The sequence below is a fragment of the Pungitius pungitius genome, chromosome 5 (genome assembly GCF_949316345.1).
Source record: "Pungitius pungitius chromosome 5, fPunPun2.1, whole genome shotgun sequence".
Taxonomy (NCBI): domain Eukaryota; kingdom Metazoa; phylum Chordata; class Actinopteri; order Perciformes; family Gasterosteidae; genus Pungitius; species Pungitius pungitius.
In genome coordinates, this window is record NC_084904.1 from 5,339,307 (window position 1) to 5,409,709 (window position 70,403).

A 70,403-nucleotide genomic window follows, 5' to 3' on the forward strand; every position below is an offset into this window, starting at 1 on the left:
GTGGTCCACTGGACCTGGTGTGTATTGACTTTTTGTCCATGGAACCCGATTCCAGAGGCATTAGTAACGTCTTGGTGGTGACAGACCATTATACCAGATATGCTCAAGCCTTCCCTGCGAGGAATCAGAAAGCCCTGACGGTAGCACAGATCCTGGTTGAAAAGTATTTTGTACACTATGGCTTACCTGCTAGGATTCATTCTGATCAGGGAAGAGATTTTGAGTCGAGACTGATCAAAGACATGCTGACAACCTTGGGCATACGGAAATCACGAACGACTCCGTACCATCCACAAGGAGATCCACAGCCGGAGCGTTTCAACCGTACACTGCTCTCTATGTTGGCGACATTGGGGCACGAGAAGAAGAGATCCTGGAGTCAACATGTAGTCTCATTAGTGCATGCATACAACAGCACGAAGAGTGACGCAACTGGATACTCTCCTTACTACTTGATGTTTGGTAGGGAAGCAAGACTACCAGTAGATCTGTGTTTCAACACAACACAACCTGGGAGCCAGGAAAGAGAGCGTTACCAGTATGTTGAAAGCCTGAAGCGTGACCTACGAACTGGCCAACCAAGCTGCCGACAAGACTCACTTGCGCAACAAGAGAGCCTATGACCAGAAGGTCAGTTTTCAGAACATCCAGGAAGGAGACCGGGTTCTTCTCAAGAATTTAGGACTCAAAGGGAAACACAAGCTGGTCGGCCGATGGAGTGCCATACCGCATGTGGTGGTAGGCAAGATGCCGAACTTACCTGTATTCCGTGTGAAACCTGAAGGGGGCCGAGGTGGAGTTAGGACCCTCCATCGAGATCACATCTTACCAATTGGGCCGTCAGTGAGGATCCCACCAGCTGAAGATTGTGAGGAAGTCCCTGCGAGACCGAGAACACGCTCAATCAATAAGAGACAAATACAACCAATAAGGAGTCAAAGAGAAGAGGGCACAGAGCCGTCCGATTCCTCGTCTGATGTGGAGGGTAACAGGTCCTGTAGACCATAACGGGAGTATCTGGAGAACCTACTAAAGAGGAGAGAAGAATATGATGGAGATTCGGAGAGCTCAGAGAACGAGGAGGCCAGAGAACTGACTCCTGACGGTGCCGCAGAGGAGTCTGAGGCGGACGGAGAAGAAAAAGAAGGGCCGGCACTGACCAACACAGACTCCTACAACTCTGAAACAGACCTGGAGGATGGGAGAAAAACTGTTGGTGCCCCAAAACAAAGACTGAGCTCTAAATCAAAAACCAACAGAGTACTTAGGTCACAGACCCGTGGGAAAAGAACAGTAAAACCAGTGTTGAGACTTACCTATGATGAACCTGGAAAAGCTAGTGAGCAACCTCTAACAATTGCGCATAGAGGTATCATTATCAAACTAGGGTAAAACTAGAGCATGTTTAGTTCCAAATAAGTATCCAGTTCTGATGGGCTCTTTCTCATACATAGTTAAAGGCTAAATAACATGTAATGTTAAGAGTGCCTGGTTTATGTCTATGAGGACATTTAGACATTTAGTAAGGGGAGGATGTAGCCCTATGGCCAATTGGGTTGTATCTTGGAATGATTGTATTTTATTTGTGTGTTTGTTATTGTAGTTAATGTTGAGCATGTTTAAACATTGTATTAATTGAAGGGATAGTACTCCAATGAGAAAAGAGGGAGAGAAGAAGAAGAGGAAGAGGGATGAAAAAGAGGGAGAGAAGAAGAAGAGGAAGAGGGACGAAAAAGAGGGAAAGAAGAAGAAGAAGGGGAAACACGAGAAAAGGGAAAGAGAAGAAGAAGGGGATACGAAGAAGGATGACGGACAATAACAAGACAGCGTAAAGTGAGATGGTAGAGGGATTAACGAGCGGAACGGCGAGTGACTCTCCACTACAAAAGACAGCAATATCTGCACCATTGCGCTACGTTGGTTTTGTTTTGTGTAACGGAACTCGGATTGAGATCCGCGCCGTTTATAGGACCGCCGCGGCAATAGCGGAGTGAGCCAGGGTTTAGCTTGGGAGATCCGGACCTGCACGAGAGGGAGAGAGAGTATCCAACCCGGCCACTCTTTTAACCATCGGTTCGCGGATCCGGAGGGACCAACACCGCTGCGGACGTCTGCGACGACAGCCCCGATTCCGACTCGCCAACACCGTGAGGAGGAAGAGTGAGTGTTTCCTTTTCGGGGGGCACTTTGGCGCGAAGTAGCCATTTTTCTTGTGAGGAGGCTTCCCCGCTCCCTCCCCCGCGCAACAAGCCTGCACCGTACAGTGGACAATTGATTGGGTACCCACGTTTGGTTTATGTATATTAGTTAGTTACCTGCCGGCTTAGATAAATAATGGTTGGACAGAAGCCTAATGTTTGAGTGTTATTTTATGTGTAGTTGTGAATCCCATGTCCAGTAAAAGGTTAAATGTATTCTATTGTGTACGTGGTATGTCTTCCTAAATAATTGGTGTGATAAGGTGCTAAAATAATAGGGATAACAGTGTAGTAACCTAGTATTGATTATATAAATTAAATAGTTAAGAATTCGGGCAGCGCACTCCTTTAACAAAGCCAGGACAGCTAGGGGGCGCTACACTACCAAATCCTGAAGGCTCATGTCCGACATCTTGAAAGCGAGGGAAGTCAGTGGACTATGAAACTGTCTGTATTGACTTGGTGAGTCCACTGTGCTTCTTCAAGTGGTGGGAATGGAATGGGAATAACATCAGTTGGATGTGATGTCATCAAATCGATCACATGATCGAATTGAACTATGGTACGTCAACAAATGGACCACGTGATCAAATGGAACCACGTGATGTCAGTTGTGTTGGTGTATCTCTGGCCAATCCCACAGGACAGTGATGGTGTCTGAAGGGTAAGCGTGTTGCGTCACTTTCTGTCGGCAGCGTGTGTGATGTCATTAAACTTTTTCACAGCTGTAGCTATACTAAGTTGATTGTGTCGTGATCTTTTTTAGTATAAGCGGCGAATTATTTTCGTGGCGTTGTTAAACGCCTCACCGTGCAGCACTTTTTCGTTCAATTGAATAGTTGCTTAGACGTTGTTTAGCGTCAACGTTACCTCTATTAGCATTAGCTTAGTAGCTAATCTTGTGACGTCTTCCCTCCCTACCTCTCCTGCTCCTGTTCTTGTTCGGTGTGTCATATGTTTAGCTATTCCTCTGCCCCCCTTGCGGATTATGGTACATGTAAGAAGTGTAGTATATTTGATAGGTTGGAGGCGAGGCTTAGTGAGTTAGGAGCGCGGCTCCGCACCATGGAGGCTCAGTCAATAGCTGCTGTAGTTAACCAGCCATCTCCCGTAGTCGGTGCGGACCACGTAGACGTAGCGTTCGCTCTCAAATGAGCAACTGAAAATATTTTGGATGGCCAAAAGGCCGAACTCAATTATGCCTGCTTATTTCTATATAAAAAGCAGTAAATGTCATTGTTTTGACCGCTGGTAATCGTGTGTTATTTGGCAATTAAAAGGTGAGTTTACCCTTCAAAATGATCATTTATTCAAATAGAATTTACAAAATGTGAAGCATTTGACTCTTTCAGTCACATTAATAACATGGCATTTTGAGTTTCATATACTACTGAAACCAGCATTTTGTTAGCTTTCTAAAGACATCACATCTTTGTAGCCAAAATGAACAAGACATGTCACTGAACCGTGTAAAGAAAAGTGTCCCAGTTTTGTAGCCTTTTTGACTTTAAATGCCTATATTAAACCTTTAATCTTTAGCTAGATCAAGTGTTTTATTTCACTTGTTATATTCCCACATTTTAGTTTTCTTCAATTCTTTCTGTTTTTCATTCAGTGTGAGAAATCCAGTCTCTGTTGAGCTTTAACAAGTCCATCAAAGTCTGGCTGAATGTCTGAGGTGGAGATGCTACATATGTAGGTGGATCCAAAGAGAACCAACATCTTCTGAGCATGTCTCCTCATGTTTGGAAAGTTCTCCTCCTTGAGAGCAAAGTAGAACTCTAGCAGTGATGCTGACTTAAAGTGCTCTTTCAGGAGTCAATCAGACTGCAGGTCAATGAGTTCAAGCTGAACATCAGTAAAGAAAAGGTTAGTAGTCCATGTTTGTTTTGAAAATTCTGCTTTCGGCATCCACTTTCCTCTTTTTGGCATGAGCCGACATTTTCGCATTTTTCAGGGGTGACACTGAAGGAAGACAGGTTGTCAATCACATGCATTTCACGTGCACAGTTGACGTGCACGATTGCGTGCACTGTGAGAATAAATGGGCTTAAAAAAAAGCAATGCGGTTTTAGTCCACCAATAAGATAATTAGAAAATATGTTTTATTTTCTAATTATCATGTAATCTTTCGCGGGCCGGTCAGAATCATCCCGCGGGCCGTACAATGCCCAGGTCTGCGCTAAAATAATGTCTGACACTATAGTTTTCTCTGGCCCCCTCCCAAACTTAATCAGTGACGCCATGTATAGCCGCATGTCGTCATTCCGGCGCTGGTTGTCGAGGTGGTGCCCAGTAAATAATATGGGCTTCGTTGATCACTGGAAGACGTTTTGGGGAGAGCCTGGTCTGATTAGGAGGGACTTTGGATGGGGCTCAACCAGAAGAAGAACCTTAGAAATGGGTTCACGGTCTATGTTTATTGGATACCGCTGTAGCCTCATTCAAAGAAGCCATTCCCTCTGCTCTAAGTTCAGTGTCCTGTCTCAAGATATCAGAAGATACCTGTAAAAACTTCAGTCCATCACAAATTGACCATCTTCTTATTACTGCCACAGGCTCTCTGAGAGTGACGTTGGACGCTATTGCTCCTCTTGAAAGAAGAAGGGCAACAAGAAGGAAGTTCGCTCCTTGGTTTAACCCTCAAAGCCAGAACTTAAAGCAAACTGTGCAGAAACTTGAACGGTTATGGCGTTCCACCAAATCAGAAGGATCTAGGCTAGTTTGGCAAGACAGCGTTAAAACATATAAGAAGGCTCTACGTAACGCAAGAGCATCTTATTACTCCTCATTAATAGAGAAAAATAAAAACAAGTCCCTGTTTCTCTTCAGCACTGTAGCCAGACTGACAGAGAGTCACAGCGCTGTCGAGCCGTGTATTCCTGTGGACCTCAGTAGTAACGACTTTATGAACTTCTTGAATAATAATCTTCAGACTATCAAAGAGAAAATCGATGTCTCCTGCCCCCAACCAGAGCCGACCCGTCCTCAGATCTAGGAACCTTGGATGCAGCCGTGGGCCCGGATACTTGAATGGCTTCTCTTCCATCAACCTTGATCAACTGACTTCTACAATTTGAAAATCTTAACTCTTCTCCTCTCTTGTGTCTTTGATCCGTTTCCGACTAAGATGCTTAAGGAAGTTTTTCCTTTAATCAGCTCATCTTTACTGGATATTATTAATCTTCTTCTTGACTTTTAATCAAATGAGAGGCAGCTTGGCAAAGCTCAGACGCACATTTATTTGTTTGAATTAAACAATACTTTAGGGAACAACATTAAATAGTTATTTAAACCAAATGCTAAATTGTAGGTTTCTTGTCCTTGTTTGCATGAAAAAATCAAACCTGGCAGAACACTCTCACGGGTTTTGCTCCTCTCTGTGTTGCCAGGCTGCAGTGACCGTCCAGGACAGCTGCTATGAAGTCCAGAGGTTCCTCCTCCTGGAGGGAGAAAGACCTCAGCTCCATCTGGTATCAATCACATGATATTTATACCCAAATAATATTATCTTTACCACACGCATATCAGTGAGAGTTTTTTAGGAAATAACGACCGGAGGTTTCCGTTGTCATCCAGGAGCAGGATGACAGAGGAGTGTCGATAAGAAGAAAGAGGAAGTAGAGAAGAGGGGTTTAGAGAGGAAGAAGGAGGAGGTGGATGAGGTCCAGAAGCTCCACGTGAAGCTCAAACAGGTGCAGCAACGTTGGGACAAAGAGTGTCTGGCCAGAGACAAACGACAGGTAGGCCTTGTGCCGACACACTTTCATTTGTCTCAATTCGTCTGCCTCTGCTCGTAGATAACACATCCAAATTCAAGCAGGTAGAGCTAGAGTTAACTAAGGAATCAACTAATAGAACCAGTGAGAGGGATTCATCCGCGTACATAGACCTATGAACTCTCCCTGATAAGATGGGTTTACAGATGGTTTGTGTTGCTGCCTTTTCCCTTTTACCACAGCTGGGAGCTTTTTACTTGTACTTCTACCTCACAGGCTACTTTTCTGAACATCTGCAACACAAATACAACACAAAATTCATAAAATGCAACATGCAACATATTCTTTCTGATGGGTTTACTGTGAGTAAATCTCTTACTGTGTGAGGGGGGAAAAAGAACCATTTTTTCTCACACAGCAGGACAATCACAATTTGCATTTTGAATTTGATATGAGTGGGTGGGAGACGTAAAGTTTTAGAGGCCTTGTCTAGCTCAGTTCATTCTGCTCACTTTAGTAAGAATGAATCAACATTTATATAGGACCTTCTTTTATTGTCTAATCATTTGTATTGTTTTTCACATGTAAATTGACCTTCATATTAAAGCCTAATTTTCATGGTTTTTACACTTTCATATAGCTTTAGGACGAAATTAAGTAACGTGTGAGGCAGGGCAATACAAGTGAGGCAGATTAATAACTACAAAGTACAAAAATAGAAATAAAATCATGATAGTCTGCAATAATATGTATGTTTAGTTATGATCAAATGAATGAAGCACTAAGTTGACCAGGAGCCCCCTCCCACATTACCTGCCTTCCTTAAAGGGTTAACAAGCAACAGTGCTTTACAACAGCAATACTAGGGAAAACACATAAGTAAGTTATATATTTGGGTTGATCCTTTAACCCTCCATAACCGACCTGTACATGAATTAAAAGCTCTGATGGCTCTGAACCATGTCCCCAGTGCCAGCAGGAGAGTGTGCTGGAGCAGCGGTGCCTCCTAGAGGCCGAGCGGCTGCGCTGCGAGCGTGAGGAGCTCGAGGCTCAGCTGCTGGAGTACCAGCAGAGCCTGGAACGACTGAGGGAGGGCCAGAGGAGCGTGGAGAAGGAGATCGAAGCCCAGCAGAGGCTGCTGCAGCGCTGGAGACACCACCGGCAGAGCAGCCTGCCCGTGACCATACCGCTGGATGGGTACAAGGTGAAGTAAGGGAAGCAGAAGGTACGCGAATGAATGGAAGCTGAAGAATTCCACGTACAAACGTGTATCGTTTTGATGTCTCAGGTGTCCGGCCACAGCCGCTCGGGCAGCCTGGACGGCAACCTTTCTGTGTACGAGAACAAGGCCACCATGCTCGCATCCCTCCAGCAGAGTCACCCCCGCCCCCCCGCCGCCGCCCCGCTGACGACAACCAGCAGCAGCAGCAGCATCTGCTCTCTGCCGTGTCAGGACAGAACTGCGGCGCCAACCTGGGCCTGAGCGCCAGCCTGTACAACAGCCTCAACACCCTGCTGAGCCAGGTGCACAGCAAGCCGCCTCCGGATGGTCGCACGTGCCCCCGGCCTCGGAACGACCTCCCCCGGGCCCTCAGCGGCAGGATCAGCACCCAGCAGCAAGGGACCAACAGCGGTAAGTGTGCTCACGCCACCCCCCCACTTTGAATACATTACATGTCATTTAGCTGACGCTTTTATCCAAAGTGACTTACAATAAGTGCATTTCCACATAGAGATACAAACTCAGAAGAACAAGTAACAAGAAAGTACATTTTTGTCTCTTTGTCTCCTGTGTTCACCGCCATCTTCAACACCTCCTTGGTGACATGCCGTGTCCCAGCCTGCTTCAAGGCCTCCACCATCATCACTGTTCCCAAGAAGCCCAGGATCACAGGACTGAATGACTACAGGCCCGTCGCACTGACCTCTGTAGTCATGAAGTCCTTTGAACGGCTAGTCCTGTCCCACCTTAAGTTCCTCACCGACCCCCCTCCTGGACCCCCTGCAGTTCGCCTACAGAGCCAACAGGTCTGTAGACGATGCTGTCAACATGGCCCTCCACTTCATCCTCCAGCATCTGGACTCCCCAGGAACCTACGCCAGGATCCTGTTTGTGGACTTCACCTCTGCCTTCAACACCATCATCCCGTCTCTACTGCAGGACAAACTCTCCCAGCTGCACGTGCCCGACTCCACCTGCAAGTGGATCACTGACTTCCTGTCCGACAGGAAGCAGCACTTGAAGCTGAGGAAACACGTCTCTGCCTCTCGGTCCATCAGCACCGGTTCCCCCCAAGGCTGCGTTCTTTCCCCTCTGCTCTTCTCCCTGTACACCAACGACTGCACCTCCAGTCACCAGTCCGTCAAGCTCCTGAAGTTTGCTGATGACACCACCCTCATTAGACTAATCTCTGGTGGCGACGAGTCCGCCTACAGGTGGGAGTCTGACCACCTGGTGACGTGGTGCAGCGTGAAAAACCTGGAGCTGAACGCCCTGAAGACAGTGGAGATGGTCGTGGACTTCAGGAAGAACGCAGCCCCACCATCCCCCCTCACCTTGTGTGACTCCCCCGTCACCACTGTGGACTCCTTCCGTTTCCTGGGCTCCATCATCACCCAGGACCTCAAGTGGGAGCTGAACATCAGCTCCATCAACAAAAAGGCTCAGCAGAGGATGTTCTTCCTGAGGCAGCTGAAGAAATTCAACCTGCCAAAGACGATGATGGTGCACTTCTACACGGCCATCATCGAGTCCATCCTCTGCTCCTCCATCACCGTGTGGTACGCTGCAGCCACAGCCAAGGACAAGGGCAGGCTGCAGCGTGTCATCCACACTGCGGACAGGGTGATTGGCTGCAATCTTCCGTCTCTTCAGGACTTGTTCGCTGCCAGGACTCTGAAGCGGGCCAGAAAGATTGTAGCCGACCCCTCCCACCCTGAACATGAACTGTTTGTGCTCCTTCCATCCGGCAGGAGGCTGAGGTCCATCAGGACTAAGACCTCCCGCCACACGAACAGTTTCTTCCCTTCGGCAGTCGGGCTCATCAACAGAGCCCGGGCCCCCCCTGACTGACTCTCACTCCCATGTTCATTCATTCGCTGTGTCACTTTCACTTGTCACTTTGTTTAGCTGGTGCACTTTATCCTCATTTTTATTCCTAATTTTATCTTATCTCCTCTAATTTACTAACCCATAGCTTTATTTTTTAGCGCACTTACCCATAGCTTATATTTTATTATTACTTTTATTTTATTTTTATCTTATTTGCACTATGTCGTCATTATTATACTGTCTTCTGTGATGCACCTACCGCCAAGGCAAATTCCATGTATGTACTACATATTATGGCAATAAACGTTTCCTGATTCCTGATCCTGATTCCTGAGGAGGAGCTCGGCCCTGCTGGAGAGGTTACCACGATAACATGGGGAGAAAAGTTAATTAATGAATATAAATAAATAATCCTGGTCCGACGGGATGTGTTACCACCAGTTGTTGACAACATGCACATTCGTTGCTCGTGGCTCTGTTATATTGATATTCAAGTTAGCTGTTCGCTGACGTTAGCTTCACATACTAGGCTATCATTAGCTGATATGTATGTAAAAGGATGAAAGGATTGCTAAAAATATAGAAATGAGAAAGACTGAAAATAGTCTTGGGGCTTTAGGAGGAAGCCGGAGTACCCGGAGAGAACCACAGGGAGAACATGACGACTCCACACAGAGAGGCCAACGAGCAGAGTCAAACCCACAACCTTAGTGCTGTGAGGCGACAGTGCTAACCACCACACAACACGACCAAAAGCTGGGGTAGAAAAGGGGGGATAATGACTCTCACACTGTCTCAGAGACTGTCTCACACTGTTATAGAGACTGTTTCACACAGCCTCACTGACTGTCTCACACTGTCTCACACAGTCTCACAGACTGTCCGACGGGATCCTGGTCCGACGGGATGTGTTACCACCAGTTGTTGACAACATGCACATTCGTTGCTCGTGGCTCTGTTATATTGATATTCAAGTTAGCTGTTCGCTGACGTTAGCTTCACATACTAGGCTATCATTAGCTGATGTGTATGTAAAATGATGAATGAATGATGAATTGCTGAAAATATAGAAATAAGAAAGACTGAAAATAGTCTTGGGACTTTAGGAGGAAGCCGGAGTACCCGGAGAGAACCACAGGGAGAACGTGACGACTCCACACAGAGAGGCCAACGAGCAGAGTCAAACCCACGACCTTAGTGCTGTGAGGCGACAGTGCTAACAACCACACAACACGACCAAAAGCTGGGGTAGAAAAGGGGGGGTAATGACTCTCACAGTCTCACAGACTGTCTCACACTGTTATAGAGACTGTTTCACACAGCCTCACAGACTGTCTCACACAGTCTCACATACTGTCTCACACTGTCTCAGAAACTGTTTCACACAGTCTCAAAGACTGTCTCACACTGTTATAGAGACTGTTTCACACAGCCTCACAGACTGTCTCACACAGTCTCACAGACTGTCTCACACTGTCTCAGAGACTGTTTCACACAGTCTCAAAGACTGTCTCACACTGTTATAGAGACTGTTTCACACAGCCTCACAGACTGTCTCACACTGTCTCACAGACTGTCTCACACAGTCTCACAGACTGTCTCACACTGTCTCAGAGACTGTTTCACACAGCCTCGCAGACTGTCTCACACTGTCTCACAGACTGTCTCACACTGTTTTAGAGACTGTTTCACACTGCCTCACAGACTGTCTCACACTCTCTCAGAGACTGTCTCACACTGTATCACACTGTTCCGCTGACTGTCTGACAACCTGTCTCACACACGGTCTCACACTGTCTCAGAGACTATCTCACGGTGTCTCAGAGACTGTAGCAGACGACCATCAGCTTAAAGGCAGTTTGTGTGTAAGAGCTTCTGTGAGCGTAGTCTGCCAGGTGACTCATAGTCACAAAAGATTGTTTCAAGGCATGCTGAGGTTTTATTCTTGTTTCAGCATCTGAATTGAGCAACATTTGAAGGAGATTTAAAAATGCCCGTGTGTCTTTAAGTTCAACCTCACCCATTCCCTCTGAAAAGACATCTACTGCGTGAGCCAAATTTCCGAAATTGTTGAAATGCCATTCTGACAATTGCAGCTGTTCATTATTTTCCTTGTTGTACTCTTTTAGTGTTTTTAGTCTCCATTGTGAATTGTCAGTGCGGCTTTTTCTCCTGAAATACCGTTGGGTGTTTTTTCCAGCATTTAGCAGGTGGTCTTGTGGCTGACCCAGCAGACAGCAAATAATTTTCATTATATCGTATAGTGATTCTCCGTTGAAGATATCCTGGCCAAATAACAGAGATGCTAAAACACATCCCAGTGCCCACATGTCAATGGCTTCTGATATGGGGAGGCCCAAGGACACTTCTGGTGCTTGGTATGGACAAATTGGCAGAGTCATTCCTGTCTTCACTTCGGAGGCTGGAATGGCCAAACCAAAGTCAATTAGTTTTATCTTGAAGGGCTCATCTTGGTGGTTGACGAGCATAATGTTGTCAAGTTTCAGGTCTGTGTAAAGGAGGCCGATACCCTTTAGCGCGTTAAATGCTTCAAGCAGCTGATGAGTTATGGGACGGATTTCATTAAGAGTGAATGTTACCTGTTTCTCCATAAGCAAATTATAAAGGCTCCTGTCTAGCAACTCAAAAGTGATGCAAGACATGTCATCAACTATGAAACTGTCCATGAATGTCACCAAGTTGTTTTTCTCTGGGTTAAGGGTGCTGAGCTTTTTCAGCATCTTTACTTCTTCGGCGTAATCATCAAGGTCTCTGAGGACCTTTATGGCCGTATTCTTGTTGGTTTTCAAATTGACGCACTTGACTACTTGTCCAAAAGCTCCTTCTCCAATGAAATCCAATACTTTGTATTGTACAGACTTGTTGCAGAGTAAATTATCCTGCAATAGTTTCAGTAAGGTTGGAGTTCCACGGCTGGATTCTGGGCAGTGTGCTTCCTCAAGCTTAAAGTTGTCTATGTTTGAGGAAACATCTGTTGAATCAGTTGATTCCATGTTGCTTTCGAAACTTCTGAGATATTCCTGACATTCTACATCACACCCAGGGCAGACGACCATCAGCTCAAAGGCAGTTTGTGTATAAGAGCTATCGTGTGCGTAGTCGGCCAGGTGACTCATAGTCACAAAAGAATGTTCCAAGGCATGCTGAGGTGTTATTCTTGTTTCACCATCTGAATTGAGCAACATTTGAACAAGATTTATAAATGCCGCTTTGTCTTCAAGTTCATCGTCTTCAATTGCATCTGAATGCCTATCTACTGCGCGAGCCAAATTTCCAATATGGTCGAAGGGCCACGTTGACAAATGCAGTTGTTCATGATGTCCCTCGTTGTACTCTTCTGGTGTTTGTAGTCTCCATTGTGAATTGCCAGAGCAATTTTTTCTCGTGAAATAATGGTGAGTGTCTTTTCCAGCATTTAGCAGGTGGTCTTGTGGCTGACCCAGCAGACAGCAAATAGTTTTCATTACGTCGTATGTTGATACTCCGTTGAAGATATCCTGGCCAAAAAACAGAGATGTCAAAACACATCCTAGTGCCCACATGTCAATGGCTTCTGATATGGGGAGGCCCAAGGTCACTTCTGGTGCTCGGTATGCAGAAGGTTTATGAATCCTTCTTTCCGTCACTTCGGAGGCTGGTATGGCTATACCAAAGTCAATTAGTTTCAACTTGTAGGGCTCATCTTTGTGGTTGATGAGCATAATGTTGTCAAGTTTCAGGTCTTGGTAAATGAGGCCAACACTCTTTAGCGCATTTAATGCTACAAGTAGCTGATGAGTTATCGGACGGATTTCACTGATAGTTAGATCCTGATTCTCATTCATCAAATCGTAAAGGCTCCTGTCTAGCAACTCAAAGGTGATGCAAGCCATGTCATTAACTATAAAACTGTCCATGAATGTCACCAAGTTGTTTTTCTTTGGGTCAAGGGTCCTGAGCTTTTCCAGCATCTTTACTTCTTTGGCATAATTCTTAACGTCTTTGTGAAACTTTATGGCCGTATTCTTGTTTGTTTTTAAATTGACACACTTGAGTACGTGTCCATAACTTCCTTGTCCAATATAGTCCAAAACTTTGTATTGAACAGACTTGTTGCAGAGTAAGGGATACTCCTTATCCTGCAATTGTTTCAGTAAGGTTGGAGTTCCATGGCGGGATTCTGGGCAGTGTGCAAGGCTGGAGTTGTCTATCTTTTGAGGAAACACCTCTTCAGAGTCAGTTAATTCCATGTCGTTTTCGGAACTGCTAAGATATTCCTGACATTCGTCTAAATCACACCCCGGGCAGACGACCATCAGCTTAGAGGCAGTTTGTGTATAAGAGCTTCTGTGAGCGTGGTCTGCCAGGTGACTCATAGTCACAAAAGAATGTTTCAAGGCATGCTGAGGTGTTATTCTTGCTTCAGCATCTGAGTTTAGCAACATTTGAAGGAGATTTAAAAATGCCGCTGTGTCTTCATGTTCAACCTCATCAATTGCATCTGAAAAGATATCTACTGCGTCAGCCAAATTTCCAACATGGTCAAACCGCCACTTTGACCATTTCAGCTGGTTATTATTTTCCTTCTTGGACTCTTGTGGTGTCTTTAGTGCCCATTGTGAATTGCCAGGACGGTAAGTTCTCTTGAAATACTGTCGAGTGTTTGTTCCAGCATTTAGCAGGTAGTCTTGTGGCTGACCCAGCAGGCAGCAAACAGTTTTCATTACATCGTATGCTGATTCTCCCTTGAAGATATCCTGGCCAAAAAACAGAGATGCCAAAACACATCCCAGTGCCCACATGTCAATTGCTTCTGATATTGGGAGGCCCAAGGTCACTTCTGGTGCTCGGTAAGCACAAGGTTGCACAATTATTCCTGCCCTCACTTCGGAGGCTGGAATGGCCAAACTAAAGTCAATTAATTTTACCTTGAAAGGCTCATCTTGTTGGTTGACGAGCATAATGTTGTCAGGTTTCAAGTCTGTGTAAAGAAAGCCAATATCCTTTAGCTCGGTAAATGCCACAAGTAGCTGATAAGTTATGGGGCGAATTTCATTGAGAGTCAATGGTGCCTGTCTCTTCACTACCAAATCCTGAAGGCTCATGTCCGACATCTTGAAAGCGAGGGAAGTCAGTGGACTATGAAACTGTCTGTATTGACTTGGTGAGTCCACTGTGCTTCTTCAAGTGGTGGGAATGGAATGGGAATAACATCAGTTGGATGTGATGTCATCAAATCGATCACATGATCGAATTGAACTATGGTACGTCAACAAATGGACCACGTGATCAAATGGAACCACGTGATGTCAGTTGTGTTGGTGTATCTCTGGCCAATCCCACAGGACAGTGATGGTGTCTGAAGGGTAAGCGTGTTGCGTCACTTCCTGTCGGCAGCGTGTGTGATGTCATTAAACTTTTTCACAGCTGTAGCTATACTAAGTTGATTGTGTCGTGATCTTTTTTAGTATAAGCGGCGAATTATTTTCGTGGCGTTGTTAAACGCCTCACCGTGCAGCACTTTTTCGTTCAATTGAATAGTTGCTTAGACGTTGTTTAGCGTCAACGTTACCTCTATTAGCATTAGCTTAGTAGCTAATCTTGTGACGTCTTCCCTCCCTACCTCTCCTGCTCCTGTTCTTGTTCGGTGTGTCATATGTTTAGCTATTCCTCTGCCCCCCTTGCGGATTATGGTACATGTAAGAAGTGTAGTATATTTGATAGGTTGGAGGCGAGGCTTAGTGAGTTAGGAGCGCGGCTCCGCACCATGGAGGCTCAGTCAATAGCTGCTGTAGTTAACCAGCCATCTCCCGTAGTCGGTGCGGACCACGTAGACGTAGCGTTCGCTCTCAAATGAGCAACTGAAAATATTTTGGATGGCCAAAATGCCGAACTCAATTATGCCTGCTTATTTCTATATAAAAAGCAGTAAATGTCATTGTTTTGACCGCTGGTAATCGTGTGTTATTTGGCAATTAAAAGGTGAGTTTACCCTTCAAAATGATCATTTATTCAAATAGAATTTACAAAATGTGAAGCATTTGACTCTTTCAGTCACATTAATAACATGGCATTTTGAGTTTCATATACTACTGAAACCAGCATTTTGTTAGCTTTCTAAAGACATCACATCTTTGTAGCCAAAATGAACAAGACATGTCACTGAACCGTGTAAAGAAAAGTGTCCCAGTTTTGTAGCCTTTTTGACTTTAAATGCCTATATTAAACCTTTAATCTTTAGCTAGATCAAGTGTTTTATTTCACTTGTTATATTCCCACATTTTAGTTTTCTTCAATTCTTTCTGTTTTTCATTCAGTGTGAGAAATCCAGTCTCTGTTGAGCTTTAACAAGTCCATCAAAGTCTGGCTGAATGTCTTAGGTGGAGATGCTACATATGTAGGTGGATCCAAAGAGAACCAACATCTTCTGAGCATGTCTCCTCATGTTTGGAAAGTTCTCCTCCTTGAGAGCAAAGTAGAACTCTAGCAGTGATGCTGACTTAAAGTGCTCTTTCAGGAGTCAATCAGACTGCAGGTCAATGAGTTCAAGCTGAACATCAGTAAAGAAAAGGTTAGTAGTCCATGTTTGTTTTGAAAATTCTGCTTTCGGCATCCACTTTCCTCTTTTTGGCATGAGCCGACATTTTCGCATTTTTCAGGGGTGACACTGAAGGAAGACAGGTTGTCAATCACATGCATTTCACGTGCACAGTTGACGTGCACGATTGCGTGCACTGTGAGAATAAATGGGCTTAAAAAAAAGCAATGCGGTTTTAGTCCACCAATAAGATAATTAGAAAATATGTTTTATTTTCTAATTATCATGTAATCTTTCGCGGGCCGGTCAGAATCATCCCGCGGGCCGTACAATGCCCAGGTCTGCGCTAAAATAATGTCTGACACTATAGTTTTCTCTGGCCCCCTCCCAAACTTGATCAGTGACGCCATGTATAGCCGCATGTCGTCATTCCGGCGCTGGTTGTCGAGGTGGTGCCCAGTAAATAATATGGGCTTCGTTGATCACTGGAAGACGTTTTGGGGAGAGCCTGGTCTGATTAGGAGGGACTTTGGATGGGGCTCAACCAGAAGAAGAACCTTAGAAATGGGTTCACGGTTGATGTTTATTGGATACCGCTGTAGCCTCATTCAAAGAAGCCATTCCCTCTGCTCTAAGTTCAGTGTCCTGTCTCAAGATATCAGAAGATACCTGTAAAAACTTCAGTCCATCACAAATTGACCATCTTCTTATTACTGCCACAGGCTCTCTGAGAGTGACGTTGGACGCTATTGCTCCTCTTGAAAGAAGAAGGGCAACAAGAAGGAAGTTCGCTCCTTGGTTTAACCCTCAAAGCCAGAACTTAAAGCAAACTGTGCAGAAACTTGAACGGTTATGGCGTTCCACCAAATCAGAAGGATCTAGGCTAGTTTGGCAAGACAGCGTTAAAACATATAAGAAGGCTCTACGTAACGCAAGAGCATCTTATTACTCCTCATTAATAGAGAAAAATAAAAACAAGTCCCTGTTTCTCTTCAGCACTGTAGCCAGACTGACAGAGAGTCCCAGCGCTGTCGAGCCGTGTATTCCTGTGGACCTCAGTAGTAACGACTTTATGAACTTCTTGAATAATAATCTTCAGACTATCAAAGAGACAATCAATGTCTCCTGCCCCTAACCAGAGCCGACCCGTCCTCAGATCTAGGAACCTTGGATGCAGCCGTGGGCCCTGATACTTGAATGGCTTCTCTTCCATCAACCTTGATCAACTGACTTCTACAATTTGAAAATCTTAACTCTTCTCCTCTCTTGTGTCTTTGATCCGTTTCCGACTAAGATGCTTAAGGAAGTTTTTCCTTTAATCAGCTCATCTTTACTGGATATTATTAATCTTCTTCTTGACTTTTAATCAAATGAGAGGCAGCTTGGCAAAGCTCAGACGCACATTTATTTGTTTGAATTAAACAATACTTTAGGGAACAACATTAAATAGTTATTTAAACCAAATGCTAAATTGTAGGTTTCTTGTCCTTGTTTGCATGAAAAAATCAAACCTGGCAGAACACTCTCACGGGTTTTGCTCCTCTCTGTGTTGCCAGGCTGCAGTGACCGTCCAGGACAGCTGCTATGAAGTCCAGAGGTTCCTCCTCCTGGAGGGAGAAAGACCTCAGCTCCATCTGGTATCAATCACATGATATTTATACCCAAATAATATTATCTTTACCACACGCATATCAGTGAGAGTTTTGTAGGAAATAACGACCGGAGGTTTCCGTTGTCATCCAGGAGCAGGATGACAGAGGAGTGTCGATAAGAAGAAAGAGGAAGTAGAGAAGAGGGGTTTAGAGAGGAAGAAGGAGGAGGTGGATGAGGTCCAGAAGCTCCACGTGAAGCTCAAACAGGTGCAGCAACGTTGGGACAAAGAGTGTCTGGCCAGAGACAAACGACAGGTAGGCCTTGTGCCGACACACTTTCATTTGTCTCAATTCGTCTGCCTCTGCTCGTAGATAACACATCCAAATTCAAGCAGGTAGAGCTAGAGTTAACTAAGGAATCAACTAATAGAACCAGTGAGAGGGATTCATCCGCGTACATAGACCTATGAACTCTCCCTGATAAGATGGGTTTACAGATGGTTTGTGTTGCTGCCTTTTCCCTTTTACCACAGCTGGGAGCTTTTTACTTGTACTTCTACCTCACAGGCTACTTTTCTGAACATCTGCAACACAAATACAACACAAAATTCATAAAATGCAACATGCAACATATTCTTTCTGATGGGTTTACTGTGAGTAAATCTCTTACTGTGTGAGGGGGGAAAAAGAACCATTTTTTCTCACACAGCAGGACAATCACAATTTGCATTTTGAATTTGATATGAGTGGGTGGGAGACGTAAAGTTTTAGAGGCCTTGTCTAGCTCAGTTCATTCTGCTCACTTTAGTAAGAATGAATCAACATTTATATAGGACCTTCTTTTATTGTCTAATCATTTGTATTGTTTTTCACTTGTAAATTGACCTTCATATTAAAGCCTAATTTTCATGGTTTTTACACTTTCATATAGCTTTAGGACGAAATTAAGTAACGTGTGAGGCAGGGCAATACAAGTGAGGCAGATTAATAACTACAAAGTACAAAAATAGAAATAAAATCATGATAGTCTGCAATAATATGTATGTTTAGTTATGATCAAATGAATGAAGCACTAAGTTGACCAGGAGCCCCCTCCCACATTACCTGCCTTCCTTAAAGGGTTAACAAGCAACAGTGCTTTACAACAGCAATACTAGGGAAAACACATAAGTAAGTTATATATTTGGGTTGATCCTTTAACCCTCCATAACCGACCTGTACATGAATTAAAAGCTCTGATGGCTCTGAACCATGTCCCCAGTGCCAGCAGGAGAGTGTGCTGGAGCAGCGGTGCCTCCTAGAGGCCGAGCGGCTGCGCTGCGAGCGTGAGGAGCTCGAGGCTCAGCTGCTGGAGTACCAGCAGAGCCTGGAACGACTGAGGGAGGGCCAGAGGAGCGTGGAGAAGGAGATCGAAGCCCAGCAGAGGCTGCTGCAGCGCTGGAGACACCACCGGCAGAGCAGCCTGCCTGTGACCATACCGCTGGATGGGTACAAGGTGAAGTAAGGGAAGCAGAAGGTACGCGAATGAATGGAAGCTGAAGAATTCCACGTACAAACGTGTATCGTTTTGATGTCTCAGGTGTCCGGCCACAGCCGCTCGGGCAGCCTGGACGGCAACCTTTCTGTGTACGAGAACAAGGCCACCATGCTCGCATCCCTCCAGCAGAGTCACCCACCCCCGCCGCCGCCCCTCTGACGACAACCAGCAGCAGCAGCAGCATCTGCTCTCTGCCGTGTCAGGACAGAACTGCGGCGCCAACCTGGGCCTGAGCGCCAGCCTGTACAACAGCCTCAACACCCTGCTGAGCCAAGTGCACAGCAAGCCGCCTCCGGATGGTCGCACGTGCCCCCGGCCTCGGAACGACCTCCCCCGGGCCCTCAGCGGCAGGATCAGCACCCAGCAGCAAGGGACCAACAGCGGTAAGTGTGCTCACGCCACCCCTCCACTTTGAATACATTACATGTCATTTAGCTGACGCTTTTATCCAAAGCGACTTACAATAAGTGCATTTCCACATAGAGATACAAACTCAGAAGAACAAGTAACAAGAAAGTACATTTTCATCAAATAAGCAGATTCAAAACCTGCCATTATAAGTACACTAACAAAACGTGCAGCCACTGGTAACCAGTGAAGAGAGCGGAGGAGTGGTGTGGTGTCGGAGTATTTCGGAAGGTTGAAGACCAGTCGAGCTGCTGCATTCTGGATGAGCTGCAGTGGTCGAATGGCGGCAGCAGGGAGACCTGCCAGGAGAGAGTTACAGTAGTCAAGGCGGGTGATGACAGGAGCTTGAATCACTACCTGTTCCGCCTTCTGACTGCGAAGGGCTGATGTGTCACCCCGAGGTTCCCAGCAGTCAGAGTGGGCGTTAACACAGAGTTGCCGAAGTTAACAGTCAGGTCCTGACTAGCAGTTTATTCCGGGGAAGAGAAGTAGTTCGGTCTTGTCGGGGTTGATCTTCAGGTGCTGAGCGGACATCCACTGGGAGTCAGTCATGCAGAGATCCGTGCCGGGGAAATAGAGAGTGTGCTGCACGCTTGGCATCAGCTCTCCCCACACACCATGTTGTTCTCCCTCTTGGCAGACTTCAGCGTGCCGTTGGACAGGCGCTCCCCGGGTCACTGGAGGTCAGAGGTCACCGGCCACAGACTCTATGAGGATGAGGTCTCTCACACCCCTCCTCCCCCCCCACGCCTACCTCTCTCTGGAAGGAGAGATCGGGGAGGAGGCATGCGAGGCGAACTGTGGCTCGCGTGTTTGAGACGAGGAAGTACACAGAGATATGTGTGCCTTCATCAGCGTATGTGGTGGCCATTAATCGTCCTCCGCCTGCCTGTTGAAACCGTTGTGCCTTCTGCGGAGAGATAACTTGTTAACTAGCTTTAACGCGCATGTTTTTTGTATGCCCACTGATTCTTTTCAGCATCCTTTGCACTTGTCTGATTGCAGAGGTGCATCCGTCCCCCCGGACAATGGGAACCCACAGCACCAGAATTATCAGCAGTGTTTTTACCATGAGCACTTATTGTGTTAAGCCAATGGAGCCCTTCCCCTGATGTCCACAGTGCTGTTACCTCTTATGTGATCTAAATAATAGTGTAAGCATCTAAAAGACATTACAAGTATACTGATTTTGTTTGATCAATATAAAAAATATATCTAGTTTTATTGAAAGGCTACCTATACCTATGTGTCTTGGAAGAAGAACTTATCTTCCTATTATTTTATTCCCTCAAGTGCCAAAAATCCTGCTGTCAAATACTGTACGTGATTTGTGGAAAATAATTGTGTGTTATCTTCTTTTCTGATAACTTATTGTGTGTAATTTGCTTTGCGCACCGTCAACGTTGATCATCTTGTTGTTGTAATCTCTGTAATCAGATTTGACCTGTATCAACATTGTGCTGTCCATAAAAAACTATTGCGCCAAATGTCTGTTTCTGTGCGTTTAAAGCAGCATCAGTTTGAGATTTACGCTCCTCTTTTTGTGCAACGCCTCCCCCCCTACATGTAGGAAGCCTGCGCATTGCCTTAGACTCGTGGGGCTTTCAGTCTGTGCGCGTGCAGCGGCTGTCACTCTGGTTTTGCCTTATGCACTAAAGGGGATGCAGCGATTCACAACACCCTTTATTTACCTACTATGGTTGCATCTAATCTGTTCTATGGATCACAGGGGAAGCTGCTCGGGTGAGTGTGTTTGGTGCAACATCTCTGAAGTATAAACCTCCTTCCAATGGGCCCTGCATCTCTACGAGCTTTGTGTGTGACAGTTTTGCAGCCTCCGATGACGAGCATCGGTCCTCTGCAGGCTGACAGCGACGGGCTGAGCCTCTCTCTGAGCTGGCGGGTGAACCACAGCGACTCCGCGGGCCACGTCTACGAGATCCAGATCCTCCGCGCTGGAAGCCATGCTGTCGTTTACGATGTGAGCCACCTGCTGAAGGATCTGGGATCTGGGTTTGGTGCTGTTAAAGGGCTCTGCACAATGGCCGCTTTTGGGTCATTATACTACTTTTAACGGCATTGGCTGTGCTCTTGATGCTTGTTTTTCTTTGTCTTGTAATTCTAGAGAAATCTCAGTTTGCCGCCTGTGGAGTCTGATGCTTACACGTGGACGTGGACCTCTGACGTCCCTCTGAAGTGCGTGGATCACTCGGCCAGGGTGCGACAGTTCTACAACCGGTCTGTCCCGAGTCCTTGGAGCAACTGGGTGACCAACTACGGTGAGGCGACAATAACCTCGGTGCACACGAGCAGAACCGAACCAGAACGCACATATCGTGCCAAGCTATTTCCCCGACAAGATTGTGACAGTGATCAGGAGCTTTCACTTCCCCTCCACCAATCGTATCCTCCATCAGTGTTTCTCAACTGTTGCATATCTGATTACTTTTGCACATTCTACTTATTTGGTTTGACTAGATATCCTCGTGAGCCTGTTCTGTGACCTGCAGGAGCCCTGGCCCAGGATAAGACCCAGATCTTCCCCTCCCAGGAGGTGCTGAGGGAGAACACAAGCGCTGTGTTCTGCTGCCTTCCCAAAAGAAGAGACAATGTTACCAAGATGACCTTCAATAACCGGGAATACCCTCTCCTCGGCTTCGGGGCCAGTCGAGTCAAGGCCATAACTGTGCACAACTTGAGCATCCCGAAGACCTTCATCAAACGCCATGCAGTCTCCTGTAGCAATGCCAGAGGTCAGATCGGTCACACCTTCAACTACGTGAGCTGTAAGTATGTGTGATTCATATTTTTTATTTCTTTAAAATATTGTTTTCCCAAAGATTTATTACGTGTGTGCATGTGTGTGCACCGCAGTTCCTCCCCAGAAGCCTAGAAACCTCCGATGCGCCATCTCAGACATGGTGAATGTGGTTTGCCGCTGGGATCCAGGCCGATGGCGAGACCTATACGATCGCAACAAGCAAATACACACTCTCCACGTAGAGTGAGTGCACACATTTACAGACATACGTCCTATTTCGCCTATTTGTTTTGATCCCGTTTTTAATACTACCGCATGTTCAAACTCAAATTTTGAGGCCCAACTTGAGCGACACATTTCAATGTCACTGCTATGAAGAGAAACAGTGACGTTATTGCAGTTGTATACAGTAGTAAAACCAAAGTTCATAGTGAGCTTTTTATGATCTCCATGATGTCATATTTCACTTTTAAGAGTAAAATGTAATACTGTAGAGACCGCTTCGGGGTCTGTTGAGGGAATAACTCAAGAGAGCAGTAGAATGATTTAGAGACTTCTATAGGACCAGAGGAGTCGCCCCCCTTCAGGAATGCACGTTTAAGACTCTTCCACAAGTGTGTGTGTGATCTAAGATAACTTCCGCTTCAGCAGTAACTGTGACCCCCCCCCCCCCCCCCCCTCTACTTTCATGTGAACGCAGTAACTGGGACCAAGGACCCGTCGTCTGCGCGTGGTCGTCTTGTACTTTCCCAGCCGCCCCGCAGCGTGAACACTACAACATCAGCGTGGTGGTGAAGAACCAGCTGGGAGAGGAGACGGAGAGCTACAGCTTCAACGTATCTGACAGAGGTCGGAGGTCACGCCATCCCAACACAGATGTTGCAGCTAATTTATATTCAAGCAACACAAAAGGAATGCTGGTGTTATTTCATTGTTAAATGTGTGTGTTTGTGTGCGTGTTGTCATTAGTGTTTCCCTTGGTGGAGGTGGTCAGGGTGAGCCCTGATGTGTCTCATGCCATTGTCTCCTGGGCCGTACGAGGGGACTTGACCCGACTGGACTTCTTCTGTCAGGTCGCCACCGAGCCAGGCCGCATCACTTGGGTGAGTTTAATCCGGCTCATCTAAAAGCATCGTTGGTTCATTAGACAATTCCAATGTTTTTCCCCCAATTTCATTTCTTCAAGTTGAAATGTGTTTAAGTGCACAGTATATGGACTCGTCGCTCCAAGCAAATCATTCTCATTTCCACACTTGTTACAAATACAAACGACAATTTGAATAGCTTGTATGTTGATAATGACATTGGTGTCAATTGTAATTGGTAGCGGCACGGCCCCACCCCCCCCCTCACTGTACCTTGCACATGTTTAAAATGAAGACGTGTAATATTTAATCGGCTTAGTATTGAATGCACAATGGCAAGGTATGTTTACACATGGCACTAGGCGCAGTTTAATATATAAAACACCATTTTATACGATGTATACATGTCACTGCAAACACCTCCTCAAAATGTTCATCTTGTGTGTTTGTCACAGCGGAGTTGTAAAAGCGGTCTCTGCCAAGTCCGACTGGAACATCTGCTTCCAAACAGCTGCTACTCCATGAGGGTCCGCTGCTCTTCCAGCCGGACGTTCTGGGGGGACTGGACCCAGCCCGTGTCCTTCACCACCTGTATGTATCACCACGGGGATGTGTTTAGACCGGGCCCAGTCTAGAGACAGACAATGTTCAGGTTAAGACTAAATAGGCGGCTGATGATGGATGATGATGGATACAGGATATTTTACTTCTTCCATGTGTTAATCAGAGAGGAAACAGTTGAGCCAACCACATATGTTACATATGAGACATTTAAATCTACTTAGTAGGTAGGAGTAGACTGCAATGATCTTCATGCAAGTGATGGCTGAACCAAACACGCATCTCCTCAGATCCGATGGTGACCTTGGACGTCTGGAGGAGAATAAAGCGTCTGTCTGACCCGAACACTCGTCAAGTCACTCTACTGTGGACTGTGGTGAGACTCCTCCCTCCACATGTTGCACGTAACGCACAATAGGAATAGGAATATACTGCATGTCACCACAGCAGAGTTGCCCCGCCACTTTTGTTCTCAGCATGTTCCGGGCTCAGCAGCCCCCGTGAACATCCAGGGCTACGTGGTCCAGTGGTCACAGGGGGGCCAGAACCGGACCGAGTCGAAGGGTGGCGGACACACCTGGGCGGAGGTCATCCTTGATGCGGGACAGCATGACATCACCGTCCAGGCCGTCGTCACTGGCTACGCCGTCCCCGCTCACATCACGGTCCCTCGGAGCGATGACGAGGGTGAGATTATCCTCCATCCTCGGGTTCTACCCTCACTAGAACTCTTCTGGTTGCAGCGGGACAGTCTGAAAGGTGTGCCTCTGTCCAAGAACCGTCCCAGCGACGAAGCGGTTGAGCAGCAACGCAGCCGCTGGTTTCAACCTGTCCTGGCGCCATGCGGACTCCGCAACCTGTGGCTACACTGTGGAGTGGTGCATCCTGGGATGTGCACTACCATGTACCACGGTGCAATGGCTCAAAGTGCCAGAGGGAAACAATACACTTGTCTTGTCTCCTAGTAAGTTTTCTTTTTTTTCTTTAAGGGGTCTCTAAATGTTATATTATATGTTATAGTTTTTCCATTTTTTTCAGGACATTTCAAAGCAGGCTGCAGGTATACATTTAATATCTATGAATGCACAGAAAAAGGACACCGACTACTGGCGGTACAGACGGGATACTCACAAGAGCTCCGTAAGTGCCACAGGGAGCGTTTATCACAGGACGTCCTCACCATCTTTCCTGTTTGTCAGATATGCAGAGACGAGTGCAACAAGGGACAAGCGTGCATGCGATTCATATTCTGTACCTTCTGACTGGCACCGGTTTCCCCTTCATTCAAAAGAGTCGTTACCCACGGAAGCGATGGATTCAAATCTTTTGTGATATCAGCGCCACACAGGCGCCTCTGTGGAGGAAGTTGGGTTTGTGCTGGAGGTCTGTTGTTTTGATTCCATCTGTCCATATGTCCTCAGGGTTTGTAAAGTCCCCGAGGTTGATTGAACCGGTTCAGAGAACCTCGTCATCTGTGATGCTGGAGTGGAGTTACAGCGAGGACGATCCGGCCCACCCGGGGTTCATCACGGGTTATCTGGTTACAGCACAGGAAGTAGGGGCTGGTGGGTGCAACGGTAGTTGCTGTGGATTTTTATCTATGTTCATAAACTAAATATGGCCTGTGTCAAATAAGAAAGGTACTTACACTCTCGTCTACATTTAGATCCATTCAACGTGTCTGTGGCCGACCCCGGCAGGAAGTCTGTCAGCGTGGACGGACTGCAGCAGAACCAGGAGTACGTTTTCTCAGTGAGCGCGCTCACTGAGGGGGGGCCTGGAGAACCGACCAGGGTCACTATCAGGACCTCAACCAACTGTGAGCACCTGAACATCTAGTGTAATCAGACAGTTACCATTACATGGGTTAGACCCCATGATTATTCAGACTTCCACGTCACAGGTTGATTTATTTATTTATTTCTCCCCCCTGGTAGATTCTACTCCGTTGGCCAAGATACTGCCCCCCGTCCTGTTGCTGCTTGGCTGCGCCGTTCTCGCGTGGCCTAAAAGAAAAATGTATGTCACTTCATCTTTGAATCTCGAATTTGGTGTTCATTCGTGGCTCCACCCAAGGTTCTGAGTCTGTTTCACTCTCAGCGATTTCTTTTCCAGGTTGAAGCAGATCTTTGCTTATCCTGCTGGTATGAACATCAACCCCCCCGAGTTGGACAGCTTCCTGTTTGAGGTACGGACCAACCGGTGAAACAGTCTAATCGTGCACAAGAGAGGAAGCAACTATGTGCTAGCCACATAGGATCCACTCTGAGTACAGCTAATTAACTTGATCAGGTGTTTTAAATATCCCTTTTATTTTGTGATTTTCATAGATTTGTGAGGCTTGTGCATTGTCTTAAATTCTCTCACGTTAATCATGGCAAAGGTACTGTATTTAAGATCTAAATTAGATTCTTGATTCAAATGTTTTAAGAGCCACTTAGGCAAAATACACTATCTGGTAGCCTGTGTTTAATGTTCCTATTTCTAATAAGTCACTGACTAGAAAATTACCACAGAGGGTAAAACTTTAATTCGACAGAAACACTTTCAGTCCTGACTCAAAGAATCCTTGCACACACCATTCCGTCTACAATCTCTGAAGGTTGTGTAATTGGCGACCTTACGTTGGTACCACAATGCTTTGGGCATGTTCTGCACAGACTGCAGAGCGGCTGCAGGCCCAGGAAGTGGAGCAGTGCAGCAGCTGTGCTGTAGAGGTCCTGATCACCACGCCTCCTGTCGGAGGACCTGAGCCCCGTCCAGGGTCACTGCCCCGGCCTCCGCTCCACACAGACTACTGCCCGCAGTCAGTCACGGTGCTCTTGGATAGGCCGGTCCGTCAGTCAATCACAAACGAGACTTATCTGCTCACACGGGATACATTTTGTGAGAGTCAGAACTTCTGATCACTGGAATGCCATCTCAGTCTGGAACATCTGGGAGTCTGCAGGAGTTTTGTATGAGAAGGACCGAGAACTGAGCGCTTGAAATACTGTAAATAGATGGGGTTTTTTTATTAGACAGTCTTTTTAATGTTAATACAAGTAGCTTCTCTATGGTTACCACATGTTAAAATGCAGTTTATCATAACAGATTGTACATGGAGCAGAAAACCGAGCAGGTGATGTGGACACTAGTACAAAGTGGAAGTGAATACCACATGACGAACTTACTTCTAAGGTTTGAGTTGTTACTACTGGATGCAACTTTTAGCTTTGATAACAATGCTGAACATAATAAAATACAGACAATACCTGTGGTGTGATTTTCATCCAAGAATGTTGTCTGTGACATTGATTTCTTTTTGCCAATCGAGGTTGAAGATTGCACTGAACGGTTATATGGATATTTACAGTTTGTACTACTTTGCTGATGTATTATTTAACTGCAAAAATGATCCTTGTTAATCTCTCAAAGTAATATCACAGGAAGTGTAAACTAAAGATTAAATCTGTGTTACTGCACCAGAAGCCTTGGCTCAGTGCCACCCAAACCATTATCAAAAATGTGCACGGACAAGTCCAATGATTGGCATCTTGATTAGCATCAGTAGCATCTCTGCCTCAAGGGTTTTCTGATGAATTTCCTCTTAAAAGCACTCTGACTTGGTTGAGTCACCCGGGTTCCTACGAGCAGCAAGATTGGCTCAGAGAAGCCCCGGAGCAGAGAGACTACTCCACGTTTCCCTTTAAGGTTGCAATGCAACATAAACTACTTTGTGCTCACACGTTTGATTCCTAATTGACAGTCACATGAATATGTTCTCTGTCCCATTGCACTAGATGTGTTTTCACGATGTCTACGAGCAGATATACCATCCTGAGTGGATTTCAATGCAGACAACAGAAACACATTTGTAGAGTTCTACAGTAGCTGCTCATCTCGAGGTTCCCTCGGTAGCGCACAGTCCACAGAAGAAGAGCAGCCGGTGGTGACCAGCGGGTCACAGCAGCCTGTGCAGCTGAGGGGGAAACACTCAACTTTGATGTCTGCATCATGGGGACGAACTTCCTTGGTGGCATTTTGTCACTTCTCTCATTCTGCCCTCAAGATTTTAGTCCAAAGTTTAGGTGGAGAAGCGTTCTTCACACAGACGTCCTCGGTTTCACTCTCACCCTCACCCTCACTTTGCTGCGTTTCCTGAACAGGAAACACAAATGTTTGAAGAAGTACAAAGATAATAATAAAATGGGAAAAAAAGTAATGTGTCTTTCTTTCAATGAGCTGGAATACGGAGCCTGGACAGACCGCCAGCACACAAGAACGCCGTGTAGACTGTTAATTGGAGGTTACCGTAGAGGCGGTGACACCAGGCACTTCCAGAGGACGGCGTACAGAGCGAGCAAAAGGGCAATGAACACCGTGGCTGCAATTGCACCTAAGAAAGAGTTTTAAAAAAGAGAAGAAAGAGAGAAATGACCCTGTGAAGCAGCCGGCTCTGCCACAGAAAACAAAGGCCGGTTTTATGACTACGCTCATTCGTGCTTCTCATTTTCCCATCCATCAAACAGCCCCAGTCAGAATTTGGTCATTCAATTGAATGAGAAAGTGTGTCCAAGCGTCTGACTGGTGCAGCGTATCAAACAAAAAGGAAAGACCACTTTTTGATGCTCTGGGAATGTCTCCTGTCCTGTGAGAGGCTTTCCAAGGTCGTTATTCACAGCTCTGCAGACCGTCACCCCGACCCGAGGAATGGAGCCCGGTTCTGGGGAACTGACTGCTCCGCAGGTGTTTGGATGTGAGCTTATGACTCGCTGGCTGGACAGTTGATTGGCTGCTGTCACAGTCTTGCAGGCTCCAGAGACTTCCTGTTTGGGTCAAAGTGGGACTCACCGGGGATTATTCCACTGCTGCTGGTGAAGGAGTTCTCTGTGAGAGAGGGATGAGTGGCAGACACAATTGATCCTTAAAAAGAGAGCGGATGTAAGTAGTTAACAGCTGATATAAAAAGACAGATACATTTGCCTCATAACTGAAAGCTCAATGGTAAAATATAATGAAATGTTCACTATCTTCTTTTCGGTCCCTTTGCTGGTAGATGTATTTGTACAAAATGCACTGTACCATGTGCAGTGTATCGTGGCATATCTAATTAAATATAAATTGTATTTAAACTAAGTCCTAAAAAAGAAACATTAGTCTATCTCAAAGAAGTAAACATATTTATTTAATAAATCCTATTGTATTGAGTCTAAAAGGTCTTACAAGAATTGTAAATGTCTTGCACAAAACCATTAAGAAAATGCAACTTTATAGCAAAGATGTCAAAACACATGGTAATAGAAGCCATCAAACTCACCATTCCTCAGGTGAACAGCGTGTAACAGCTGCCGTGTCACATCTGGCTCAACCATCTGAAAATGCAGGAATACAGTTGTGTAGGAAAAAAGAGACATGGAGAGAGAGAGAGAGAGAGAGAGAGAGAGAGAGAGAGAGGAGATCCTGCTGGGAAACGAGCTGCCGGAAGTCCCGACTGAGTGGAAAACAGCAGAGCGCGTCAGGCAACAAAACGAGATCTTTAGAAAGAAAAGCCAGATGACGGACAGCTTGTAAACGAGTTTTCGTCTCTCTCGTCTCGGTGCATTGAGCCCCCAAAAGCCCCCCGTTAGCTTCTTACCTCCGAGCTGTGCCTCTTGTTTTCTTCCGTCCACACTTGAGTTGAAGCTGAAGATCATCGGTTGGTCTTCTCACCTCAGCTGTGCGCGGAGGCGCGCCTCTCGTGCTGCGTTCAGGGACTTGTTTATGAAGCTTCCTCTACTCTCACAGTCCGGAGCCTCGCGCCATGCTGTGCACCTGCTGGCCTACGTGTTCTCCTGGTTTCAACAAAAGAGGACATTTCGATTCAGCCGTCTCAATTATAAATTGGTTTGGTAAAATATATCATGTATTATTTATATTGCAAATTAATATAGAATATTTACATGTGGGCAGAAACTCTAACCACCTGTTTAAAGGGGGAGGAGTCACTGCTTCAAAGTGAGCTCAAGGAGACAAGTTATAAAGCTGAAATACCACTTTCTAAAAAATAGAAATAAAACGACTAGTGTGTTTGTCCAAGAGGGGGCGGGGGAGGGGGACAACGTGTTATATAAATTAAATAATAGGCTGACCATCTCAAGCTGCTTTTTATGAGTTGTAAGCACAGCAGGTTGCTAGGCAACAGAAGAGGCAGAAGAAAAGCTGGTCACGAGAAACAGGAAATCCACGCATAGGACAGACGGCCTCCTTTTAGAGACCACTCTGTTCAGCCTTTGTGGACCTCCAAGGATCCGGCTCATTTGGTCCGCAAAGGCTGCATCCTTTCAAGGATACAGCTGCTGAAATTAAGACTGGCTAGTAATTAACAACACATCCATTGAAGTTAATCCAAACTAGATTAAACGTTCAAAGAACTATCTTCCGAGAACGAAAACACACAAAAACAGTTTATCTTTATTTCTGCACAGACCAAATCCAGACCAGTTTTAATGCAGACTAATTAAAGACACCAATTGTTTTACTTATTAACTGGAAAGAAAAAAACAAAGACAAATCCCAGAAAGAATCTGTAAGCCGCTTCACATGGAAATTAGTTGTAAGAACAGCATATACAAAGGTCAATTTTACTGTTCTTCTGTTCTCAGTTCTTCTCTCCGCTTTTAAAAGACAGTCTGCAGACATATTGCACAATATTTTACACAGTAAAAGCAGAAAGAGCGATTCAAATCAAACACACACACACAACGGTCCTCACTCACAGGCACTCAACATCGGTGCTGTATATCGGCAAATCATACACACGTACTGCAGAGAGCAGAGAAACATCTATAACACACAACTGAAGGCATCTCTTAATCTAAAACTGAGAAGGACATCTCTCCATATCAAGTCTGCCACGGAGTGTGTTTAAGTGAGAGAGGGACGTGAAATTCACTACATTTTCAGTTTGTCCTTTCGAATCTGTCTTGGGAGAAGATGTCCTAGAATCATGTCTGTGATCACGGATCTGAGAGGTCCAGACGAGCCACTCGCTTAAATGTTATATGTGGACAACCAGAGTGTATTAAAAATGGTTTTAAAAAGACCTAGTCTACAATGGATTACGTAGAAGAGATTAGTTTACGCGCCCGTTCGTTCGTTCGGTTACACATCAGCCGCGCTACTGTAAGGCTGCGTCTAGGCAGAACCGTTTCACATCACACCTACGAACACACTCGGCCCAGTGGGAATGTTTAAGCTTTCATTTAATACTATGAGACAAGTGGAAGAAAAGAAAGACATCATGTAACCCCTTTTAAGATTCAGCGAGTGGCCCACTGGGGTCATGGATGCCTTCAAGAAGAAGTGGAAAAAAAAGGGGGGGTGGGGGGGGCTTTGACATAATCTGAACCCAAGCGAGTGACGCGTCTTGTGAAATGCGACAGATTGTCAAGAGTTGCTTCCAAGGAGAAGCACACGGGCAGTTAATACTCATTTAAGAACTTTAAGGGATGAGCTTGTAACAACAAATTAAATGTTTAGAGGACGTTCTTCTGACTACACACCACTGATACACAACCTCAGGCTATAGATGGTACTCAGGGCTCAGCAGAGGATGTTCTTCCTGAGGCAGCTGAAGAAATTCCACCTGCCAAAGACGATGATGGTGCACTTCTACGTGGCCATCATCGAGTCCATCCTCTGCTCCTCCATCACCGTGGGATACGCTGCAGCCACAGCCAAGGACAAGGGCAGGCTGCAGCGTGTCATCCACTCTGCAGACAGGGTGATTGGATGCAATCTTCCGTCTCTCCAGGACTTGTTTGCTGCCAGGACTTTGTAGCCGACCCCTCCCACCCTGGACATGAACTGTTTGTGCCCCTTCCATCCGGCAGGAGGCTGAGGTCCATCAGGACTAAGACCTCCCGCCACACGAACAGTTTCTTCCCTTCGGCAGTCGGGCTCATCAACAGAGCCCGGGCCCCCTCTGACTGACTCTGACTCCCATGTTCATTCATTCACTGTGTCACTTTCACTTGTCACTCGTCACTTTGTTTAGCTGGTGCACTTTATCCTCATTTTTATTCCTAATTTTATCTTATCTCCTCTAACTTACTAACCCATAGCTCTAGTTTTTAGCGTACTAACCCATAGCTTATATTTTATATTTTATTATACTTTTATTTTATTTTTATCTTATTTGCACTATGTCGTCGTTATTATACTGTCTTCTGTCATGCACCTACCGCCAAGGCAAATTCCATGTATGTTCTACATATTATGGCAATAAACGTTTCCTGATTCCTGATTCCTGATCCTGATTCCTGATTCCTGAGGAGGAGCTCGGCCCTGCTGGAGAGGTTACCACGATAACATGGGGAGAAAAGTTAATTAATGAATATAAATAAATAATCCTAGTCCGACGGGATGTGTTACCACCAGTTGTTGACAACATGCACATTCGTTGCTCGTGGCTCTGTTATATTGATATTCAAGTTAGCTGTTCACAGACGTTAGCTTCACATATTAGGCTATCATTAGCTGATGTGTATGTAAAAGGATGAATGAATGATGAATTGCTGAAAATATAGAAACTAGAAAGACTGAAAATAGTCTTGGGACTTTAGGAGGAAGCCGGAGTACCCGGAGAGAACCACAGGGAGAACATGACGACTCCACACAGAGAGGCCAACGAGCAGAGTCAAACCCACGACCTTAGTGCTGTGAGGCGACAGTGCTAACCACCACACAACACGACCAAAAGCTGGGGTAGAAAGGGGGGGGTAATGACTCTCACACAGTCTCACAGACTGTCTCACACTGTCTCAGAGACTGTCTCACACTGTCTCACAAGACCTCCCGCCACACAAACAGTTTCTTCCCTTCGGCAGTCGGGCTCATCAACAGAGCCCGGGCCCCCTCTGACTGACTCTGACTCCCATGTTCATTCATTCACTGTGTCACTTTCACTTGTCACTCGTCACTTTGTTTAGCTGGTGCACTTTATCCTCATTTTTATTCCTAATTTTATCTTATCTCCTCTAACTTACTAACCCATAGCTCTAGTTTTTAGCGTACTAACCCATAGCTTATATTTTATATTTTATTATACTTTTATTTTATTTTTATCTTATTTGCACTATGTCGTCATTATTATACTGTCTTCTGTCATGCACCTACCGCCAAGGCAAATTCCATGTATGTTCTACATATTATGGCAATAAACGTTTCCTGATTCCTGATCCTGATCCTGATTCCTGATTCCTGAGGAGGAGCTCGGCCCTGCTGGAGAGGTTACCACGATAACATGGGGAGAAAAGTTAATTAATGAATATAAATAAATAATCCTGGTCCGACGGGATGTGTTACCACCAGTTGTTGACAACATGCACATTCGTTGCTCGTGGCTCTGTTATATTGATATTCAAGTTAGCTGTTCGCTGACGTTAGCTTCACATACTAGGCTATCATTAGCTGATGTGTATGTAAAAGGATGAATGAATGATGAATTGCTGAAAATATAGAAACTAGAAAGACTGAAAATAGTCTTGGGACTTTAGGAGGAAGCCGGAGTACCCGGAGAGAACCACAGGGAGAACATGACGACTCCACACAGAGAGGCCAACGAGCAGAGTCAAACCCACGACCTTAGTGCTGTGAGGCGACAGTGCTAACCACCACACAACACGACCAAAAGCTGGGGTAAAAGGGGGGGGGGTAATGACTCTCACACAGTCTCACAGACTGTCTCACACTGTCTCAGAGACTGTCTCACACAGTCTCACAGACTGTCTCACACTGTCTCAGAGACTGTCTCACACTGTCTCACAAGACCTCCCGCCACACAAACAGTTTCTTCCCTTCGGCAGTCGGGCTCATCAACAGAGCCCGGGCCCCCTCTGACTGACTCTGACTCCCATGTTCATTCATTCACTGTGTCACTTTCACTTGTCACTCGTCACTTTGTTTAGCTGGTGCACTTTATCCTCATTTTTATTCCTAATTTTATCTTATCTCCTCTAACTTACTAACCCATAGCTCTAGTTTTTAGCGTACTAACCCATAGCTTATATTTTATATTTTATTATACTTTTATTTTATTTTTATCTTATTTGCACTATGTCGTCATTATTATACTGTCTTCTGTCATGCACCTACCGCCAAGGCAAATTCCATGTATGTTCTACATATTATGGCAATAAACGTTTCCTGATTCCTGATTCCTGATCCTGATTCCTGAGGAGGAGCTCGGCCCTGCTGGAGAGGTTACCACAATAACATGGGGAGAAAAGTTAATTAATGAATATAAATAAATAATCCTGGTCCGACGGGATGTGTTACCACCAGTTGTTGACAACATGCACATTCGTTGCTCGTGGCTCTGTTATATTGATATTCAAGTTAGCTGTTCGCTGACGTTAGCTTCACATACTAGGCTATCATTAGCTGATGTGTATGTAAAAGGATGAATGAATGATGAATTGCTGAAAATATAGAAACTAGAAAGACTGAAAATAGTCTTGGGACTTTAGGAGGAAGCCGGAGTACCCGGAGAGAACCACAGGGAGAACATGACGACTCCACACAGAGAGGCCAACGAGCAGAGTCAAACCCACGACCTTAGTGCTGTGAGGCGACAGTGCTAACCACCACACAACACGACCAAAAGCTGGGGTAAAAGGGGGGGGGTAATGACTCTCACACAGTCTCACAGACTGTCTCACACTGTCTCAGAGACTGTCTCACACAGTCTCACAGACTGTCTCACACTGTCTCAGAGACTGTCTCACACTGTCTCACAAGACCTCCCGCCACACAAACAGTTTCTTCCCTTCGGCAGTCGGGCTCATCAACAGAGCCCGGGCCCCCTCTGACTGACTCTGACTCCCATGTTCATTCATTCACTGTGTCACTTTCACTTGTCACTCGTCACTTTGTTTAGCTGGTGCACTTTATCCTCATTTTTATTCCTAATTTTATCTTATCTCCTCTAACTTACTAACCCATAGCTCTAGTTTTTAGCGTACTAACCCATAGCTTATATTTTATATTTTATTATACTTTTATTTTATTTTTATCTTATTTGCACTATGTCGTCATTATTATACTGTCTTCTGTCATGCACCTACCGCCAAGGCAAATTCCATGTATGTTCTACATATTATGGCAATAAACGTTTCCTGATTCCTGATTCCTGATCCTGATTCCTGATTCCTGAGGAGGAGCTCGGCCCTGCTGGAGAGGTTACCACGATAACATGGGGAGAAAAGTTAATTAATGAATATAAATAAATAATCCTGGTCCGACGGGATGTGTTACCACCAGTTGTTGACAACATGCACATTCGTTGCTCGTGGCTCTGTTATATTGATATTCAAGTTAGCTGTTCGCAGACGTTAGCTTCACATACTAGGCTATCATTAGCTGATGTGTATGTAAAAGGATGAAAGGATTGCTGAAAATATAGAAATGAGAAAGACTGAAAATAGTCTTGGGACTTTAGGAGGAAGCCGGAGTACCCGGAGAGAACCACAGGGAGAACATGACGACTCCACACAGAGAGGCCAACGAGCAGAGTCAAACCCACGACCTTAGTGCTGTGAGGCGACAGTGCTAACCACCACACAACATGACCAAAAGCTGGGGTAAAAGGGGGGGTAATGACTCTCACACAGTCTCACAGACTGTTTCACACTGTTATAGAGACTGTTTCACACAGCCTCACTGACTGTCTCACACTGTCTCAGAGACTGTCTCACACAGTCTCACAGACTGTCTCACACTGTCTCAGAGACTGTTTCACAGTCTCAAAGACTGTCTCACACTGTTATAGAGACTGTCTCACACAGTCTCACAGACTGTCTCACACTGTCTCAGAGACTGTTTCACAGTCTCAAAGACTGTCTCACACTGTTATAGAGACTGTTTCATACAGCCTCACAGACTGTCTCACACAGTCTCACAGACTGTCTCACAGACTGTCTCACAGACTGTCTTACACTGTTTTAGAGACTGTTTCACACAGCCTCACAGACTGTCTCACACTGTATCACACTGTTCCGCTGACTGTCTGACAACCTGTCTCACACACTGTCTCACACTGTCTCAGAGACTGTCTCACGGTGTCTCAGAGACTGTAGCAGACGACCATCAGCTTAAAGGCAGTTTGTGTGTAAGAGCATCTGTGAGCGTAGTCTGCCAGGTGACTCATAGTCACAAAAGATTGTTTCAAGGCATGCTGAGGTTTTATTCTTGTTTCAGCATCTGAATTGAGCAACATTTGAAGGAGATTTAAAAATGCCCCTGTGTCTTTAAATTCAACCTCGTCAATCGCATCTGAATAGATATCTATTGCGTCAGCCAAATTTCCAACATCGTTGAATCGCCACATTGACAATGGCAGCTGGTTATCATTTTGCTTCTTGTACTCTTTTGGTGTCTTTAGTGTCCATTGTGAACGGCCAGAGCAGTGTTGTCTCTTGAAATACTGGTAGGTGTATTTTCCAGCATTTAGCAAGTGGTCTTTTGGCTGACCCAGCAGACAGCAAACAGTTTTCATTACGTCGTATGTTGATTCTCTATTGAAGATATCCTGGCCAAAAAACAGAGATGCCAAAACACATCCCAGTGCCCACATGTCAATGGCTTCTGATATGGGGAGGCCCAAGGTCACTTCTGGTGCTCGGTATGCAGAAGGTTGAATAATCATTCCATGCCATACTCTCCAGGCTGGCATGGCCAAACCAAAATCTATTAATTTCACTCTGAAGGGCTCATCTTGGTGGTTGACGAGCATAATGTTGTTAAGTTTCAAGTCTATGTAAAGGAGGCCGATACTCTTCAGGGCGTTAAATGCTTCAAGTAGCTGATGAGTTATGGGACGGATTTCATTAAGAGTCAATGGTCCTTCTCTCTCTACCATCAAATCGTAAAGGCTCCTGTCTAGCAACTCAAAAGCGATGCAAGACATGTCATCAACTATGAAACTGTCCATGAATGTCACCAAGTTGTTTTTCTCTGGGTCAAGGGCTCTGAGCTTTTTCAGGATCTTTACTTCTTCGGCGTAATCATTAACGTCTTTGAGAAACTTAATGGCCAAATTCTCGTTTGTTTTCAAATTGACGCACTTGACTACTTGTCCAAAATCTCCTTCTCCAACAGTCTCCAATACTTTGTATTGTACAGACTTGTTGCAAAGCAAGGGACGATCATTTTCCTGTGATGGTTCCAGTGAGGTTGGAGTTACACAGTTGGGTTCTGTGCAGGGTGCTTCCTCAGGCTTGGAGTTGTCTATGTTTGAGGAAACATCTCTTGAGTGAGTTGATTTCATGTCGCTTTCGAGATTGCTGAGATATTCATGACATTCGTCTGAATCAAACGCAGGGCAGACGACCATCAGCTCAAAGGCAGTTTGTGTATAAGAGCTTTTGGGAGGGCAGTGTGCCAGGTGACTCAGTGTCACAAAAGAATGTTTCAAGGCAAGCTGAGGTGTTATTCTTGTTTCAGCATCTGAATTGAGCAACATTTGAAGGAGATTTAAAAATACCCGTGTGTCTTTAAGTTCAACCTCACCCATTCCCTTTGAAAAGACATCTACTGCGTCAGCCAAATTTCCGAAATTGTTGAAATGCCATTCTGACAATTGCAGCTGTTCATTATTTTCCTTGTTGTACTCTTTTAGTGTTTTTAGTCTCCATTGTGAATTGTCAGAGCAGTGTTTTCTTTTGAAATACTGGTGGGTGTATTTTCCAGCATTTAGCAGGTGGTCTTGTGGTTGACCCAGCAGACAGCAAATGGTTTTCATTACATCGTATGTTGATTCTCCGTTGAAGATATCCTGGCCAAATAACAGAGATGCCAAAACACATCCCAGTGCCCACATGTCAATGGCTTCTGATATGGGGAGGCCCAAGGACACTTCTGGTGCTCGGTATGGACAAATTTGCAGACTCATTCCTGTCTTCACTTCGGAGGCTGGAATGGCCAAACCAAAGTCAATTAGTTTTATCTTGAAGGGCTCATCTTGGTGGTTGACGAGCATAATGTTGTCAAGTTTCAGGTCTGTGTAAAGGAGGCCGATACCCTTTAGCGCGTTAAATGCTTCAAGCAGCTGATGAGTTATGGGACGGATTTCATTAAGAGTGAATGTTACCTGTTTCTCCATAAGCAAATCATAAAGGCTCCTGTCTAGCAACTCAAAAGTGATGCAAGACATGTCATCAACTATGAAACTGTCCATGAATGTCACCAAGTTGTTTTTCTCTGGGTTAAGGGTGCTGAGCTTTTTCAGCATCTTTACTTCTTCGGCGTAATCATCAACGTCTCTGAGGACCTTTATGGCCGTATTCTTGTTGGTTTTCAAATTGACGCACTTGACTACTTGTCCAAAAGCTCCTTCTCCAATGAAATCCAATACTTTGTATTGTACAGACTTGTTGCAGAGTAAATTATCCTGCAATAGTTTCAGTGAGGTTGGAGTTCCACGGCTGGATTCTAGGCAGTGTGCTTCCTCAAGCTTAAAGTTGTCTATGTTTGAGGAAACATCTGTTGAATCAGTTGATTCCATGTTGCTTTCGAAACTTCTGAGATATTCCTCACATTCTACATCACACCCAGGGCAGACGACCATCAGCTTAAAGGCACTTTGTGTATAAGAGCTTCTGTGAGCGTAGTCTGCCAGGTGACTCATAGTCACAAAAGAATGTTTCAAAGCATGCTCAGGTGTTATTCTTCCATCAGAATCTGAATTGAGCAACATTTGAAGGAGATTTAAAAATGCCGCTGTGTCTTCATGTTCAACCTCATCAATTGCATCTGAATAGATATCTACTGCGTCAGCCAAATTTCCAACATGGTTGAATCGCCACTTTGACAATTGCAGCTGGTTTTCATTTTGCTTCTTGAACTCTTCTAGTGTCTTTAGTGTCCATTGTGAATTGCCAGAGCGGCAATTTTTCTTGAAATACTGTTGAGTGTTTGTTCCAGCATTTAGCAGGTGGTCTTGTGGCTGACCCAGCAGGCAGCAAACAGTTTTCATTACATCGTATGCTGATTCTCCCTTGAAGATATCCTGGCCAAAAAACAGAGATGCCAAAACACATCCCAGTGCCCACATGTCAATGGCTTCTGATATGGGGAGGCCCAAGGTCACTTCTGGTGCTCGGTATGCACAAGGTTGAATAATCATTCTTTCAGTCACTTCGGATGCTGGAATGGCCAAACTAAAGTCAATTAATTTCACCCTGAAGGGCTCATCTTGGTGGTTGACAAGCATAATGTTGTCAGGTTTCAAGTCTGTGTAAAGAAAGCCAATATCCTTTAGCGCGGTAAATGCCAAAAGTAGCTGACAAGTTATGGGGCGAATTTCATTGAGAGTCAATGGTGCCTGTCTCTTCACTACCAAATCCTGAAGGCTCATGTCCAACATCTTGAAAGCGAGGGAAGTCAGTGGACTATGAAACTGTCTGTATTGACTTGGTGAGTCCACTGTGCTTCTTCAAGTGGTGGGAATGGAATGGGAATAACATCAGTTGGATGTGACGTCATCAAATCGACCACATGATCGAATTGATCTATGGTACGTCAGCAAATGGACCACGTGATCAAATGGAACCACGTGATGTCAGTTGTGTTGGTGTATCTCTGGCGAATCCCACAGGACAGTGATGGTGTCTGAAGGGTAAGCGTGTTGCGTCACTTTCTGTCGGCAGCGTGTGTGATGTCATTAAACTTTTACAGCTGTAGCTATACTAAGTTGATTGTGTCGTGATCTTTTTTAGTATAAGCGGCGAATTATTTTCGTGGCGTTGTTAAACGCCTCACCGTGCAGCACTTTTTCGTTCAATTGAATAGTTGCTTAGACGTTGTTTAGCGTCAACGTTACCTCTATTAGCATTAGCTTAGTAGCTAACCTTGTGACGTCTTCCCTCCCTACCTCTCCTGCTCCTGTTCTTGTTCGGTGTGTCATATGTTTAGCTATTCCTCTGCCCCCCTTGCGGATTATGGTACATGTAAGACGTGTAGTATATTTGATAGGTTGGAGGCGAGGCTTAGTGAGTTAGGAGCGCGGCTCCGCACCATGGAGGCTCAGTCAATAGCTGCTGTAGTTAACCAGCCATCTCCCGTAGTCGGTGCGGACCACGTAGACGTAGCGTTCGCTCTCAAATGAGCAACTGAAAATATTTTGGATGGCCAAAATGCCGAACTCAATTATGCCTGCTTATTTCTATATAAAAAGCAGTAAATGTCATTGTTTTGACCGCTGGTAATTGTGTGTTATTTGGCAATTAAAAGGTGAGTTTAGCTTTCAAAATGATCATTTATTCAAATAGAATTTCCAAAATGTGAAACATTTGACTCTCAGTCACATTAATAACATGGCATTTTGAGTTTCATATACTAAACCAGCATTTTGTTAGCTTTCTAAAGACATCACATCTTTGTAGCCAAAATGAACGTCACGAACACGTCACTCAACTGTTTAACTGTGTAAAGAAAAGCGTCCCAGTTTTGTAGTCTTTTTGAATTTAAATGCCCATATTAAACATTTAATGTTTAGCTAGATCAAGTGTCTCATTTCACTTGTTATATTCCCACATTTTAGTTTTCTTCTTCTGTTGAGCTTTAACAAGTCCATCAAAGTCTGGTTTGAATGTCTAAATTGGATGAGGAGGATGTTCATCAGTGAGAGGATCTGTACCTGGATTTGGTAAACTTCATGACTGAGAATGTCTGTTCACACATGTAGGTGGATCCAAAGAGAACCAACATCTTCTGAGCATGTCTCCTCATGTTTGGAAAGTTCTCCTTAAGAGCACAGTAGAACTCTAGCAGTGATGCTGACTTAAAGTTCTCTTTCAGGAGTCAATCAGACTGCAGGTCAATGAGTTCAAGCTGAACATCAGTGGGTATCACTATCAGTAAAGAAAAGATTAGTAGTCCATGTTTGTTTTGAAAATTCTGCTTTCGGCATCCACTTTCCTCTTTTTGGCATGAGCCGACATTTTCGCATTTTTCAGGGGTGACACTGAAGGAAGACAGGTTGTCAATCACACGCATTTCACGTGCACAGTTGACGTGCACGATTGCGTGCACTGTGAGAATAAATGGGCTTAAAAAAAAAGCAATGCGGTTTTAGTCCACCCATAAGATAATTAGAAAATATGTTTTATTTTCTAATTATCATGTAATCTTTCGAGGGCCGGTCAGAATCATCCCGCAGGCCGTACAATGCCCAGGTCTGCGCTAAAATAATGTCTGACGCTGTAGTTTTCTCTGGCCCCCTCCCAAACTTGATCAGTGACGACATGTATAGCCGCATGTCGTCATTCCGGTGCTGGTTGTCGAGGTGGTGCCCAGTAAATAATGTTGGCTTTGGTGATCACTGGAAGACGTTTTGGGGAGAGCCTGGTCTGATTAGGAGGGACTTTGGATGGGGCTCAACCAGAAGAAGAACCTTAGAAATGGGTTCACGGTTGATGTTTATTGGATACCGCTGTAGCCTCATTCAAAGAAGCCATTCTCTCTGCTCTAAGTTCAGTGTCCTGTCTCAAGATATCAGAAGATACCTGTAAAAACTTCAGTCCATCACAAATTGACCATCTTCTTATTACTGCCACAGGTTCTTTGAGAGTGACGTTGGACGCTATTGTTCCTCTGGAAAGAAGAAGGGCAACAAGAAGGAAGTTCGCTCCTTGGTTTAACCCTCAAAGCCAGAACTTAAAGCAAACTGTGCAGAAACTTGAACGGTTATGGCGTTCCACCAAATCAGAAGGATCTAGGCTAGTTTGGCAAGACAGCGTTAAAACATATAAGAAGGCTCTACGTAACGCAAGAGCATCTTATTACTCCTCATTAATAAAGAAAAATAAAAACAAGTCCCGGTTTCTCTTCAGCACTGTAGCCAGACTGACAGAGAGTCACAGCGCTGTCGAGCCGTGTATTCCTGTGGACCTCAGTAGTAACGGCTTTATGAACTTCTTCAATAATAATCTTCAGACTATCAAAGAGAAAATCGATGTCTCCTGCCCCCAACCAGAGCCGACCTGTCCTCAGATGTAGGAACCTTGGATGCAGCAGTGGGCCCTGATACTTGAATGGCTTCTCTTCCATCAACCTTGATCAACTGACTTCTACAATTTCAAAATCTTAACTCTTCTCCTCTCTTGTGTCTTTGATCCGTTTCCGACTAAGATGCTTAAGGAAGTTTTTCCTTTAATTAGCTCATCTTTACTGGATATTATGAATCTTCTTCTTCTTTGCTGACACGACATGTACCACAGTCCTTCAATGTGGCTGTAATTAAACCTCTTAAGAAGATATCTTGAAGAATCTAAATAATTAGTTCATTTTCTTTGACGTCGGCAGTAGCGTCCCTTATTTCTCTGTACTTTAAGTGGTAACCCTAAGCCCCGCTATGCTAAGCTAGCTGCTAGGCTACTTTCATCTCAACATCTAGCCTGCACGGCACAGTCTGTAGAGGACCACCACTGGTTCCCTGAAAAACAATTGCTTAGAAAACGTCCTGCAGACTTGTGATGCGCTGATTGGCCATTACAGCGTGCGCTACAAAACAATGACGCGGTATAGGACATTTCTTTATCACTTCATTGACATTGCAGTAGTGAACAGCCATCTGCTCCACATGGAGCTGTTCATGCTGAGGCAAGACCCGACCCAGGCTAAGCCTAAGACCAACAAGGCCCTCAGGGAGCAGGTGATGAAGGCGCTGCTCAGGCACCTCGCCCTGAGGTGCCCGAGTTTGTTGTTTGTGTGTAATTCCTTTCATAGCTCACCCCAATTTTATGTCTAATCCACTAAAATAAGATAAGATAACTCTTGTGGGGGTGTACATGACTTTCAATCAAATGAGAGGCAGCTTGGCAAAGCTCAGAAGCACATTTATTTGTTTGAATTAAACAATGCTTTAGGGAACAACATTAAATAGTTATTTCAACCGAATGCTAAATTGTCGGTTTCTTGTCCTTGTTTGCATGAAAAAATCAAACCTGGCAGAACACTCTCACGGGTTTTGCTCCTCTCTGTGTTGCCAGGCTGCCGTGACCGTCCAGGACAGCTGCTATGAAGTCCAGAGGTTCCTCCTCCTGGAGGGAGAAAGACCTCAGCTCCATCTGGTATCAATCACATGATATTTATACCCAAATAATATTATCTTTACCACACGCATATCAGTGAGAGCTTTTTAGGAAAGGAGGTTTCCGTTGTCATCCAGGAGCAGGATAAGCAGAGGAGTGTCGATAAGAAGAAATTGGAAGTAGAGAAGAGGGGTTTAGAGAGGAAGAAGGAGGAGGTGGATGAGGTCCAGAAGCTCCACGTGAAGCTCAAACAGGTGCAGCAACGTTGGGACAAAGAGTGTCTGGCCAGAGACAAACGACAGGTAGGCCTTGTGCCGACACACTTTCATTTGTCTCAATTCGTCTGCCTCTGCTCGTAGATAACACATCCAAATTCAAGCAGGTAGAGCTAGAGTTAACTAAGGAATAAACTAATAGAACCAGTGAGAGGGATTCATCCGCGTACATAGACCTATGAACTCTCCCTGATAAGATGGGTTTACAGATGGTTTGTGTTGCTGCCTTTTCCCTTTTACCACAGCTGGGAGCTTTTTACTTGTACTTCTACCTCACAGGCTACTTTTCTGAACATCTGCAACACAAATACAACACAAAATTCATAAAATGCAACATGCAACATATTCTTTCTGATGGGTTTACTGTGAGTAAATCTCTTACTGTGTGAGGGGGGAAAAGAACCATTTTTTCTCACACAGCAGGACAATCACAATTTGCATTTTGAATTTGATATGAGTGGGTGGGAGACGTAAAGTTTTAGAGGCCCTGTCTAGCTCAGTTCATTCTGCTCACTTTAGTAAGAATGAATCAACATTTATATAGGACCTTCTTTTATTGTCTAATCATTTGTATTGTTTTTCACATGTAAATTGACTTTCATATTCAAGCCTAATTTTCATGGTTTTTACACTTTCATATAGCTTTAGGACTTGAAATTAAGTAACGTATGAGGCAGGGCAATACAAGTGAGGCAGATTAATAACTACAAAGTACCAAAATAGAAATAAAATCATGATAGTCTGCAATTGTGACAAACACAAATTATGGTTATGTTGTTATTTGAATTCTGTAAATCTACTGATGATGGGTCTATGGTATTCTATCTGTTGTATGGCCTGATCAGCTGTGCGGGGATCGATTGGGTTAGTCTTCACCTCGTAATCTGGGATCGATTGGTTTAGTCTTCACCTCATAGTCGGGAATTCGCGGGATTGTCCTCATTCTAGTAAACGTATTTACTGGAGGAAACACCACAAAATCACTCTCGTGAATATTTCTCCCCATTGCAGGTATGATGATGTAGTTCTACAGTTGTGAAATGATTGGAATGATTTCCTGACGAGTCCAATGTGACAAGTAAATGTGTATGCCGTATTTTGGGGATTAACGTTAATACAGAGCAGGGTTTAGCCGCACGTGTGCCATTAGCTTGTTAGCTAGGTTTAAGCTGGAGTGACGCAGCTATTTTAGGAATTCACCTGTCAATAATGCATGTACTGTATGTAAAGATGCTGATTATTCTGTTAAGGTCAATGTTGTAAATGTATGTAACATTAATGTCATTCTAGAAAACTTATTTACTGGAGGAAACACCACAAAATCACTCTCGTGATTATTTCTCCCCATTGCAGGGGCGTAACACAATAATATGTATGTTTAGTTTTGATCAAATGAATGAAGCACTAAGTTGACCAGGAGCCCCCTCCCACATTACCTCCCTTCCTTAAAGGGTTAACAAGCAACAGTGCTTTACAACAGCAATACTAGGGAAATCACATAAGTAAGTTATATATTTGGGTTGATCCTTTAACCCTCCATAACCAACCTGTACATGAATTAAAAGCACTGATGGCTCTGAACCATGTCCCCAGTGCCAGCAGGAGAGTGTGCTGGAGCAGCGGGAGCAGCGGTGCCTCCTAGAGGCCGAGCGGCTGCGCTGCGAGCGTGAGGAGCTCGAGGCTCAGCTGCTGGAGTACCAGCAGAGCCTGGAGCGACTGAGGGAGGGCCAGAGGAGCGTGGAGAAGGAGAAGATCGAAGCCCAGCAGAGGCTGCTGCAGCACTGGAGACACCACCGGCAGAGCAGCCTGCCCGTGACTATACCGCTGGATGGGTACAAGGTGAAGGAAGGGAAGCAGAAGGTACGCGAATGAATGGAAGCTGAAGAATTCCACGTACAAACGTGTATCGTTTTGATGTCTCAGGTGTCCGGCCACAGCCGCTCGGGCAGCCTGGACGGCAACCTTTCTGTGTACGAGAACCAGGCCTCCATGCTCGCATCCCTCCAGCAGAGTCACCCCCCCCCCCGCCGCCGCCCCGCTGACGACAACCAGCAGCAGCATCTGCTCTCTGCCGTGTCAGGACAGAACTGCGGCGCCAACCTGGGCCTGAGCGCCAGCCTGTACAACAGCCTCAACACCCTGCTGAGCCAGGCGCACAGCAAGCCGCCTCCGGATGGTCGCACGTGCCCCCGGCCTCGGAACGACCTCCCCCGGGCCCTCAGCGGCAGGATCAGCACCCAGCAGCAAGGGACCAACAGCGGTAAGTGTGCTCACACCACCCCCCCACTTTGAATACATTACATGTCATTTAGCTGACGCTTTTATCCAAAGTGACTTACAATAAGTGCATTTCCACATAGAGATACAAACTCAGAAGAACAAGTAACAAGAAAGTACATTTTTGTCTCTGTGTCTCCTGTGTTCACCGCCATCTTCAACACCTCCTTGGTGACATGCCATGTCCCAGCCTGCTTCAAAGCCTCCACCATCATCACTGTTCCCAAGAAGCCCAGGATCACAGGACTGAATGACTACAGGCCCGTCGCACTGACCTCTGTAGTCATGAAGTCCTTTGAACGGCTAGTCCTGTCCCACCGTAAGTTCCTCACCGACCCCCCTCCTGGACCCCCTGCAGTTCGCCTACAGAGCCAACAGGTCTGTAGACGATGCTGTCAACATGGCCCTCCACTTCATCCTCCAGCATCTGGACTCCCCAGGAACCTACGCCAGGATCCTGTTTGTGGACTTCAGCTCTGCCTTCAACACCATCATCCCGTCTCTACTGCAGGAAAAACTCTCCCAGCTGCACGTGCCCGACTCCACCTGCAAGTGGATCACTGACTTCCTGTCCGGCAGGAAGCAGCACGTGAAGCTGGGGAAACACGTCTCTGCCTCTCGGTCCATCAGCACCGGTTCCCCCCAAGGCTGCGTTCTTTCCCCTCTGCTCTTCTCCCTGTACACCAACAACTGCACCTCCAGTCACCAGTCCGTCAAGCTCCTGAAGTTTGCTGATGACAACACCCTCATTGGACTAATCTCTGGAGGGGACGAGTCCGCCTACAGGTGGGAGTCTGACCACCTGGTGACGTGGTGCAGCGAGAACAACCTGGAGCTCAACGCCCTGAAGACAGTGGAGATGGTCGTGGACTTCAGGAAGAACGCAGCCCCACCCTCCTCCCTCACCTTGTGTGACTCCCTCGTCACCACTGTGGACTCCTTCCGTTTCCTGGGCTCCATCATCACCCAGGACCTCAAGTGGGAGCTGAACAGCTCCATGACGAAAAGGGCTCAGCAGAGGATGTTCTTCCTGAGGCAGCTGAAGAAATTCCACCTGCCAAAGACGATGATGGTGCACTTCTACGTGGCCATCATCGAGTCCATCCTCTGCTCCTCCATCACCGTGGGATACGCTGCAGCCACAGCCAAGGACAAGGGCAGGCTGCAGCGTGTCATCCACTCTACAGACAGGGTGATTGGATGCAATCTTCCGTCTCTCCAGGACTTGTTTGCTGCCAGGACTTTGAAGCGGGCCAGAAAGATTGTAGCCGACCCCTCCCACCCTGGACATGAACTGTTTGTGCCCCTTCCATCCGGCAGGAGGCTGAGGTCCATCAGGACTAAGACCTCCCGCCACACAAACAGTTTCTTTCCTTCGGCAGTCGGGCTCATCAACAGAGCCCGGGCCCCCTCTGACTGACTCTGACTCCCATGTTCATTCATTCACTGTGTCACTTTCACTTGTCACTCGTCACTTTGTTTAGCTGGTGCACTTTATCCTCATTTTTATTCCTAATTTTATCTTATCTCCTCTAACTTACTAACCCATAGCTCTAGTTTTTAGCGTACTAACCCATAGCTTATATTTTATATTTTATTATACTTTTATTTTATTTTTATCTTATTTGCTCTATGTCGTCATTATTATACTGTCTTCTGTCATGCACCTACCGCCAAGGCAAATTCCATGTATGTTCTACATATTATGGCAATAAACGTTTCCTGATTCCTGATCCTGATTCCTGATTCCTGATTCCTGAGGAGGAGCTCGGCCCTGCTGGAGAGGTTACCACGATAACATGGGGAGAAAAGTTAATTAATGAATATAAATAAATAATCCTGGTCCGACGGGATGTGTTACCACCAGTTGTTGACAACATGCACATTCGTTGCTCGTGGCTCTGTTATATTGATATTCAAGTTAGCTGTTCGCTGACGTTAGCTTCACATACTAGGCTATCATTAGCTGATGTGTATGTAAAAGGATGAATGAATGATGAATTGCTGAAAATATAGAAACTAGAAAGACTGAAAATAGTCTTGGGACTTTAGGAGGAAGCCGGAGTACCCGGAGAGAACCACAGGGAGAACATGACGACTCCACACAGAGAGGCCAACGAGCAGAGTCAAACCCACGACCTTAGTGCTGTGAGGCGACAGTGCTAACCACCACACAACACGACCAGAAGCTGGGGTAGAAAGGGGGGGGTAATGACTCTCACACAGTCTCACAGACTGTCTCACACTGTCTCAGAGACTGTCTCACACAGTCTCACAGACTGTCTCACACTGTCTCAGAGATTGTCTCACACTGTCTCAGAGATTGTCTCACACTGTCTCACAAGACCTCCCGCCACACAAACAGTTTCTTCCCTTCGGCAGTCGGGCTCATCAACAGAGCCCGGGCCCCCTCTGACTGACTCTGACTCCCATGTTCATTCATTCACTGTGTCACTTTCACTTGTCACTCGTCACTTTGTTTAGCTGGTGCACTTTATCCTCATTTTTATTCCTAATTGTATCTTATCTCCTCTAACTTACTAACCCATAGCTCTAGTTTTTAGCGTACTAACCCATAGCTTATATTTTATATTATACTTTTATTTTATTTTTATCTTATTTGCACTATGTCGTCATTATTATACTGTCTTCTGTCATGCACCTACCGCCAAGGCAAATTCCATGTATGTTCTACATATTATGGCAATAAACGTTTCCTGATTCCTGATCCTGATTCCTGATTCCTGAGGAGGAGCTCGGCCCTGCTGGAGAGGTTACCACGATAACATGGGGAGAAAAGTTAATTAATGAATATAAATAAATAATCCTGGTCCGACGGGATGTGTTACCACCAGTTGTTGACAACATGCACATTCGTTGCTCGTGGCTCTGTTATATTGATATTCAAGTTAGCTGTTCGCTGACGTTAGCTTCACATACTAGGCTATCATTAGCTGATGTGTATGTAAAAGGATGAATGAATGATGAATTGCTGAAAATATAGAAACTAGAAAGACTGAAAATAGTCTTGGGACTTTAGGAGGAAGCCGGAGTACCCGGAGAGAACCACAGGGAGAACATGACGACTCCACACAGAGAGGCCAACGAGCAGAGTCAAACCCACGACCTTAGTGCTGTGAGGCGACAGTGCTAACCACCACACAACACGACCAAAAGCTGGGGTAGAAAGGGGGGGGTAATGACTCTCACACAGTCTCACAGACTGTCTCACACTGTCTCAGAGACTGTCTCACACAGTCTCACAGACTGTCTCACACTGTCTCAGAGATTGTCTCACACTGTCTCACAAGACCTCCCGCCACACAAACAGTTTCTTCCCTTCGGCAGTCGGGCTCATCAACAGAGCCCGGGCCCCCTCTGACTGACTCTGACTCCCATGTTCATTCATTCACTGTGTCACTTTCACTTGTCACTCGTCACTTTGTTTAGCTGGTGCACTTTATCCTCATTTTTATTCCTAATTGTATCTTATCTCCTCTAACTTACTAACCCATAGCTCTAGTTTTTAGCGTACTAACCCATAGCTTATATTTTATATTATACTTTTATTTTATTTTTATCTTATTTGCACTATGTCGTCATTATTATACTGTCTTCTGTCATGCACCTACCGCCAAGGCAAATTCCATGTATGTTCTACATATTATGGCAATAAACGTTTCCTGATTCCTGATCCTGATTCCTGAGGAGGAGCTCGGCCCTGCTGGAGAGGTTACCACGATAACATGGGGAGAAAAGTTAATTAATGAATATAAATAAATAATCCTGGTCCGACGGGATGTGTTACCACCAGTTGTTGACAACATGCACATTCGTTGCTCGTGGCTCTGTTATATTGATATTCAAGTTAGCTGTTCGCTGACGTTAGCTTCACATACTAGGCTATCATTAGCTGATGTGTATGTAAAAGGATGAATGAATGATGAATTGCTGAAAATATAGAAACTAGAAAGACTGAAAATAGTCTTGGGACTTTAGGAGGAAGCCGGAGTACCCGGAGAGAACCACAGGGAGAACATGACGACTCCACACAGAGAGGCCAACGAGCAGAGTCAAACCCACGACCTTAGTGCTGTGAGGCGACAGTGCTAACCACCACACAACACGACCAAAAGCTGGGGTAGAAAGGGGGGGGTAATGACTCTCACACAGTCTCACAGACTGTCTCACACTGTCTCAGAGACTGTCTCACACAGTCTCACAGACTGTCTCACACTGTCTCAGAGACTGTCTCACACTGTCTCACAAGACCTCCCGCCACACAAACAGTTTCTTCCCTTCGGCAGTCGGGCTCATCAACAGAGCCCGGGCCCCCTCTGACTGACTCTGACTCCCATGTTCATTCATTCACTGTGTCACTTTCACTTGTCACTCGTCACTTTGTTTAGCTGGTGCACTTTATCCTCATTTTTATTCCTAATTGTATCTTATCTCCTCTAACTTACTAACCCATAGCTCTAGTTTTTAGCGTACTAACCCATAGCTTATATTTTATATTATACTTTTATTTTATTTTTATCTTATTTGCACTATGTCGTCATTATTATACTGTCTTCTGTCATGCACCTACCGCCAAGGCAAATTCCATGTATGTTCTACATATTATGGCAATAAACGTTTCCTGATTCCTGATCCTGATTCCTGATTCCTGAGGAGGAGCTCGGCCCTGCTGGAGAGGTTACCACAATAACATGGGGAGAAAAGTTAATTAATGAATATAAATAAATAATCCTGGTCCGACGGGATGTGTTACCACCAGTTGTTGACAACATGCACATTCGTTGCTCGTGGCTCTGTTATATTGATATTCAAGTTAGCTGTTCGCTGACGTTAGCTTCACATACTAGGCTATCATTAGCTGATGTGTATGTAAAAGGATGAATGAATGATGAATTGCTGAAAATATAGAAACTAGAAAGACTGAAAATAGTCTTGGGACTTTAGGAGGAAGCCGGAGTACCCGGAGAGAACCACAGGGAGAACATGACGACTCCACACAGAGAGGCCAACGAGCAGAGTCAAACCCACGACCTTAGTGCTGTGAGGCGACAGTGCTAACCACCACACAACACGACCAAAAGCTGGGGTAGAAAGGGGGGGGTAATGACTCTCACACAGTCTCACAGACTGTCTCACACTGTCTCAGAGACTGTCTCACACAGTCTCACAGACTGTCTCACACTGTCTCAGAGATTGTCTCACACTGTCTCACAAGACCTCCCGCCACACAAACAGTTTCTTCCCTTCGGCAGTCGGGCTCATCAACAGAGCCCGGGCCCCCTCTGACTGACTCTGACTCCCATGTTCATTCATTCACTGTGTCACTTTCACTTGTCACTCGTCACTTTGTTTAGCTGGTGCACTTTATCCTCATTTTTATTCCTAATTGTATCTTATCTCCTCTAACTTACTAACCCATAGCTCTAGTTTTTAGCGTACTAACCCATAGCTTATATTTTATATTATACTTTTATTTTATTTTTATCTTATTTGCACTATGTCGTCATTATTATACTGTCTTCTGTCATGCACCTACCGCCAAGGCAAATTCCATGTATGTTCTACATATTATGGCAATAAACGTTTCCTGATTCCTGATCCTGATTCCTGAGGAGGAGCTCGGCCCTGCTGGAGAGGTTACCACGATAACATGGGGAGAAAAGTTAATTAATGAATATAAATAAATAATCCTGGTCCGACGGGATGTGTTACCACCAGTTGTTGACAACATGCACATTCGTTGCTCGTGGCTCTGTTATATTGATATTCAAGTTAGCTGTTCGCTGACGTTAGCTTCACATACTAGGCTATCATTAGCTGATGTGTATGTAAAAGGATGAATGAATGATGAATTGCTGAAAATATAGAAACTAGAAAGACTGAAAATAGTCTTGGGACTTTAGGAGGAAGCCGGAGTACCCGGAGAGAACCACAGGGAGAACATGACGACTCCACACAGAGAGGCCAACGAGCAGAGTCAAACCCACGACCTTAGTGCTGGGAGGCGACAGTGCTAACCACCACACAACACGACCAAAAGCTGGGGTAGAAAGGGGGGGGTAATGACTCTCACACAGTCTCACAGACTGTCTCACACTGTCTCAGACTGTCTCACACAGTCTCACAGACTGTCTCACACTGTCTCAGAGACTGTCTCACACTGTCTCACAAGACCTCCCGCCACACAAACAGTTTCTTCCCTTCGGCAGTCGGGCTCATCAACAGAGCCCGGGCCCCCTCTGACTGACTCTGACTCCCATGTTCATTCATTCACTGTGTCACTTTCACTTGTCACTCGTCACTTTGTTTAGCTGGTGCACTTTATCCTCATTTTTATTCCTAATTTTATCTTATCTCCTCTAACTTACTAACCCATAGCTCTAGTTTTTAGCGTACTAACCCATAGCTTATATTTTATATTTTATTATACTTTTATTTTATTTTTATCTTATTTGCACTATGTCGTCATTATTATACTGTCTTCTGTCATGCACCTACCGCCAAGGCAAATTCCATGTATGTTCTACATATTATGGCAATAAACGTTTCCTGATTCCTGATTCCTGATCCTGATTCCTGATTCCTGAGGAGGAGCTCGGCCCTGCTGGAGAGGTTACCACGATAACATGGGGAGAAAAGTTAATTAATGAATATAAATAAATAATCCTGGTCCGACGGGATGTGTTACCACCAGTTGTTGACAACATGCACATTCGTTGCTCGTGGCTCTGTTATATTGATATTCAAGTTAGCTGTTCGCTGACGTTAGCTTCACATACTAGGCTATCATTAGCTGATGTGTATGTAAAAGGATGAATGAATGATGAATTGCTGAAAATATAGAAACTAGAAAGACTGAAAATAGTCTTGGGACTTTAGGAGGAAGCCGGAGTACCCGGAGAGAACCACAGGGAGAACATGACGACTCCACACAGAGAGGCCAACGAGCAGAGTCAAACCCACGACCTTAGTGCTGTGAGGCGACAGTGCTAACCACCACACAACACGACCAAAAGCTGGGGTAGAAAGGGGGGGGTAATGACTCTCACACAGTCTCACAGACTGTCTCACACTGTCTCAGAGACTGTCTCACAAGACCTCCCGCCACACAAACAGTTTCTTCCCTTCGGCAGTCGGGCTCATCAACAGAGCCCGGGCCCCCTCTGACTGACTCTGACTCCCATGTTCATTCATTCACTGTGTCACTTTCACTTGTCACTCGTCACTTTGTTTAGCTGGTGCACTTTATCCTCATTTTTATTCCTAATTGTATCTTATCTCCTCTAACTTACTAACCCATAGCTCTAGTTTTTAGCGTACTAACCCATAGCTTATATTTTATATTATACTTTTATTTTATTTTTATCTTATTTGCACTATGTCGTCATTATTATACTGTCTTCTGTCATGCACCTACCGCCAAGGCAAATTCCATGTATGTTCTACATATTATGGCAATAAACGTTTCCTGATTCCTGATCCTGATTCCTGATTCCTGAGGAGGAGCTCGGCCCTGCTGGAGAGGTTACCACGATAACATGGGGAGAAAAGTTAATTAATGAATATAAATAAATAATCCTGGTCCGACGGGATGTGTTACCACCAGTTGTTGACAACATGCACATTCGTTGCTCGTGGCTCTGTTATATTGATATTCAAGTTAGCTGTTCGCTGACGTTAGCTTCACATACTAGGCTATCATTAGCTGATGTGTATGTAAAAGGATGAATGAATGATGAATTGCTGAAAATATAGAAACTAGAAAGACTGAAAATAGTCTTGGGACTTTAGGAGGAAGCCGGAGTACCCGGAGAGAACCACAGGGAGAACATGACGACTCCACACAGAGAGGCCAACGAGCAGAGTCAAACCCACGACCTTAGTGCTGTGAGGCGACAGTGCTAACCACCACACAACACGACCAAAAGCTGGGGTAGAAAGGGGGGGGTAATGACTCTCACACAGTCTCACAGACTGTCTCACACTGTCTCAGAGACTGTCTCACACAGTCTCACAGACTGTCTCACACTGTCTCAGAGATTGTCTCACACTGTCTCACAAGACCTCCCGCCACACAAACAGTTTCTTCCCTTCGGCAGTCGGGCTCATCAACAGAGCCCGGGCCCCCTCTGACTGACTCTGACTCCCATGTTCATTCATTCACTGTGTCACTTTCACTTGTCACTCGTCACTTTGTTTAGCTGGTGCACTTTATCCTCATTTTTATTCCTAATTGTATCTTATCTCCTCTAACTTACTAACCCATAGCTCTAGTTTTTAGCGTACTAACCCATAGCTTATATTTTATATTATACTTTTATTTTATTTTTATCTTATTTGCACTATGTCGTCATTATTATACTGTCTTCTGTCATGCACCTACCGCCAAGGCAAATTCCATGTATGTTCTACATATTATGGCAATAAACGTTTCCTGATTCCTGATCCTGATTCCTGAGGAGGAGCTCGGCCCTGCTGGAGAGGTTACCACGATAACATGGGGAGAAAAGTTAATTAATGAATATAAATAAATAATCCTGGTCCGACGGGATGTGTTACCACCAGTTGTTGACAACATGCACATTCGTTGCTCGTGGCTCTGTTATATTGATATTCAAGTTAGCTGTTCGCTGACGTTAGCTTCACATACTAGGCTATCATTAGCTGATGTGTATGTAAAAGGATGAATGAATGATGAATTGCTGAAAATATAGAAACTAGAAAGACTGAAAATAGTCTTGGGACTTTAGGAGGAAGCCGGAGTACCCGGAGAGAACCACAGGGAGAACATGACGACTCCACACAGAGAGGCCAACGAGCAGAGTCAAACCCACGACCTTAGTGCTGGGAGGCGACAGTGCTAACCACCACACAACACGACCAAAAGCTGGGGTAGAAAGGGGGGGGTAATGACTCTCACACAGTCTCACAGACTGTCTCACACTGTCTCAGACTGTCTCACACAGTCTCACAGACTGTCTCACACTGTCTCAGAGACTGTCTCACACTGTCTCACAAGACCTCCCGCCACACAAACAGTTTCTTCCCTTCGGCAGTCGGGCTCATCAACAGAGCCCGGGCCCCCTCTGACTGACTCTGACTCCCATGTTCATTCATTCACTGTGTCACTTTCACTTGTCACTCGTCACTTTGTTTAGCTGGTGCACTTTATCCTCATTTTTATTCCTAATTTTATCTTATCTCCTCTAACTTACTAACCCATAGCTCTAGTTTTTAGCGTACTAACCCATAGCTTATATTTTATATTTTATTATACTTTTATTTTATTTTTATCTTATTTGCACTATGTCGTCATTATTATACTGTCTTCTGTCATGCACCTACCGCCAAGGCAAATTCCATGTATGTTCTACATATTATGGCAATAAACGTTTCCTGATTCCTGATTCCTGATCCTGATTCCTGATTCCTGAGGAGGAGCTCGGCCCTGCTGGAGAGGTTACCACGATAACATGGGGAGAAAAGTTAATTAATGAATATAAATAAATAATCCTGGTCCGACGGGATGTGTTACCACCAGTTGTTGACAACATGCACATTCGTTGCTCGTGGCTCTGTTATATTGATATTCAAGTTAGCTGTTCGCTGACGTTAGCTTCACATACTAGGCTATCATTAGCTGATGTGTATGTAAAAGGATGAATGAATGATGAATTGCTGAAAATATAGAAACTAGAAAGACTGAAAATAGTCTTGGGACTTTAGGAGGAAGCCGGAGTACCCGGAGAGAACCACAGGGAGAACATGACGACTCCACACAGAGAGGCCAACGAGCAGAGTCAAACCCACGACCTTAGTGCTGTGAGGCGACAGTGCTAACCACCACACAACACGACCAAAAGCTGGGGTAGAAAGGGGGGGGTAATGACTCTCACACAGTCTCACAGACTGTCTCACACTGTCTCAGAGACTGTCTCACACAGTCTCACAGACTGTCTCACACTGTCTCAGAGATTGTCTCACACTGTCTCACAAGACCTCCCGCCACACAAACAGTTTCTTCCCTTCGGCAGTCGGGCTCATCAACAGAGCCCGGGCCCCCTCTGACTGACTCTGACTCCCATGTTCATTCATTCACTGTGTCACTTTCACTTGTCACTCGTCACTTTGTTTAGCTGGTGCACTTTATCCTCATTTTTATTCCTAATTGTATCTTATCTCCTCTAACTTACTAACCCATAGCTCTAGTTTTTAGCGTACTAACCCATAGCTTATATTTTATATTATACTTTTATTTTATTTTTATCTTATTTGCACTATGTCGTCATTATTATACTGTCTTCTGTCATGCACCTACCGCCAAGGCAAATTCCATGTATGTTCTACATATTATGGCAATAAACGTTTCCTGATTCCTGATCCTGATTCCTGAGGAGGAGCTCGGCCCTGCTGGAGAGGTTACCACGATAACATGGGGAGAAAAGTTAATTAATGAATATAAATAAATAATCCTGGTCCGACGGGATGTGTTACCACCAGTTGTTGACAACATGCACATTCGTTGCTCGTGGCTCTGTTATATTGATATTCAAGTTAGCTGTTCGCTGACGTTAGCTTCACATACTAGGCTATCATTAGCTGATGTGTATGTAAAAGGATGAATGAATGATGAATTGCTGAAAATATAGAAACTAGAAAGACTGAAAATAGTCTTGGGACTTTAGGAGGAAGCCGGAGTACCCGGAGAGAACCACAGGGAGAACATGACGACTCCACACAGAGAGGCCAACGAGCAGAGTCAAACCCACGACCTTAGTGCTGGGAGGCGACAGTGCTAACCACCACACAACACGACCAAAAGCTGGGGTAGAAAGGGGGGGGTAATGACTCTCACACAGTCTCACAGACTGTCTCACACTGTCTCAGACTGTCTCACACAGTCTCACAGACTGTCTCACACTGTCTCAGAGACTGTCTCACACTGTCTCACAAGACCTCCCGCCACACAAACAGTTTCTTCCCTTCGGCAGTCGGGCTCATCAACAGAGCCCGGGCCCCCTCTGACTGACTCTGACTCCCATGTTCATTCATTCACTGTGTCACTTTCACTTGTCACTCGTCACTTTGTTTAGCTGGTGCACTTTATCCTCATTTTTATTCCTAATTGTATCTTATCTCCTCTAACTTACTAACCCATAGCTCTAGTTTTTAGCGTACTAACCCATAGCTTATATTTTATATTATACTTTTATTTTATTTTTATCTTATTTGCACTATGTCGTCATTATTATACTGTCTTCTGTCATGCACCTACCGCCAAGGCAAATTCCATGTATGTTCTACATATTATGGCAATAAACGTTTCCTGATTCCTGATCCTGATTCCTGATTCCTGAGGAGGAGCTCGGCCCTGCTGGAGAGGTTACCACGATAACATGGGGAGAAAAGTTAATTAATGAATATAAATAAATAATCCTGGTCCGACGGGATGTGTTACCACCAGTTGTTGACAACATGCACATTCGTTGCTCGTGGCTCTGTTATATTGATATTCAAGTTAGCTGTTCGCTGACGTTAGCTTCACATACTAGGCTATCATTAGCTGATGTGTATGTAAAAGGATGAATGAATGATGAATTGCTGAAAATATAGAAACTAGAAAGACTGAAAATAGTCTTGGGACTTTAGGAGGAAGCCGGAGTACCCGGAGAGAACCACAGGGAGAACATGACGACTCCACACAGAGAGGCCAACGAGCAGAGTCAAACCCACGACCTTAGTGCTGTGAGGCGACAGTGCTAACCACCACACAACACGACCAAAAGCTGGGGTAGAAAGGTATGGGGCGCCGTTTGTAAAATGTTGCACGTTCTAAAATCCTGCGCAGTTTTCGTACATTTAGCGTTATCATATGAATAAAAAAAGCAGGACAATATTCACATGTCACTTTTTCAAACATTTAGAGACAAAATCATGTAAATACATGCAACAACTTTTCCAAGTACAATGTTTGGCAGTAACAAAAAGTTGTTAAATAATATAAATATTAAATGTAAATATAAGTGTTAAATGTAAATCTAAATGTTAAATCTATATCTAAATGTTAAATCTATATCTAAATGTTAAATCTAAATCTAAATATTAAATCTAAATCTAAATGTTAAATCTAAATCTAAATGTTAAATCTATATCTAAATGTTAAATCTATATCTAAATGTTAAATCTATATCTAAATGTTAAATCTAAATCTAAATGTTAAATCTAAATCTAAATGTTAAATCTATATCTAAATGTTAAATCTATATCTAAATGTTAAATCTAAATCTAAATGTTAAATCTATATCTAAATGTTAAATCTAAATGTAAATCTAAATGTTGAGTTGACATGTTAGACTCGAGGATCGAACATTCCCATATTTACGGTAATTGTGTTCCCGTTGTGTAACAACGCATGGAGAAAGCGCGGTATTTTAGTCACTTCATGCTGCAAGGCAAGATGGCCAGTCCTGAACTAGCCCTTGTCATAGAGCGAGCTGTTGCAGCTGGCGTTAGGGCGGCCCTCCAAGACCGACCGACGCCTACACCAGGAACAAGTCTCGTCGCAACAGACACCACATCATTGCCGTCGGTAAGTTCGTAAATACGGTTGTTTTTTAAGGGGGAAGGGTAGCTAGCAAGCTAACTATGCTAGCTAGCTAATTCTCCAATTAGCCATGTTGAAGCCTACAAAGCTACCACAGGGATTAATGGCAGGTCTTGACATTAGCACCCGCCAAATGCAGATACATTTCGGCTGCGGCGGGTAAAGCGGTCGCTCCCGTTAGCCACTTTGATGGGTGGAATTCTATATATCTCCGTGTACTTGTTATACGGACTGTCTCGTGTTCAGTGTGTTACGTCTAAGATATTATGTCCCTTAAAATGCTGCCGTAGGGGAAAACGGGTGGTTATAGGCAAAAGGGTGTTGGTACTGTGTCATGAGTGCATCCTCCACCAGCCCAGAATGCTCTGTTACTTTGGTGGCAGCGATGGTTCATGTGCACCGACTACGGCCCGCCTCGACTAAGTGACGCGTCGGCATCTATGCGCCTCCTCGGTTTAGCTTAGCTCTTTCAGATTAGCTAGTAGGCTGAATCCACTTCTGAGAGCTATGCGCCGCCGGAACCAGGCGTAGAGATGAAGACCCGTTTAACAGCTCATGGCTATTCGGCAGATGGTCGGCCAGCTGAGATCCATATTGACCTGCCTGCGCCGTTTTCTAAAATAATAAACTCATTGTAGGGTTGTCAAGCCTCACGCATTATCCGTGAGACACACGCATTTCAACCACCTCACACGCCACACTTTGATAAGGACACGCCAAACAAGTTGTCCTGCTAACGTTGATGCTGCGCACGTATCATTTTCCCCTCGGCGTACGCTCGTTACTAGGCAACATACAGCGCGAACACACGTGTCCGGTGGATGCTTTTGATGAAACAAGGCGCATTTAACATTTAGTGACTGTACATATACATATATATATATACATATATACATAACTATATATATATATGTATATATATAGTTTTTTCTTGATTTGGCTGTTGCTGATTATTTTAACGGAACTGACAACCCGGTTCATAAATTAGACCAATTAATAAAATGTATGCAATACTGCATACTAAAAATAAAAACTCTACCTAGTCAACTAATGACGTGCCTGTGTCGATAGCAAATGTTATTATTTGGAGCACTGCATTAATGTGATGTTTTAATTTCTTTAGGTATCAGCAGTGATTTCATCACCAAGTACAGCGACCACATCACAGAGATCGGTAGGTTTTGAATTCATGAGAGACCTGGTACCAAGCCTGTTATGTTGTTATCAAAACCTTTTGGCTGCGGGGCAGCCCCGATTATAGTAAACCTGTGATTGACCACCATAAATAACTACATGGTAAAAACTAGAGCTGCAACTAACGATTATTTTAATAATCGATTCATCTGTCGATTATTTGTTCGATTAATCGATGAATCGGATAAAAAAATAAAAAATGTAAAAACATTAATTTCCAACCCTTTATTGAAAAATAGAACTGACTGTGCACTTTCTAAATATGTTTTGCACTAACAGATTGCTCCTTGAACATCCCTAAGTAAGCAAATAAAATGGACTAACACAAAAAACATACACACATTGCATGATGTATACTTTACAGCCGCCAAATTAAATATATTAGGCACAAAATCATGAATCATTGCCGTGGTGCTCCCGTACCAGGCCATGTCGCTTTTGCATATCTTACAATCAGACATGTCAACCCTCCCGAATTTCAAAGCCCCTCACGAAAATATCCCGGACCGACCTTTCTCCTGATTTCCACCCGGACAACAATATTGCTGCACCACCCGTCACTGGGCGCGCTGTTTCAGACCGAACAATAATAAAGGTTACACCTTGAAGTCGAGCGCGGCGATTAGAACGTGAAACTACTGGCGCTGCAAAGACAACCGCAGCACCCCCCCCCCCCCCCCCGTTGCCGCTAGGACCCGCACCCCCCATTTCAGTGTGAAATACCTGGGAGGATTTAGGTCGCATTGGTTTCTCTGCCTCCGCATGTTTCAGAACAGTATTAAGGGTCTCTCCGATGGTCTTTCCTTTACCTCAGCTCTGCTCTTTTTTATTTATTTTTCTTAGCAACGCTCTGCTGCGCGAGCGCTCAACTTTTTTTTTCTCTCAGCTCTGCGCGCGCAACTTTCTTTTAATACTCAAACATAATAGTCGCGCGACACAACGAATCGATAATGAAATTCGTTGCCAACGCTTTTAATAATCGATTTTAATCGATTTCATCGATTCGTTGTTGCAGCCCTAGTAAAAACCATAAAATTACTGGCCATGGACAAACAACTGACGTGTCATGACATGGATTAGATGTCCCCAGTATCCTGGCAGTAGATACTCAACAAGGTGGTCAAGGTTTCTGTTGACGCCACCGATAACTGAACTTAGGTATAAGAACTGCCTCGTTCTGTTAGGGGGCAAGGAGGTTCTTGACAGTCTGCAGAGCACGTAGCTGTTGTGACCTTTCCTCCCTTGCAAGGAAATAAACAGAGAAAGACATATTTGACTCAGAGCCTTTGTTTCTTACTTTACGATTATCTGTGCAAAATCTTCCACCACAACTTTCTGCAATGCATGTTAAGAGATGCTGAAGAGGTTAGGGCATTGACCCTGTTGTGATTTCACATATTTAAAATTGTTCACTCTTAACACAGGTACCTCTTCCATCTTTTCCCCAACGAAGTGGTGCAAGACCGGGGTTAATAAGACGAAGACCTTACAAAACATTCACAAAGGACATTGTGTGTTTGCCTTGGTCGACAAACACAATCTTCTCCATACCAAGAGGAGACACCAGAACGAAATTAGCGGAAGATGGCCTCATTGGCAAAATATCATTTTCATCCGAGTGGTCTGAAGTCCAATTAAAATTGGAAATAACAGCCATCTTTAGAGCCACGTTCGGATTGTCGGAGAACCAGGAATTCCCATTTGAATATTTATGCACCATAAAGGGATGTAAAAAACTGATAAAAACCCAAGGTCACCAACTCTTTTCCATGGGGAGGAAAAGAAGTTGCGTCCATCTGCTCAAACACATGCCTGTACATTTTAGCAGGAATGCAGAGACCTGCCGAGGTAAACATTTTTCTCTTCCAATCTTTTGTATAGTTATTATTCTTTTTGATTTACATAAATATGTAATATAAGAGGTATTACAGTTTATATTCAGGTATGTCCCTGCTATATTCTAAGATATTAGGCCCACACAGTGTGTCAATGTTTGCATGAAGTGAAATAAATCTGATTATTAAAAATAAAAAACATATGAAATAACTTTTTTGGCTAATGGTAAACAACCCTCTTTCTGCTCAGGAGGAATTTATAGCAGTGTCTGATGACAGTGACTTTGAAGATCCTGCACCACGGAGAAGGAGAGGTTGGTCAATGTTTTTGTGCTATTACAAGAAGTGAGACTTGTATCTGAAGGGAGACTAAGTGTTTTTTATCATTCAGTGACTCGGGGAGAGGCATTGTGTACATCCCTGATGGAAACTCAAGGAAGAGATCAGCAGGCAGAGTCCAGAGCCCATACAGATCAGCAGGCAGAGTCCAGATCCCATACAGAGTCCAGATCCCATACAGATCAGCAGGCAGAGTCCAGATCCCATACAGATCAGCAGGCAGAGTCCAGATCCCATACAGAGTCCAGATCCCATACAGATCAGCAGGCAGAGTCCAGATCCCAGGCAGATCAGCAGGCAGAGTCCAGAGCTCAGGCAGAGTGGGGAAGGGAAGGACAGACTGGAAGGCTGGATGCACATGTGATCCCTAATCACTTTGCAGATTTTTTGTACGGTACTTTTTTGTGTTCAATAAAATGTTGCAGTGATATGTATATGTCTGCATGTTCACTATATAATAATATTGCCTTTACAAATATATTATCTAGTATTTAATCTACGAAATTACACTGCATGTTAAACATGTTTTTTTTTCCAGTAGTTCAATAATTGTTTCAATTATTTCCCACTATTTAACAATGCACCTGTTTCAGCCCTGTGGATTATGAGGAAGATGAAGCTGTGGATGAGGCCATAAGACGCAGTCTTTTGGAAGAGTCGGTCTTGCTTGATTCAAGGTATATTTTTCATAAAAAAATGTCTTGTATTATATGCAGTGCTGTTGAATTATCTTTAAACAATACTATCCAAACTATTATTCATATTTTCCTGTCTAGTTATTCCATTTATGTAGTAAATCACATTGAACGTGCCTCTATAATAATTAACACCGTATTTCTATCCAAAGTACTATGTATTTAGTTTAATTGTGCAACACAGATTTTCTAAATGGATTAAGTACACAAGGCTATAAAACACTGTGACAAATATCCTATTTATATTCAGTTTGTTTTGGTTTCAAGGTCTTCAGAAGTTTTGACCAGAGAAGAGATAACTGGAATTCTGAAAGCACATGCCGAAATGGTTGTTACCCCAACGCCGAGACCAATCTTCATAAGCCGGAGTAATGTTTGGACCACTGCCTTTCGGCAATTCAACAGACCCAGATTTTCAGAGAGCTCTGGAATGCTTTATGTCACGTTTGCAAGTGATGAAATGGAGGAAGATGCTGAAGATTTGGGAGGGCCACGACGAGAGTTCTTTCGTTTGCTTGTGAGGGCTATCTTCCAAGGCAGTGGAGCATTTGAAGGTAAAATATCCGTGTCTAGGAAATCCTTATTTTGTGTAGATTGTAATTCCACTCACCATACCTAAAGTTTCCAGTTCCTGCATTTGAGAAATATTCCCACAGTTTGACGTTGCCACACGATTGAGATGGTGTTTCTTGAGGACTTTACAGGATTTTTCACTGTACGTGTGTGGTTTTACACACACATACATTGCATTGAGGATTTGCCAAAAGGCCACCAACGTTTGTGAAACCTCACCAATAGTTTCCACTAAATCCTACGCACTGCAGCTTTAAGATTTTAGTTTCCTACACCTTTACTCCAATTCCAGCCACTGAATTGTGGGGGCAATGTGTGAACAGTGGTGGCCACTGACACTAGTTAATATATTCCTCCGATGCTTGTTTGAACTTGAACAGTCTTTAAAATGTTTTTAAAGTAGCATGCATGCCAGTTGACCTGGTGAGCTGATTTTGTTGTATAATGCTGTTATGTTTGTTTTTCTTTTCCTCAGAGTCTCCCAACGGGTTTACTCCAAAGCTGAACATAGCTCATGTGCAAAACGGAGTGTACAGAACCATTGGAAAGATGATGTCTACCATAATAGTCCAAGGTGGTGAACCACCAGCATTCCTTGCACCACATGTAGTGGACTACATTGTGACTGAAGATATCCTGCAAGTACGTGTCACTCCTGATGACATAGCTGACGCGGAGTTAAGGGATTCTCTGAAGAAGGTATTAGTATAAAACCAATTATGCTTTAATATGCATGGGATACAGATTCAACTGTTGTCTGTTTCTTGGAATGTCCATGGTAATGTGGGCCTTATCTTGTTTCCTGAGTTTGCTGTTACATGAAAAGGTAATTTCTAAAGTTTTTTTAAATAGTAAATTCTGCAATTGATCTCATCTTCAGGTCAAACAAGCAAGCACAGTGGATGAGCTAGAGGAAGCGCTGGACTGCTGTGACACATGGAGATTTCAGATTGAGGGTCTTCCAAACCCAGTCACCATGGACAGAAGAAATGAATTTATTAGGAATGCAACATTGTATCATGTCATCTTGCATCAACAAAGTTGCTTCAATCAACTGATGGATGGTCTATCCTACTATGGAGTAAGTGAAAGTAATGTATTACTTATGGGACAAACATCAACCATGGTGTACACAACAGCGAGTTCTGCAACAAAAACTATTCCCATGGTTCCTTTCTTCCCCCCGAAAGGTACTTCCACTTCTGAGGGAACATCGTAGCATGAGAATCTTTCTTGACATGCCTGAGAAGAGAGATGAGGTCACAGCAGAAGTTCTTGCTTGCCTCTTAAAGCCAAGCTACTCTGTCCTGGGCAGCAACAAAAGGCCAAAAGAGGAGCTCATGGTTGTAAAGTTCAGAGAATTTCTCCAGTGTGTGGAGAGTAAGTGGGCACATGCACTCTTCACTTCATGCCACTTGTGTCTGTAGAGACCGTGTGCTAATTATTTTGAAGCTGCAATAATGTTGTTCTCATATGTGGGTTGTTTTGTTTTAAGATAAAGAGCTTGGTGAAATCCTTGGGGCCAGAACACTGACTGAAGAAGAGAAGGACTTCGTTCAGAACTTGGGCCTCGGTCACATCCTGGCTTTTGCAACAGGGAGCAGCAAAATTCCAGCTGTTGGATTCCAGCCAAATCCCAAAATCGTCTTCATTCATGACGAGATTAAGCGTCATCCGGTTGCGCACACCTGCTCAAATGAGCTTCTCATATTTGTCAATGCCAAAAACATGGCTGATGATGACGAATTTGAGTACTGCTTTGTGGTGGCCCTGATGAATGGAGCCTTGTTTAGCACCATTTAAGGACACTTGTAGTGACGGCACATTGTCACACATGGTTTAAGTGTGTTTCGACTACTGACCTGTCAACTGCATTGTATATTTATGTTCCAGTGGCTATAGTTAACTTTACAATGTTTAGGATAACCTACAAATGTTGCTGTGATGGTTTTGTAGGATATGATCCAAATAAAGACTAGATGTGAGCAGAAACTTTTTTTTTTATTAAGGTTACACTCAAAGTATCTGAAAAATAATGATTCCAAAAAGGGTTAAATTAATTCAAAATTCCATCAAGAGAAGGAAAAACAAAACAAATCAAAACTTATCCCACATGGGCACTTAACAGACTTTAGATGACGACCAGACAGGGAACACATGACACAACTTCAATACCCGAGGGGAACCAAACAAGTAACAGTAGAAAATAAGCAGACTGATCAACAGAACATGTATGGTAAATGTTGATGGGAAAATCCAAGAGGGCATTACTCAGAATGCAAATGTGAGCTTACAATTTTACTGAAAACAAACTGCTGCACTCTTTGAAATAATGTCTTTCCATTGTTATGGTCATTTTCAAGAGGGTTTACAGTGAGGGAAAGCTCCTGTAAATCCCATCTTTGTAATGGGCAAAATGAATCTACTCCATACATAGGAGTTGGTGCTGCGGGCTCATTACAGAGCTGTTCTAATGCAGTGTCTGGGTTGTGGAGGTTCTGCAGATGGCGGTCTAATGTGAAAAGCTGCAGAGGGGTTCGGTTTCCCTCTGAGGACACTGAATGATTATTAAAAGCAGCCCCGAATTCATTTAATGTGCGATTAATTCTAGGAATGTAAACATAATGAAGAGCAAATATATCTGTTTCATTGTCCAAGTCTAGCACATTCATTGACTCCAGTTCATAAAAAATGGGTGAGTAGACATGACTGCAATTATTATTTAAGTCCCTGTTAAAACGTTCAATGCGCTGGTTATGTACAGAGCTTCCTGTTAAAACAGATTCTTCTCCTCTGCTTTCCCGCATATCCTCCCAAACAAGAACATTCTCTCCCCCCAAGTCAGTTCTGATATGCAGAGGTCTGCCAAACTGTCTTATTGCTGTAGTGAAAAGCTGTTTAACGGTTTCAGACCGATTGTTGTTAGAGCACTGGAGAAACATGAGCATCCTACTGTAGCCGTCCATTGCACCATGTACAACTAATTTCCATCTTATCAGTTTATGGTTACCATCCAGGTGCCAGATAAAATTTGGACATGGCACAGAATAAACACGCCTGGATATCGTTGTTCTCCGCCTGGACTCAACACCCCCAGAATCAACCCTTTTAATTGACTCTCTTAACCTCTTTCTTTGCACCACAATGTCCCTTGAACGCATATGTCCATTAAGCATGACCTCTCCCACATGAGGATGTTCTGCTTTAATCTGAGATACTGCAGAATCTAATTCCTCATCACTAAATTGTACAAACTTTGTTCTTGAGATGTTGTGCTCCCTCATGAGTTTGTACAGGGTTGGTCTGGAAATGCAGAGGATGGAAGCAACTTCTGTCAGTGTGGTCTTTAATGACAGCACATTTTCGATATCTTGTTTGGAAATGTAGCTCTGCTGTCCAAGGTTACCATCCTGGAAGAACAGCAAAGTGGATACTTGAAACATAATACAGCTTTGAATTACAGTCATTCACTTTTTACTTAAGATACCAAAAGATTTAAGTTCCAACAACCGTGTTTAAACAATTTCAATTGTGACTGAACAGAAACAAACATTCTCTATCTAACTTGAAAAATTAACTTAATGTATATGGGCAATTGACTCTTGCAAATGTATGAATGCAACATTTCCGACAAGATATGACCTAGATAATTCATAGATTTGCAATTGCAGCTACATACTACTCAATGGTACCCGCAGGACCTCGTTTGAAAACGACTAAAAAACACGCTTACAAAAAATGACAGGTCTTGAATTTGGTGAAAAGATGGAGGAGGTTTTGATAACAACATAACAGGCTTGGTACCAGGTCTCTCATGAATTCAAAACCTACCGATCTCTGTGATGTGGTCGCTGTACTTGGTGATGAAATCACTGCTGATACCTAAAGAAATTAAAACATCACATTAATGCAGTGCTCCAAATAATAACATTTGCTATCGACACAGGCACGTCATTAGTTGACTAGGTAGAGTTTTTATTTTTAGTATGCAGTATTGCATACATTTTATTAATTGGTCTAATTTATGAACCGGGTTGTCAGTTCCGTTAAAATAATCAGCAACAGCCAAATCAAGAAAAAACTATATATATACATATATATATATAGTTATGTATATATGTATATATATATATGTATATGTACAGTCACTAAATGTTAAATGCGCCTTGTTTCATCAAAAGCATCCACCGGACACGTGTGTTCGCGCTGTATGTTGCCTAGTAACGAGCGTACGCCGAGGGGAAAATGATACGTGCGCAGCATCAACGTTAGCAGGACAACTTGTTTGGCGTGTCCTTATCAAAGTGTGGCGTGTGAGGTGGTTGAAATGCGTGTGTCTCACGGATAATGCGTGAGGCTTGACAACCCTACAATGAGTTTATTATTTTAGAAAACGGCGCAGGCAGGTCAATATGGATCTCAGCTGGCCGACCATCTGCCGAATAGCCATGAGCTGTTAAACGGGTCTTCATCTCTACGCCTGGTTCCGGCGGCGCATAGCTCTCAGAAGTGGATTCAGCCTACTAGCTAATCTGAAAGAGCTAAGCTAAACCGAGGAGGCGCATAGATGCCGACGCGTCACTTAGTCGAGGCGGGCCGTAGTCGGTGCACATGAACCATCGCTGCCACCAAAGTAACAGAGCATTCTGGGCTGGTGGAGGATGCACTCATGACACAGTACCAACACCCTTTTGCCTATAACCACCCGTTTTCCCCTACGGCAGCATTTTAAGGGACATAATATCTTAGACGTAACACACTGAACACGAGACAGTCCGTATAACAAGTACACGGAGATATATAGAATTCCACCCATCAAAGTGGCTAACGGGAGCGACCGCTTTACCCGCCGCAGCCGAAATGTATCTGCATTTGGCGGGTGCTAATGTCAAGACCTGCCATTAATCCCTGTGGTAGCTTTGTAGGCTTCAACATGGCTAATTGGAGAATTAGCTAGCTAGCATAGTTAGCTTGCTAGCTACCCTTCCCCCTTAAAAAACAACCGTATTTACGAACTTACCGACGGCAATGATGTGGTGTCTGTTGCGACGAGACTTGTTCCTGGTGTAGGCGTCGGTCGGTCTTGGAGGGCCGCCCTAACGCCAGCTGCAACAGCTCGCTCTATGACAAGGGCTAGTTCAGGACTGGCCATCTTGCCTTGCAGCATGAAGTGACTAAAATACCGCGCTTTCTCCATGCGTTGTTACACAACGGGAACACAATTACCGTAAATATGGGAATGTTCGATCCTCGAGTCTAACATGTCAACTCAACATTTAGATTTACATTTAGATTTAACATTTAGATATAGATTTAACATTTAGATTTAGATTTAACATTTAGATATAGATTTAACATTTAGATATAGATTTAACATTTAGATTTAGATTTAACATTTAGATTTAGATTTAACATTTAGATATAGATTTAACATTTAGATATAGATTTAACATTTAGATATAGATTTAACATTTAGATTTAGATTTAACATTTAGATTTAGATTTAATATTTAGATTTAGATTTAACATTTAGATATAGATTTAACATTTAGATATAGATTTAACATTTAGATTTACATTTAACACTTATATTTACATTTAATATTTATATTATTTAACAACTTTTTGTTACTGCCAAACATTGTACTTGGAAAAGTTGTTGCATGTATTTACATGATTTTGTCTCTAAATGTTTGAAAAAGTGACATGTGAATATTGTCCTGCTTTTTTTATTCATATGATAACGCTAAATGTACGAAAACTGCGCAGGATTTTAGAACGTGCAACATTTTACAAACGGCGCCCCATAGAAAGGGGGGGGTAATGACTCTCACACAGTCTCACAGACTGTCTCACACTGTCTCAGAGACTGTCTCACAAGACCTCCCGCCACACAAACAGTTTCTTCCCTTCGGCAGTCGGGCTCATCAACAGAGCCCGGGCCCCCTCTGACTGACTCTGACTCCCATGTTCATTCATTCACTGTGTCACTTTCACTTGTCACTCGTCACTTTGTTTAGCTGGTGCACTTTATCCTCATTTTTATTGCTAATTTTATCTTATCTCCTCTAACTTACTAACCCATAGCTCTAGTTTTTAGCGTACTAACCCATAGCTTATATTTTATATTATACTTTTATTTTATTTTTATCTTATTTGCACTATGTCGTCATTATTATACTGTCTTCTGTCATGCACCTACAGCCAAGGCAAATTCCATGTATGTTCTACATATTATGGCAATAAACGTTTCCTGATTCCTGATCCTGATTCCTGATTCCTGAGGAGGAGCTCGGCCCTGCTGGAGAGGTTACCACGATAACATGGGGAGAAAAGTTAATTAATGAATATAAATAAATAATCCTGGTCCGACGGGATGTGTTACCACCAGTTGTTGACAACATGCACATTCGTTGCTCGTGGCTCTGTTATATTGATATTCAAGTTAGCTGTTCGCTGACGTTAGCTTCACATACTAGGCTATCATTAGCTGATGTGTATGTAAAAGGATGAATGAATGATGAATTGCTGAAAATATAGAAACTAGAAAGACTGAAAATAGTCTTGGGACTTTAGGAGGAAGCCGGAGTACCCGGAGAGAACCACAGGGAGAACATGACGACTCCACACAGAGAGGCCAACGAGCAGAGTCAAACCCACGACCTTAGTGCTGGGAGGCGACAGTGCTAACCACCACACAACACGACCAAAAGCTGGGGTAGAAAGGGGGGGGTAATGACTCTCACACAGTCTCACAGACTGTCTCACACTGTCTCAGAGACTGTCTCACACAGTCTCACAGACTGTCTCACACTGTCTCAGAGATTGTCTCACACTGTCTCACAAGACCTCCCGCCACACAAACAGTTTCTTCCCTTCGGCAGTCGGGCTCATCAACAGAGCCCGGGCCCCCTCTGACTGACTCTGACTCCCATGTTCATTCATTCACTGTGTCACTTTCACTTGTCACTCGTCACTTTGTTTAGCTGGTGCACTTTATCCTCATTTTTATTCCTAATTGTATCTTATCTCCTCTAACTTACTAACCCATAGCTCTAGTTTTTAGCGTACTAACCCATAGCTTATATTTTATATTATACTTTTATTTTATTTTTATCTTATTTGCACTATGTCGTCATTATTATACTGTCTTCTGTCATGCACCTACCGCCAAGGCAAATTCCATGTATGTTCTACATATTATGGCAATAAACGTTTCCTGATTCCTGATCCTGATTCCTGAGGAGGAGCTCGGCCCTGCTGGAGAGGTTACCACGATAACATGGGGAGAAAAGTTAATTAATGAATATAAATAAATAATCCTGGTCCGACGGGATGTGTTACCACCAGTTGTTGACAACATGCACATTCGTTGCTCGTGGCTCTGTTATATTGATATTCAAGTTAGCTGTTCGCTGACGTTAGCTTCACATACTAGGCTATCATTAGCTGATGTGTATGTAAAAGGATGAATGAATGATGAATTGCTGAAAATATAGAAACTAGAAAGACTGAAAATAGTCTTGGGACTTTAGGAGGAAGCCGGAGTACCCGGAGAGAACCACAGGGAGAACATGACGACTCCACACAGAGAGGCCAACGAGCAGAGTCAAACCCACGACCTTAGTGCTGTGAGGCGACAGTGCTAACCACCACACAACACGACCAAAAGCTGGGGTAGAAAGGGGGGGGTAATGACTCTCACACAGTCTCACAGACTGTCTCACACTGTCTCAGAGACTGTCTCACACAGTCTCACAGACTGTCTCACACTGTCTCAGAGATTGTCTCACACTGTCTCAGAGATTGTCTCACACTGTCTCACAAGACCTCCCGCCACACAAACAGTTTCTTCCCTTCGGCAGTCGGGCTCATCAACAGAGCCCGGGCCCCCTCTGACTGACTCTGACTCCCATGTTCATTCATTCACTGTGTCACTTTCACTTGTCACTCGTCACTTTGTTTAGCTGGTGCACTTTATCCTCATTTTTATTCCTAATTGTATCTTATCTCCTCTAACTTACTAACCCATAGCTCTAGTTTTTAGCGTACTAACCCATAGCTTATATTTTATATTATACTTTTAT

General features: G+C 44.2%; 4 protein-coding genes, 2 long non-coding RNA genes and 1 other non-coding gene across 11 annotated transcripts; 5 read left to right on the forward strand and 2 right to left on the reverse strand.

The window, feature by feature from the left end:
- Window positions 1-14,267: 14,267 nt before the first annotated feature.
- On the forward strand, window positions 14,268-18,832 carry LOC134129041 (uncharacterized). 3 transcript variants are annotated; one of them, XR_009956219.1, is made up of 5 exons: window positions 14,268-14,335; window positions 17,064-17,144; window positions 17,251-17,414; window positions 18,361-18,594; window positions 18,679-18,832. It is a non-coding gene; the product is annotated as an uncharacterized LOC134129041 (long non-coding RNA). The 3 variants fall into 3 exon arrangements; XR_009956221.1 differs by having other exon boundaries at window positions 18,361-18,599; window positions 18,679-18,822; XR_009956220.1 differs by lacking the exon at window positions 14,268-14,335 and adding an exon at window positions 14,342-15,540.
- Window positions 18,833-18,868: 36 nt separating this feature from the next.
- Window positions 18,869-26,661, forward strand: LOC119224472 (leukemia inhibitory factor receptor). Its single transcript, XM_062562254.1, has 18 exons — window positions 18,869-19,019; window positions 19,685-20,787; window positions 20,871-21,025; window positions 21,170-21,323; window positions 21,555-21,830; window positions 21,919-22,048; window positions 22,506-22,654; window positions 22,775-22,908; window positions 23,346-23,481; window positions 23,742-23,827; window positions 23,928-24,161; window positions 24,247-24,415; window positions 24,490-24,591; window positions 24,873-25,016; window positions 25,118-25,270; window positions 25,389-25,470; window positions 25,567-25,639; window positions 26,112-26,661. Exons 2-18 carry the CDS (start codon window positions 20,706-20,708, stop codon window positions 26,355-26,357), a joined length of 2,505 nt encoding a protein of 834 aa, XP_062418238.1. The 5' UTR covers window positions 18,869-19,019; window positions 19,685-20,705; the 3' UTR covers window positions 26,358-26,661.
- Window positions 26,662-26,830: 169 nt separating this feature from the next.
- On the reverse strand, window positions 26,831-31,481 carry LOC119224746 (uncharacterized). Its single transcript, XR_009956218.1, has 5 exons — window positions 29,069-31,481; window positions 28,751-28,805; window positions 28,285-28,356; window positions 27,745-27,829; window positions 26,831-27,591 (listed from the first exon to the last, which is right to left on the reverse strand). It is a non-coding gene; the product is annotated as an uncharacterized LOC119224746 (transcript).
- A 7,493-nt stretch (window positions 31,482-38,974) lies between these two features.
- Window positions 38,975-45,758, forward strand: LOC119224745 (uncharacterized). Of its 2 annotated transcripts, XM_062562284.1 has the most exons (8): window positions 38,975-39,088; window positions 41,030-42,124; window positions 42,462-42,542; window positions 42,641-42,805; window positions 44,372-44,617; window positions 44,702-45,038; window positions 45,246-45,374; window positions 45,480-45,758. In XM_062562284.1, the coding sequence occupies exons 2-8, from the start codon at window positions 41,984-41,986 to the stop codon at window positions 45,617-45,619; spliced, it is 1,239 nt and encodes a 412-aa protein (XP_062418268.1). In that variant the 5' UTR covers window positions 38,975-39,088; window positions 41,030-41,983; the 3' UTR covers window positions 45,620-45,758. The 2 variants fall into 2 exon arrangements, with proteins under 2 accessions (XP_062418268.1, XP_062418267.1); XM_062562283.1 differs by having other exon boundaries at window positions 38,977-39,088; window positions 45,246-45,758.
- An 11,539-nt stretch (window positions 45,759-57,297) lies between these two features.
- On the forward strand, window positions 57,298-60,599 carry LOC119223350 (uncharacterized). The gene is made up of 3 exons (XR_005120917.2): window positions 57,298-57,665; window positions 58,804-58,854; window positions 60,299-60,599. It is a non-coding gene; the product is annotated as an uncharacterized LOC119223350 (long non-coding RNA).
- Window positions 60,600-60,620: 21 nt separating this feature from the next.
- LOC134129072 (G2/M phase-specific E3 ubiquitin-protein ligase-like) lies at window positions 60,621-64,265 on the forward strand. 2 transcript variants are annotated; one of them, XM_062562462.1, is made up of 8 exons: window positions 60,621-60,722; window positions 60,960-61,023; window positions 61,642-61,725; window positions 62,011-62,297; window positions 62,792-63,015; window positions 63,197-63,397; window positions 63,507-63,696; window positions 63,812-64,265. In XM_062562462.1, exons 4-8 carry the CDS (start codon window positions 62,069-62,071, stop codon window positions 64,117-64,119), a joined length of 1,152 nt encoding a protein of 383 aa, XP_062418446.1. In that variant the 5' UTR covers window positions 60,621-60,722; window positions 60,960-61,023; window positions 61,642-61,725; window positions 62,011-62,068; the 3' UTR covers window positions 64,120-64,265. The 2 variants fall into 2 exon arrangements, with proteins under 2 accessions (XP_062418446.1, XP_062418447.1); XM_062562463.1 differs by lacking the exons at window positions 60,621-60,722; window positions 60,960-61,023; window positions 61,642-61,725 and having other exon boundaries at window positions 61,884-62,297.
- Window positions 64,266-64,268: 3 nt separating this feature from the next.
- Window positions 64,269-67,704, reverse strand: LOC119223349 (uncharacterized). Its single transcript, XM_062562461.1, has 3 exons — window positions 67,337-67,704; window positions 66,148-66,198; window positions 64,269-65,726 (listed from the first exon to the last, which is right to left on the reverse strand). Exons 1-3 carry the CDS (start codon window positions 67,511-67,513, stop codon window positions 64,584-64,586), a joined length of 1,371 nt encoding a protein of 456 aa, XP_062418445.1. The 5' UTR covers window positions 67,514-67,704; the 3' UTR covers window positions 64,269-64,583.
- Window positions 67,705-70,403: the final 2,699 nt, after the last annotated feature.

Coding starts and splice junctions, on each gene's coding strand:
- LOC119224472 (XM_062562254.1), top strand. CDS start 20,706: ATGCAGCGATTCACAACACCCTTTATTTACCTACTATGGTTGCATCTA. Junction 23,828..23,927: donor TCACTCTACTGTGGACTGTG/GTGAGACTCCTC, acceptor TTTTGTTCTCAG/CATGTTCCGGGCTCAGCAGC. Junction 25,017..25,117: donor AGCACAGGAAGTAGGGGCTG/GTGGGTGCAACG, acceptor GTCTACATTTAG/ATCCATTCAACGTGTCTGTG.
- LOC134129072 (XM_062562462.1), top strand. CDS start 62,069: ATGGTTGTTACCCCAACGCCGAGACCAATCTTCATAAGCCGGAGTAAT. Junction 63,016..63,196: donor TAAGGGATTCTCTGAAGAAG/GTATTAGTATAA, acceptor TCTCATCTTCAG/GTCAAACAAGCAAGCACAGT. Junction 63,398..63,506: donor ATGGTCTATCCTACTATGGA/GTAAGTGAAAGT, acceptor TCCCCCCGAAAG/GTACTTCCACTTCTGAGGGA.
- LOC119223349 (XM_062562461.1), bottom strand. CDS start 67,513: ATGGAGAAAGCGCGGTATTTTAGTCACTTCATGCTGCAAGGCAAGATG. Junction 66,199..67,336: donor ACACCACATCATTGCCGTCG/GTAAGTTCGTAA, acceptor TAATTTCTTTAG/GTATCAGCAGTGATTTCATC. Junction 65,727..66,147: donor CGACCACATCACAGAGATCG/GTAGGTTTTGAA, acceptor CTGTTCTTCCAG/GATGGTAACCTTGGACAGCA.
- LOC119224745 (XM_062562283.1), top strand. CDS start 41,984: ATGACGCGGTATAGGACATTTCTTTATCACTTCATTGACATTGCAGTA. Junction 42,543..42,640: donor AAAGACCTCAGCTCCATCTG/GTATCAATCACA, acceptor GTTGTCATCCAG/GAGCAGGATAAGCAGAGGAG. Junction 44,618..44,701: donor TACCGCTGGATGGGTACAAG/GTGAAGGAAGGG, acceptor TTGATGTCTCAG/GTGTCCGGCCACAGCCGCTC.